Genomic DNA, 72,089 nt, shown 5'->3' with positions numbered 1-72,089 from the left:
ACTGTATTTGATTCAAGAACATTAAAATCAGAAATAATCACAGTTTTATCATAAGAAACCTTTCTTGGATTGAATAAATGCCTTAATTGAAACAGTGAAAAATTTAGACACATGCTAGGAAAAAGTCTGTTCTGAGGAAATTAGCTTTTTTGTGTTTTCAAGGTTTGTTTTTGTTTTTAACCTCATACTTTTATTTGTGAACTCCTAATACTGTCTTCCAGTGGAATATTCTGTAATGTTACTCCAATTAACATAGTAAAATCAAAGTCACAGGTCAATAGAGTATGAACTTCCAATCATTTCATCAGGGAGGTGGGGAGAGTAAGTTGGGGGTGGGGAGGATAAGAAAAGAGACCTGAAATGCTATACTTTACAAATTTGTAAAGGGAACAGCAACGTCACTGAACGTTGAAATCAATGGGTGCCACTAAAAATGACTTCCCTGAAAATCTGTATAAAGAGGAGTTTACAAGCCAATAAGGAAATGAATAAAAACAAAGAATCAAAATATAATTAGTTAAAATGACAGATACTGAGAAGCAAAATTATGGAATCTCAGATCTATGTGTAAATAACAATCCTAGTAAGATTCAAAATATTTGTGTTAGGTAATCAATCTATGAAAACTATAATAATAATTGCCATAGGAAAAATAAAAGAGAATAAAGAGAAATTGAAGCAAAAATTAGCCATCCCCGATTTAACCAACTAGAAACAATGCAGGAGGGGGAATGGGAGTATAGTATTGTGTCAGTTTCTTTATTTCACTGGGTAGAAGGCAATAAAAAAATTAACATGATGAGTTAGAGAAGTAGAGATTCAAGTGTAAAAATATGGCTTCAAGTATAATGCACAAAAGTAACGTATCACTGCATGGCTTCCAAATTATTTTTAAAAATACTGAACAAAAATAAGGTTCTCTGTTGGCAAATAACTTCTTTTTTAAAAATATAAAATAAAACTGTAGGAATTGTATGTAGAAGGAGGAGGCAAAGATGAAAAAGAGAAAGGATAGCAGAAGGAGCAGAAGTAGTAGGAGTAGAAGGTAGAGGAAGAAGAGGAAAGGTGGGGGAGAAATATAAAACTATAGCGAGAAAGGTGTGTTAGGACAATAAGTATATTGTACATGTGTCCAATTATTCTCTTAAAGTTTGTATTTCAGAAATAAAAAATAGCAAATGTAATCAATTATATGTTCTCTGCTTTTGGAAGACATAAAGCAACTACTTAGCAACATGGGATATGCAACAAGTTATAAAAAACAATATAAGTAAAAACATAAGTACTTTGTGGCTTACACATGAATTATAATTAAAATTCTAGACAATAAAGTAATATTTGAGAATGCAAATGAGGTGGGAGATTATTACTTAAGTGGTATAAAGTTAAGTTTGAGTATGTAGTGATTATACAGTAAATTGGGCCTAAAAATTCTGAAATGTATCTGAACTATGGGAAATTCAAACATGTATGTGTCATAATGTAAAAATGTAGTAATATTTCTATTTTTAAGTTTTATTGAGATACAATTCAAATACCATGCAATTTGTCCATTTAAGTATACAATTTGATGTTTTTAGTATATTTCTAAGTCATGTATCTATCACCACAATTATTTTTAATATTTTCATAGCCCCAAAAAAGAAACCCAATACCCATTAGCATTCACTCCCCATTTCCAGAAACTCCCACTCCTACCGTAGTCCTAAACAACTGCTAATCCACTTCTGTCTCTATAGATTTACTTATATGGGACAATCTATATAAATGGTGTCATACAATATATTGCCCTTTGTGACTTGATCCTTATCATCCATGTTGTAGCATGTAACAATTTTCTTTCTTTTTTATTGTCTAAAAATTCATTTTGTGGATATACTATATTTATCCTTTCATATTTGATAGGCATTTGAGCCCTTTTCACTTTTTGGCTATTATGAACGATACTACTGTGAACTTATAAATACTTTTTTGTTGTTTTGGTATGGCTGCATGTTTTTATTTCTCTTGGAGTGGAATTGCTTGTTCATATGGTGACTCTATGTTTACCTATTTGCAGAACTACCATGGAGGGTTTTTTTTTTTGTTGTTGTGTTGTTGTTTTAAATGGCTGTATCTACCAGCCATGGAAGCAATACATGGTGCTTCCAATTTCTCCATAGCCTTGTCAGCACATGTCATTATCTTTGTTTTGTTTTAGCCATTATAGTGGGCATGAAGTGACATCTCACTGTGGTTTAGAATTGCATTGCCCTAGTGGCTAATCATGTTGAGCACCTTTTCATATGCTTATTGGTCCCTTGTCTATCATCTTTGTAGAAAGGTCTATTCAGATTTTTGTCCATTTCAATTATTTATGTTATTGAGTTGTCTATCATGTTTATATAGTCTTAGGGCAAATATTTTCTTTCTGTGGGTTTTCTTTTTCATGGTGATGTTCTTTGAACTACAGAAGTGTTTTTTGAAAACTTTCATGAGATCCAGTTTATCTGTTTTTATTGTTATTGCTTGTGCTTTTGATGTCCTATCTAAGAAACCAAACTAACCCAAATCACAGCGATTTATTCCTTGGTGTTTGCTTAAGAATTTTATAGTGTTTTAGCTGTTAGGCCTATGGCATATTTTGGTTAATTTTTGTATATGATAAAAGGTATGGGTCCAACTTCATACCTTTGCCTTGGTTATCTTGTTCCAACCCAGTTTGTTGAAAGAACTGTATTTAAACTTTGCATTATCTTGGCACCCTTATCAAAAATCATTGAAGTATAAATTTAAGGTTTCTTTCTTTCAGGGCTCTCATTGCTATGTATTCATTTAGCATTATATCAGTAATTCACTATCTTGATTATTATACCTTTGTAGTAAGTGTTGAAATTGTGAAGCATGAGTACTTCTCTGTTCTTCTTTTTCAATATTATTTTATTATTTTCATAATTTTATAATTATATTATTTTGGCTATACTGGGTCCCTTTATTTTCATGTAAATTTAAGGATCATCTTGTCAATTTCTGCAAAAAAGGAAGTTGAAGTTTTAATAGACTTTGCATTGAATTTGAAGATCAATTTGAGGAGTATTGGCATCTCAACAATAGTAAGTCTTCTAGTCTTGAGTATAGGATATCATTCCATTTAGCTAGATCTTATATCCTTCAACAATGTTTTGTAACTTTAGTGTAGTTTCTTATACTTCTTATGTTCAATTTATTCTTAACATTTAAAAATATTACTGTGTATATGTTTGCTTTCTAATTTCATTTTGGATTTAGCTGAGTACTCTGACAATCTTTTCTCCTGATCTCCCATTAAGCTTCCAGCAAATCTGCATCATTGGTATCAAACCCAGATGTTAGCCTCCATTAATTGCTAGCTGATTGCTTTATTGTTGATGACCATGTCTTGGTTATAAATTGTTTCACACCTTGATATGATTAAACTTGAATTACTTGGTAAGATCTACGGAGTGGTTAGTTTTTGATGCTTGCTCACACCCCACCCTGGGAAGAACCTCTGAGTATACAGCAGAAGGAGCATGTTTGGGGTGTTGAAGGCAGGAACTTGATCTTCCCCAGATGCCTTACAGATCTCTTTCCTATGGAGAGAAGCTGCTTCTGGCGGGGGGGGGGGGGGGGGGGGGAGTGAGAACTGCCCAGTGTGGACCTCCTGTAGTGCAGAAATGGGGGGATGGGCTCTGCTATGTTCAGTGGCTGCCAAATTTATTGTTTCTGCCCAAGGAAGCTAGAGATTAGAACTGAAACTTGACTGGCAAGATTATCAGAGCACTGTCCTGCAACACACAAGTTGGCAGAAAAGGGGGACTCTGCTTTTCACCAGCTGCCCCACTGGATCCATACTAGAATTTGAGGATAGGATGATAGCACCATTGTCCCACTGCTACTACCCACTTGATATAAGCCTTCTACAGTGAGGAGAATATAAGGAGTAATGGGATCTGCTGGTGTTCATCAGCCTAATCTACCCAGAATAGCTTTTCTACCCATGGAGCTGGAGGACAGTCACTGGCAGAACTGTGAGCAGATGATAGAATCCTCTAGATCAAGTGCCAAGGCTGTGCATATTAAGCCCAATAGATATTTTGTTAAATTTGGCCAATTTTGTTAAATTATTGCATGTTCTTTAATAAATCCCCAAAGACGTTAAATAATTATTATTGCCAATTTTTATATCTATTTAGTAGATACCTTACCAGTGGGAGAGGTTTCCCCAAGTTCCTCAAACTGTCATTCTGGAAGTCTTACTGCTTCATAGGATTTTCAGTTAAACATTTGAAAGCCAGTAGTATAAGTAGATATATAAACACATGTGCACGCATGTTTGTGCACACACACACATGCAAACACACCCCACACCTAACAGTGACAGGACTATTTTGGAAGAAATATCTCTGAAATGTTAGGAGCCTTACTTTGTTTTTCCAATGTTAGTATACCCTGAAGGAGAAAGTGGCAAATTTCCAAAACTTTGGAGCAGAATATAGCATTGATTTGGGACACTGAGATATTCTAGAAATTGGAACATGCCTTTTGAAATGTGAGATTTTTAGTACCTCAACAGTTACCATAGTGGTGGATGCATCTAATCCCCATGGATTTTGAGATTTAAGTAGCAAATAATGCCTAAGTTTCTGATACTAGCTCAACTTCAACAATGCCAACTGTTCCACCAGTAGATAAATTACACATATTTTAACAAAAAAAAAATGATTCTAAAGAAAAGACAATAGCCAAAAATACCTCATAAAAAATTAGGGGAGAGGAGACAAAGATGATAATAATGAAAACTAACATCATGATGTTTACTCCTTCCCTCAGGCAAAAGAATGAACAGAGACATTTATGAGATGATTCCATTAACATAGAAAATAGTTTGCATTTGGCAAGGAATCATTGTGTTTATAATGCTTAGAATCCAGCTATTAATTTTGCTGTATATTATTATAAAAACTGTTATAAATCATAGAAACATAATAAAAGCTTAATATGGGAATGTCTGTGAAGCCATATAGAAGTGAGTGTCTATGTATGTTTGTGTATGTGAAAATACTAATTACAAAAGTATTTTTGAAAAATGGAACACAATTGTAACTATAGTAAGTGTGAAATTAAGTCACATGCTTAAAATTATAGTAGAGTGAAATCCAATTAGTGACAAAAAGAGTTAATTAAAAAGCAAAATAAGGTATACCAAACACCATAAAGATAAAGATACAAGAAACAACGAGTGTTAAATGTTATGCGAGTTCACCTTGATAACATCTTAACCTTGAGGGAGAATAGCTGCATTATGGAAACAAAAAGCGGTCCTTCATAGTTGAATTCTAGTGAATCAATGAAGAGTTTGTTGAGAGAGATGTAGGTATAAGAACTTGAGAGTTCTAGAAAGCAATATTTTTTCAGTGTGTAAAAGTTAAGCCATTAAGTAACTTAAGCATAAAGATGACAATTAGATTTGCACTAAAAATACCACAACATTTCTGCTTACCACTGGGAATAGTGTAGAAAGGGACCAGAGTATAAGCAGGAAGATGAAGACTGTTTCAATAGTTCATGTGTCCTATGTATTGGTGCATTGGACTAGGGTGGTAGCAATAGGTCTGTAAGGAAATAAATAAATCTGAGAGGTATTTGGGAGGAGATTTGAGAAATGAGCTTTAAAAAAAAGAAATCGTGGCATGCAGATTGCTGGTTTGAACAACTAATTGAAAAGTAGTTGTAATTTCTGATACAGGACATTGAGAAAAGAAAAAGACCAGTTTTAGAAAGGAGCATAAAAATTTTAGCTTGAGACATTGTTAGTTTGGAGTATTTATAAGGAGACAAATTAAAGAATATGAAGAATTAGTAGAATATTCAGATCAGAGTTCAAGAGAGCTCAAAGCCTAAGATGGATATATAAGAGATGGTGGTGATGGAGTTTAAACCATTGGAGTAGATAGGATCTCCTTGTAGATAGGAATATTTATATAGTTGGGTTGGGGCATAAGGCAGACAGAAGGAAAGGAAAAGAGAAAAGAGCATGGGGGGCACAAAAAAGGACTAGAGATATTTCAATTTTTAAATATCAGCTGACAGAGAAGGTGACCATGGAAATGGAAAGAAACAACCCGCATAGTACAAACATGTCACAATACTATTGTTTTATAGTGTTTGAGGGTGAGAGTACTTATAGAAGGATATGATTAGTATTGGTACCGTCTGGCCAGGTAATGAAGGAGCTGAAAAGCTTTGAGTGGATTAGTGACTTCGAAGCTATTACTATCTTGGAATAAGATATTTTGGAGCCATATCCAATTTAGATTACATTTAAATTTTTAGCAAAATGTCAATGAAAAAGACAGGAGGCTAGGAGTATAAAATTCAGCATTTTCTATGCTTTTCATGACTTGTTTTCTAAAATCTTTGTAATAAAATCAAAACCAAAGTAGGTGTCAAGTCAAAATTGCTGACTCTGCTTTGACAGGGTAAAATTAGCATTACACCAAAACAGGAATGGAAAAGAAGAGTCAGAAGCACAGTTGGACTTCCTGTGTAATGGAGATCCTGTATGATGTTCCATCTATTTTATTCCTCCAGCCTCAACATCTTAATAGGAAAAGAGATTACTGGGCAAAACAAAAACTTTAAAAAGTCCACTGATAAAATGATAGGAGTGGGATTATTTTTTGCAGTTTATAAAAATGAATCACACGTGGAATACATAAAACAAGTAAGCGTATAATGCCTGGAACTATGGACCTTAAAGCTAGCTATATTAAAGTTTTTAACAAAACTATTCCCAGTTATAATTTGTATTATTCTTATTTATATTTTCTTTGAGTACTAGTCAATGCAATTATAGGAAAATTAAGTAAGAGTTAAGTATTAGAAGAGTTTCTCCCATGCTACAGGTGATAGGATTATCTACATTAAAAAAGTACATAATCAGCCAAACAGGTATCAGAAATAATAAATGTTAAACCAGCCCTACAAGAGATCCTAAGGGGGATCCTGTGACACAAAGTACCAGAGACATCACTACAAGCATAAAACATACAGACATCACAATGACTCTAAACCCATATCTTTCTATAATAACACTGACTGTAAATGGACTAAATGAGCCAACCAAAAGACATAGGGTATCAGAATGGAAAAAAAAAAAAAAAAAAAAACAAGACCCATCTATTTGCGGTCTACAAGAGATTCATTTTAGACCTGAGTACACCTTCAGATTGAGAGTGAGGGGATGGAGAACTATTTATCATGCTACTGGAAGTCAAAAGAAAGCTGGAGTAGCTATACTTCTATCAGACAAACTAGACTTTAAATTAAAGGCTGTAACAAGAGATGAAGAAGGGCATTATATAATAATCACAGGGTCTATCCATCAGGAAGAGCTAACAATTATAAATGTCTATGCGCTGAATACAGGAGCCCCAAATATATAAAACAATTACTCACAAACATAAGCAACTTTATTGATAAGAATGGGGTAATTGCAGGGGACTTTAACACTCCACTTACAGAAATGGATAGATCATCTAGACACACAGTCAATAAAGAAACAAGGGCCCTGAATGATACATTGGATCAGATGGACTTGACAGATATATTTAGAACTCTGCATCCCAAAGCAACAGAATATACTTTCTTCTCGAGTGAACATGGAACATTCTCCAAGATAGATCACATACTGGGTCACAAAACAGCCCTTCGTAAGTATACAAGAATTGAGATCATACCATGCATACTTTCGGCCCACAATGCTATGAAGCTTGAAATCAACCACAGGAAAAACTCTGGAAAACCTCCAAAAGCATGGAGGTTAAAGAACACTCTACTAAAGAATGAGTGGGTCAACCAGGCAATTAGAGAAGAAATTTAAAAATATATGGATACAAACAAAAATGAAAATACAACAATCCAAACGCTTTGGGATGCAGCGAAGGCAGTCCTGAGAGGAAAATACATTGCAATCCAGGCCTATCTCAATGAAACAAGAAAAATCCCCAATACAAAATCTAACAACAGCACACCTAAAGGAAATAGAAGCAGAACAGCAAAGGCAGCCTAAACCCAGCAGAAGAAGAGAAATAATAAAGATCAGAGCAGAAATAAACAATATAGAATCTAAAAAAACTGTAGAGCAGATCAATGAAACCAAGAGTTGGTTTTTTGAAAAAATAAACAAAATTGATAAACCTCTAGCCAGGCTTGTCAAAAAGAAAAGAGAGATGACCCAAAGAGATAAAATCATGAATGAAAATGGAATTACTACAACCAATCCCTCAGAGATACAAGCAAATATCAGGGAATACTATGAAAAATTATATGCCAACAAACTGGACAACCTGGAAGAAATGGACAAATTCCGAAACACCCACACGCTTCCAAAACTCAGGAGGAAATAGAAAGCTTGAACAGACCCATAACCAGCGAAGAAATTGAATCAGTCATCAAAAATCTCCCAACAAATAAGCGTCCAGGACCAGATGGCTTCCCAGGGGTGTTCTACCAGACGTTTAAAGCAGAGATAATACCTATCCTTCTCAAGCTATTCCAAGAAATAGAAAGGGAAGGAAAACTTCCACACTCATTCTATGAAGCCAGTATTAACTTTGATTCCTAAACCAGACAGAGACCCAGTAAAAAAAGAGAACTAAAGGCCAATATCCCTGATGAATATGGATGCAAAAATTCTCAATAAGATACTAGCAAATCGAATTCACCAGCATATAAAAAGAATTATTCACCATGATCAAGTGGGATTCATTCCTGGGATGCAGGGCTGGTTCAACATTCGCAAATCAATCAATGTGATACATCACATTAATAAAAGAAAAGAACCATATGATCCTGTCAATTGACGCCGAAAAGGCATTTGACAAAATTCAGCACCCTTTCTTAATAAAAACCCTCGAGAAAGTCAGGATAGAAGGAACATACTTAAACATCATAAAAGCCATTTATGAAAAACCCACAGCTAACATCATTCTCAATGGGGAAAAACTGAGAGCTTTTCCCTGAGATCAGGAACACGACAGGGATGTCCACTCTCACCGCTGTTGTTTAACATAGTGTTGGAAGTTCTAGCATCAGCAATCAGACAACAAAAGGAAATCAAAGGCATCAAAATTAGCAAAGATGAAGTCAAGCTTTCACTTTTTGCAGATGACATGATCTTATACATGGAAAATCCGATAGACTCCACCAGAAGTCTGCTAGAACTGATACATGAATTCAGCAAAGTTGCAGGATACAAAATCAATGTACAGAAATCAGTTGCATTCTTATACACTAACAATGAAGCAACAGAAAGACAAATAAAGAAACTGATCCCATTCACAATTGCACCAAGAAGCATAAAATACCTAGGAATAAATCTAACCAAAGATGTAAAAGATCTGTATGCTGAAAACTATAGAAAGCTTATGAAGGACATTGAAGAAGATATAAAGAAATGGAAAAACATTCCGTGCTCATGGGTTGGAAGAATAAATATTGTCAAAATGTCAATACTACCCAAAGCTATCTACACGTTCAATGCAATCCCAATCAAAATTGCACCAGCATTCTTCTCAAAGCTAGAACAAGCAATCCTAAAATTCATATGGAACCACAAAAGGCCCCGAATAGCCAAAGTAATTTTGAAGAAGACCAAAGCAGGAGGCATCACAATCCCAGACTTTAGCCTCTACTACAAAGCTGTCATCATCAAGACAGCATGGTATTGGCACAAAAACAGACACATAGACCAACGGAATAGAATAGAAACCCCAGAACTAGACCCACAAACGTATGGCCAACTCATCTTTGACAAAGCAGGAAAGAACATCCAATGGAAAAAAGACAGTCTCTTTAACAAATGGTGCTGGGAGAACTGGACAGCAACATGCAGAAGATTGAAACTAGACCACTTTCTCACACCATTCACAAAAATAAACTCAAAATGGATGAAGGACCTGAATGTGAGACAGGAAACCATCAAAACCTTAGAGGAGAAAGCAGGAAAAGACCTCTCTGACCTCAGCTGCAGCAATTTCTTACTTGACACATCCCCAAAGGCAAGGGAATTAAAAGCAAAAATGAACTACTGGGGCCTTATGAAGATAAAAAGCTTCTGCACAGCAAAGGAAACAACCAACAAAACTAAAAGGCAACCAACGGAATGGGAAAAGATATTTGCAAATGACATATCGGACAAAGGGCTAGTATCCAAAATCTATAAAGAGCTCACCAAACTCCCCACCCGAAAAACAAATAACCCAGTGAAGAAATGGGCAGAAAATATGAATAGACACTTCTCTAAAGAAGACATCCGGATGGCCAACAGGCACATGAAAAGATGCTCAATGTTGCTCCTTATCAGGGAAATACAAATCAAAACCACACTCAGATATCACCTCACACCAGTCAGAGTGGCCAAAATGAACAAATCAGGAGACTATAGATGCTGGCGAGGATGTGGAGAAACGGGAACCCTCTTGCACTGTTGGTGGGAATGCAAATTGGTGCAGCCACTCTGGAAAACAGTGTGGAGGTTCCTCAAAAAAATTAAAAATAGTCCTATCCTATGACCCAGCAATACACTGCTAGGAATTTACCCAAGGGATATAGGAGTACTGATGCATACAGGCACTTGTACCCCAATGTTTATAGCAGCACTCTCAACAATAGCCAAATTATGGAAAGAGCCTAAATGTCCATCAACTGATGAATGGATAAAGAAATTGTGGTTTATATACACAATGGAGTACTACATGGCAATGAGAAAGAACTAAATAGGGCCCTTTGTAGCAACATGGATGGAACTGGAGAGTGTTCTGCTAAGTGAAATAAGCCATACAGAGAAAGACAGATACCATATGTTTTCACTCTTACGTGGATCCTGAGAAACTTAACAGAAACCCATGGGGAAGGGGAAGGAAAAAAAAAAGTTAGAGTGGGAGAGAGCCAAAGCATAAGAGACTCTTAAAAACTGAGAACAAACTGTGGGTTGATTGGGGGTGGGAGGGAGGGGACAGTGGGTGATGGGCATTGAGGAGGGCACCTCTTGGGATGAGCACTGGGTGTTTTATGGAAACCAATTTGACAATAAATTTCATATATTGAAAAAAAAAGTAATAAGTGTTTCAGTAGAGTTTTTGTTGTGCAATAAATACACAAATATCATGGATTTTTTTTCTGTACCAGAGTGCTAGTAAGGATAATGATGCGGAATAAGATATTTTGTTCACAGCAGTGAGAAAAATGTAAAAAAAAAAAAAAACAAAAACTTTTTTCTGGGGTTGAGTATGTATAGATTGTGAGTGGAATGGTTTGGTCCAGTTTGTTGTTTCTTCCTTTCTAAATTTCTGCAGATTTTAAGATCCAGGATTGATATAAGGGTTTAGAATCATAGCAGGCCTTTATACTGCATTGTCATACAATTGAGGACCTGAAGAGCGGCTAAAATAATTCACGCCATGGTTCAGACTATCTCAACAAAGCAGAATATCAAGATTGCAAGCCAAAGCTTTTTATGAAATTCTTTGCTCTGTGCTTCGCTTACTGTTGCTGAATAACAAAGTATACCAAATCTTAATGGGTTCAACTACAACATTTATCGTATCACAATTTCTGTGCTAGAATTTGGCATCAGCTTAACTGAACAGTTTTGGCATTGGCATCAAGTGCTAAAAGCCTCAATAAAAAATACACGATACTGGAACTTCAGCAAATGGCTGGTGGACTGAATTGATGATGTTAACCTAGTACGCCAAGTTCTAGCTTTTATTTTCTAGTATGATAAATTTGGATCAAAGCATAGGTAAAGTTGGGATTCAAATGGAAATTTCAGTCAGGTATTTCTCAATGGAGTGGTGCTCAGTTGTTTAGGACATCAGAAATTGTTTAGAACCAGTGCCAAGTCTCTCATGAATATCACTTTTATAGAGCTTAATGTGAAATAAAACTGTTATTGCACCAGCCCTGTACTACCAAATATTTAAAATATAAAAAATAAATAAATAAAAACAAGCTAAATCCTAGCCCTCAACCAGCTTCCCAGCAAAATTTATGTCCCAGAATATAAATTTGGTGGTATTTAGGAGCCTAGCAGAGACTGATATTTATTAAATAAATAAATAAATAAATAAATAAATAAATAAATAAATAAAGTTAGATTTATTTATAAATTTATTTATCAAAACAGCAGTCTATTTCAGAATCCATGCTTTTTGCATTTAAACTAAATTGACGTAAACATTTGATCTATGATACTTTAAAATATCTTGAGGGATATTTCCACATGTGCAAATTGTCTCTTAGAAAAGGAAAGTAATCAAATCACTTAGTTTCAGTTTTTCTTTTGAATACCACAATTGTACTGAAAGAGAGCTGTCTTGAGAATGTGCTGCTTTATTAATCCCAGACCACATTACTAATTAAGACACATTGTCCAGTGTCTTCCCTAAAAGCAGTAATGTAAGTAAGCCTACATTTTTTTTTATATCGGTCTTTTTGGCTATCAGTATCTCACTTTTCATTTTATATGTATCTAATCTGTCTCTTAAGATTTCTCATTTGTCTTAAGGAAAACTCTTTCCACTTTTAGTTTATGTGTCTTCTGCGTTCCTTTTCGTTTTCATTCTGACAGTACGACAGAATCCACTCTAGTTTCCCGTTGATTTATTGGTTTCCAGGGGCAGTGCTTTAATTTCAGGCCTTTTAAATTGCTTTCTTACCCTTCGGGTTTGCAATAGTTTCATGAGTATTTTAACTAACTTAAGAAATTGGCATATTTTCACAACAATAAGAGTGAGCCATCAGTTCTTTTTGTGTTTTAATAAAATCAGACACCTTTTCATGGGAAAACTTCTATTTGGCTCTCATACATAGTTTATAAACCTAGAATTCATGTGAGACCATATAGGACCCTGATTCCTAAGTCTGGGGACAACCACATGCATCTAAGTTTGAATATTTACTATTCCTGTCCTTGCTTTTAATCCCAAATGGAAGTCGGGGTAGTTTATCCAGTGTTGTCTACTTAGCATTAAGTTAAAGCTAGAAGCTCACGCCTAAATGCTCTATGGGACTTACTGAAATCAACAGCTTTAAAAAAAGAAAAGTAGGACATGTTATTTTGTTCAACATTGCGTCAGGAAGATTGCATTCAGCTTCAGCATCTCCTGCAATAAAAGGTAAAGCTAAATATAGCCAATAGAATATCAAGAGCTCATACTGCAAAGGCCATGGCTATTTATCTACATCCACCGGTGAGATCCCCAGGCCATTTGAATAAGGTTCAGCAGGGCACACCTCAGTTGAAGTTTTAGACTTCTTGCACACCTCTCCAAAGAGAAGCAGAGCTACTCGTAATAAATTTGTCTAGAGAAGGAAAGTTGGTTGAGTGCAAAGGCAGGCTGACTCCTGGAAAGTAGGGAGAAAAGGGTGATTGATTAACCATCATTTACTTTTATGCAAACAAAGTCAAAGAAAAGGAATATATGATTATGTTAAGTCAGAGCAGGGAAAAATAACAGAATGATAGAGTGTATTTTTAGGGTAGATCAAGAAAATATATTAAGGCAATTTAAGCAGAGAGAGCGCTGTCTTTTTAGGATCATATTTCCTGACACATAATAAGTGTTTAATACATTCTAGTATTTTTAAAATATACACCAATATGAGAATCTGTTTTTATTTTTAGTCAAAGTCACAAAAATAATTTATATTCTGTAGTTTCCTATACCTTGTGTGACCCTGTTATTGTCTATCTTGGCTAGAAACACTGACTCTTTAACTCGAAGGTAAGAAAAATGAATTTCTGAACAAACTTAAAAAAAAATTCAGCAGTGACACTAGCCTCGCATTATCTTAACTGTCAACGTCACTGAAAACTAAAATTCATAGGTGAAATACAGACATGTTTATCATGTCTGTCTCTGCCTTTGTTATTTTCTGCCTTCTCTAATGTCATGTATTTAATAAATACCACCTGTCAAATGGTGTGCTGTGGAGTCCTCAGTACAATCTCAGTATAATAGTAATTGCGAAGTCTGATCTAGAATACCTTTACCCGTTTTTGGACAATATACTACGAAAAATGATATTAGAAGTTAAAATGATTATCTAATTGGAAAATATCATATTGACCAACCCTGAACAAATATCATCATTTATAATATCACTCAAAAGATACAAATTACAGACTAAAATAAACATAAAATAACTATAGTATAAACTTTCAAAAATCTAGTCTTATTGCTACTGGTCTATCAGAAATATGACTACACGCTTTCAAGCCATTGAGAGAGAGAGAGAGAGAGAGAGAGAGAGAGAGGACTGACTCCTAACGTATTAGAATGGTTTTGCATTTTTGGCTGTTTCCCCATGTTGACTAAGAATGAGAGAAAAAAGATCCAAGTTAGTATAAGTCAGATGTTGTCTGAGGAAAAACTTGAAATTACATTCACCTATATTAGGAAACTGAGAATCAATAGAGAGATGTAGAGGTTAAGGGCATAGGTCCTGAGATGAAGAGTCATACATAGTTCAAATCCTGGCTATTCCACTTGTAATCTCTGTGTGGTGTGCAAATCACCTCTCTGTGCCTTAGGTTCCTTATCTGTATGTTAATAGTATCTGTCTCAGTAGAGTTTTTATGGTGTATATGATATGTCCATAACATATTTAATCATATCTAAGTGTCTGCCCTTATTTTTAGTGATAGTTCATTTTTATCCTGTTCTCTGCAGCAAAGATGGTACAGGAAGCTCACATGTTTGGGCTGAGTTCTTAGTCCTGGTGAAATAACACAGTTCGACTATGCTGGGTTCATAGGCTACCACTGATCAGCACCCTAGTGCACTACTTTGGTAGGTCCCCCTTTGTTACTCTTCACAAAATTACTGCTCAAGTGGTTGTGAATTTTATTGAGCACTGAGAGATATTTTCTGATATATAATTATATAACAAAGACCTCACCCATCTCCTTAAAAAGTCTTTTATTCTCACTAACCATCAACACTTACAATGTGCCAGTTACATTATCTGCTTTTTTAAACAACTTTTATATATATCTTTTATTTAGAGAATCTTTTTTTCTTTTTTCTCAGAATACACTTATATTTGCTTTCTAGTTATTCAGATACGTACAGATCTTACCTTCAGGACTATATTAATTCAACTTAATAGAATAACAATATTTATTGAAACCATTCAAATGACAAAAAATACCGACAGTGGCTGTGAAGTGCCTTTTTACCCATGATACTCTTACTTAATTTTAAATGTTGAACTGTGTGAATGGGAGAAAAGGAGTTCCTAATACTTTTTTCCCCTCCTTTCCCCCTATTACTTTAGATTAATTGGTATTCATTGGAGGTATAGTTGGCAATATAATTTACAGGGCCCAGTACAAAGTGAAAATGCAGGGCCCTGGTTTGGGGCAGGAATCAGTTTCTTTTTCTCCAGAGCCCACCACCCTAACCCTGCAGACCTCCAAAGGATTGCAGATTCCATGCTGGGATGCACTCAGTATCTGGATGGGGAATGTGTGAAGAGTTCCCCATCAAATCCCCTTGGAAGGTACTATTCAGCTAACTGCCAGCGTCAGGGAGGCTGCAACCTTGCCCAGCCCCAGACACTGCAAGTCTCTCACTTAAATCTGATCCTAGCCATTCCAGTCCTGCATTGTCTAATAGGACTCATTTATAAAACACCAATTCAAAGATAATTTTTAAATGATGTCTATAGAACATGAAACCCCAAGTGTAGGGCCTTTTTAAGTGCTGGACACTATGCAACTTTACTCATCAATGGAGCCAATCCTGATGAGAGGAATTGATAGAGAGTTCAAATATAATTCCTTTGGAAGAATTACACTGCTGTCCGTATTTAATGCTGATTTCTGCTCATGAAGATAAGGAGAGCTCAACATTTCTCTAGTAGATGCCCCTTGAGACCTTAAACTCAGATTATAGAAGATGGACTGGAAATTCTTCATGAGGCTAGCTGCCTAAATAGAAACACTGGGGGATATAAAAATGTTTAACAGATACAGTGGAAGAATATGATATTCCAGCTCAAGTAAATAGTATTGTAAAAATACCAGGGAAAGGAAGGATAAAATATATTTTGGAAGAAAAGGAATGTTGACATATAATGTTGGATTAAAGAGGAAAGGTGGGGAAATAGTGGAAGTGGGATTGAAAATAAATTAGCACTTGATTGTAAATGCTTAATATTTAAATTGAAAAAAAAATGTTTGAAATTCAAAAGCAATCTGTTAAAGGGAAATGATCTATACTAGTATTGATGGGTACAGATTTTAATTTTATTGACAAGAATTTTCTTCCCTGATGATGATTTTGAATTAACTCAAAACTACTTCATGTTCGCAAGTTTATCTGCTAAATTTCAAACTGTCAAGGAGGACTGTATTAAAAATGGGGAAAACTAGGAATTAGGAACCTGAATACTGGCATTTTTGGGATCTTTGGGGCGTTCAGGTAGATACAAACCTTGTAATGGGGAAATTCTTGGGAATAATAGCCTAGAATAAGTGTAAGTTTTCAAATCCATACAAGAACCAACCCAAATTACAAAAATATGAGAATATAAAATGAAAAACATCAGTGTTGAAATTAGAGAATGTCAAACATAGAACTGCAAACTTTGAGGAAATCCTGAAATTCCTGACAAAAGAATTATGTGGTAAAGGAGAGAAGTGTCCCCCCACATCCCAATCTTTAAGGAGCAAAAGCTGAAGACAAGGTCAAGGTAGGATAGTAGAAAAAAAAAATAGATGATTTTAACTAAGAATGTTTTAAGAGTTTGACAAAATAGAAGCCACAAACAACTATGTGTAGGTGGAATGTAAGTTAGGGAAGAACACACATGGAAATAGACACACGTAGTATGGAGAGTAGATTTTTTTAATTGATATTTTCACCATCATGTTTAATGCGTTCACTCAAAATTAGAGCTGGCAATCAACTCCCATGACAGGAAGATTTGCAACTGAATGGGATTTTAGACTCCTCCAGGGTGTTAGAATTTTTAGTATATCTTCATGGTAGTCCTAAAATATAATCAGAGCAGAGTCACATCAGATGGTAAAATTCTTCTATTCTTCTACTGAAGCTGTGAGTTCCAAACCCAGCACTTTAGGATTCTGAGTGATTAAATCTGTGAAATAAACTAGTTTCATATGTCCCTTTTCATGGGCATAATTGTGTCCCTCCAAATTCAAATGTTGAAATCCTAACCCCCAGTATCTCAGAATGTGTCTGTATTTGGAGATAAGTAAATTATGTAGGTGATTATGGCTAAATGAAGTCATTAAGGTGGGTCCCAAACCAATATGACTGATGTACCCTCTAAGAAGATATTTGAGACACAGACGTACTTCATGTTTCACTGGGGTGATGGGGGGAAACATCATGAAGGAGAAGTTTCTGAAGAGATAAACAGAGCATGCTGAATATAGTTGATGGCCATTCTTTTTTTTTCCAGATCATTTCCTTTATTAAACAAAATAAGAGGCAACAAATAAAAACTCTGAAAATTAAAGAGCTCTTTATGAAATAAACATATTCCAGGTGATTCTAGGCCTTCAGCATTATTGGATGCCCTTTATATCTAAATAAGAAATCTTTAAGTATAATTAAATCATCTTTGAGATTTTCTCTATTACTCTGAATTTCAGAAGGATTCAGTATTAATAGGAGATATATATTAATGGTTAATTCATTTATAAGCTTGTTTCACAAGTGTTGCTCACCTTAAGCCCCCTTTTGAAATTCCTTCTCTGTCCTCTTTATAATTACCATTTTCCCAATTAAACATCATTTATGCCATTAAACAAAACTAGCGGTACAAATGTCTTTCTTTGTAAGTATGGGGCTAGCAGATGATAACAATAGATGTGGCAAGAAAGACCTTACATACTAAATATCACTCTCCTAAAATTAGATGTCCATTACACATAAAAGATAATTTTTCCCTGGCTTTCTTATGCCCTTTATTGGTGTCTTACTCTTGCCTCTTAGGATAACTTTCTCCAGCATTAACCATCACCTTCCCTCTCCACCCCCAGCCCCAACTCCAAAAAAAAAAAAAAAATCCTGTTTGTTTCTTACGTAGAGAAATTGACTTTTTGTAAAGTAAACACCTTCTATCTGGGTTATGTTTAGAAGGCCTCATCTTTCATGCTCAACTACCCCATTATTCTGTTAACGTACTTTAAGACAAAGTGAATTTCTCTTCCTAAGAGGAAGTTACTTGACCTGGTGAATCAACTGAATCAATTGACATACAGCTTTTTCTTTTTTGCTACTTTTTTACGAGCAGTGATTAATGAGAAGGTAAGACAACAATATGAAATTAATTGGGAACTATCAGAGATAAAATAATTCAAACCAAAAAAAAAATTAAATTCTATACTAGAATATATTGTCCTTAGAAGTAGTAAATGGGAGAAAATATAACAATTATAGGATTACTACTGTGCATACACACACAAAAAGTCTATGAAAATTCTAAAGAAAACAGTAAAGAAATGATACGAATAAAAGAAAAAAATCGATAAATGAAAAATGCATTGTTTTAAAATTCTTAATACACTTTACCTACATGCAATTACAGTAGGGTTTCTGATGGGTGGGAGACTTCACATAGTCATAATCTTGATCATCTTTGTTTCACTTTCATTAGGTGGTTTAGCGAATGACTCCCATTAAAGCTGTTCTCCTGGTTTGGCTCTAAGCCTTGAATAAAGGTCAGGAGAAGAATAATCATCCTGCATTAATTGCTACCTGCACCTCACAACAATTCTGGTGCTAGCATTATGTTAGTTTTGTATCTTTTTTCTGCCCAGAAAGAGCAGGAGTAGGCAATGATATTCCCATGGCAATGTGTTAGAGAAAAAAATCTGCCCCATAGCCTACTTTCTGACCATAGTGGTAAACAACTGCTACCAGAGAGGTTGCTGCTTTTCCTCAATCTTAGGCCACTCTCTCTACCCAGCTTTTCAGTTCTTTATCAACTTTAACATTCATTCATTCATATCTCCAGATCTATGCTTGAACTGGGAATCAGCAGTACACATTAATTTCCATCTTCCCATTTTTTTTCTGGTTTTGCATATATTTGAAGTTGAAGAGATACTGATATTTGTGCAATCCTGGATCTAAGGAGAACATCTTCTAAAAGTTATAGCTAGTCAAAGCCAAAGTGCCCTATTCTGTGTTGAAACATTGTTGTACACCTGAACCTAATGTAAAATTAAAATTGTGTATCAACTGTGGTTCAATTACATAAAAATCCCTACGCTGAAAGGTAGTGATCCATATCACTTGACATACTCACATAGGCATTCCAAGGAACATTCAAGGTAAATTATTTTGGACATGATTTATATTGAAATTGTCTTAAGGATGCTTTTATTTAGATAAATCATTAGATTTTCAAACATATCGTGTGGTGCTTAATTGTGGTATCAGTAAAAACCACATCTTACCTTTTTTCTCCACAAAAATGTATTTCGAATGCCCAGGCTTTTTTTTTCACTTCCTTTATCCAAAGGCTGAACTTTACCATTCCATGTTCTTTTACCCTCTCTATACACCATGAAACTTCCTTCTCTGGTTATTGCCAGCTATAGGAATTACAAATGTAATTACTGTGGCAACTATCTCCTTTTGCATGTAAGAACTTAGGAAATGTATAAATTTAGCTTATAACTTTTTGAGAACCATAAAGTTAATTCTTGAACAGATTCAGCACCTTGAGTAGATTTCCTGTTATTTTTTCTCTGATACTTTTGTTTAATAAGAAAACTAGGAGTTAATCTTTGGTTACCCCCCTCAATATTCTCTCCTAAAAATATTATTCATTTGTAACATATTATACTTTATCTCCATAAGCAATTTTGATTTTATCACGTATGAGGCTCCAGATTAGGCTGAAGAAGTCACGAGTTTCATTTAAATCATTTGACAAGAATGGGCACCTGGGTGACTCAGTGGGTTAAGAGTAGGACTCTTCATTTCCACTCAGATAATGACCTCATGATTTGTGAGTTTGAGCCTGGCTGTCAGCGCAGAGGCTACTTGAGATCTTCTCTTTTCCTCTCTCTCTCTGTCCCTCCCTGCTCTTGATCTCTCTCTTTCTCTCTCAAATAAGAAAAAAAATTTTTAATTTAGAAAAATTTTTAAAATAAATCATTTAACAAGGAGAAGGTTGAAATGGAAGCTGTGCTTTATTAAAAATTATTAGATCTCTTCAGATGCCATATTGAATTCAAGATCAAAACACCAGAGTTCTTCCAAATTTCTCATGAATTATTGTCCAATAGATTAAAAATAGATCTTACAGAGCATGATGAAAAATACCAAAATTACTGACAAAAGACCAGGATTGATAAATGGATATTCCACATTATTTATAAGCTTTTGAGCAATTCTCTATCTTAAAATGATTACTCCCCTCTTATTTTTAAAAAAGAATAATCCAAGATTTAGCAAATTATTTTTTGTGACTTGACAAAGATATATGTTGCCAAGGGAATTTGAGTAATGTTTCTTAAGAATTACTTTCGTCTATTCTCTGGATTTAACATGTTCTCAAAGAGACCAAACTTTGTGTAAAAAATAATACAAATAATACAAATACAAATAATACAAATAAAATTCTGGATGTTTATGGGCCTTAGGTTAATCCCATCTTATTGGTAGGCAAATTTTTGTATACTTCAGAAGGAAACTTTAGAAAACTTCACACTGTAAACCCACAGAGTAGTGGTTTTGGATTTCTGACATCTCTTGTGAAATTGGACCCTACTTAGAACTGTATCAATAATGCTTTATCCACTTAGCCATCCTCCCTTCCCCCATTTTCCAAATTGGTTAGCTTCAACCGGACCCCATTTTTGTCACTTAGGCGGTTTCATCAGCTTTCAAGAACTGCTGCAGAATGACTGTCACCTCTTCTATAGAAAAATCTTAAATTCCCTTAACCTGAAGTACCAAAATTCAATAGTAAGTGACAGCCATCAAACCTACGTTGACAATGTCAAACATGAAGCATTTTTTTAAGAAAAATAATATAGTTCATGTCTTGTAGTATTTGGAAAGCCTACATTATCAAAGTTACATAGTAACTTAAAGGAAGAAAATCCAAGCAACTTTCAACTTTATAGAAGCAAAAAATAGAGAAGAAATGCAAGTTTTGTTTATATGTAAAAACGATGATCAGGAAAATGAAAACTTCAATCAATTAGTTATATATAGGGGTGTGTGTGTGTGTGCATATATGGATAGTTTGAGCATTAAATGTCAATCCTTCAACACATGTATGAATATCAAGGAAATCCTTACGTAGGAGGGGTTAGAGAACATTTTTGGATGATTTCTATCCTTTCATCTAATATGGATACCCTTTATGACAAACTCACTTCAGTTGTATATTGTTTTCTAGTTAATAAAGAACTGACCTATTCGTGATTCAATATTAACAAGCTTCTACTATCCAAAGCTTTAATCCCTAAACATCTGTATTATGTTATGGCCTGAGTTCTCAACATTGTATTTCCTGATTCCAGAGCCTCATGGATTTTTGCTACATTTCTTTTCTTGGATTCTGAGCAATATCTCTAAATCCTTCCAATAATTGTCATTTTTATCAATATAGCTAATTTAAATATATATTTTCTGACAAAGACTGCACTTTCTATATATGTGTGTATATATATATATATATATATATACACACATATATATATGCACATATATATAAATTGACTACAATATTCAAACATGTTAAAAATTATGTAATTTTCACATGATAAATATCCTTTTTTTCCATTGGAATCTTGTAAATGGCTCAAAAGCTGAGGATAAAGGATTTTCATAAGAGAATGGATGTCCCTGCTCTTGATCATCCTTGAAAATTGAGCAGAATATGAGGCAAACATCTGGATTACAAGAGTAGACATCTTCTCCTATACCAAGTCCAGGTTTTATGGAAGTATAAAATCTTAAGCAACTCCAATGGGGGGAGAGTGATATGCCCCTGGGCATATATGTCAGAATAGAAATTAGAAACTTGTGGGACCACTGTCGTTTTTCCTTCCAGTAATAGTGGCAGAAACAAAATCTAGCAGCATCACCAAATCAAAAGCGTAAGCATCCTATTTTTGAAAAATTCTAAATGGAATCAGTGTCTAAGGAGTAGCTCAGCAGTGTATTCTGCCACTGACCCTTCCTCTTCTACAGGCTTGTGACCAGTAAGCATTTCATGCAGAGATTACTAGATAAGGAAATCAAGTATCAACTTAATTTTGGCAAGAATTGGTATAAAAAAATGAAAGAAAAAAAGAAAAGTGGGTAGAAAACATGGAGAGGGCTGAGGGCAGAAGAGAAGCTTCATTCTTCTCACCTCATTTAAACTTCATAACCTCTTTCTTTGTGTCAACCTATATCCTAGCCTCTATCTGCAACAGCTCCATACTGGCTCATCTTTTAAGTGAAATGATTTTTATTAAGCACCCGCATACTTTCATGGCAGCAACATTATATTCACAAGATACAAATATATAAGTAGATATTCAATAATGCAATATTTATTCTATGGTATGACTTCAGTTCCAGTTGGCACATTCCCTAAGCCTTCCAAATTTCAACGTAAAGTGTGCTTTAGGGTCTTACAATTTTTTACCATCTTCAAATTTTTCATAAACTGGGCCTTCATTAAACTTCATTGCTCCAAAACAACCAGAATATATTTTTGGCTCTGTTTTCATGTTGCAGTCTTAAATAACAGAGCCCTAGCATTTCATACAGAAAGAATTAAAGGAAAGCATCTGGGAAGATAATTCAATCCATACCTGTTACCTAATACTTCAAAGGAAATCTCAAACAATGGACTTGCTGGACGTTATAGTCTCCTTAATGCCAGAGGCCAAATTTGAAATAAGTTTGATGTGAGATACATCTTACTTGGCCCTAGAAAAGGCCTGAATTATGAAACTAATACCTTGAAATTGCTGAAAAAAAATGAAGATTCTTATTCTTTTTAACCCCAATTGTGATCTTGTGAGTAAGCACAATAGTCGAAACTACATTACTAATCAACCTGTGTATACTAAAGCCAAGCAAGGAGGGAAGATGGTTAAAATGATACAGAATTTGATCAACATAACCCTTCATCTTCCCATGTAGCATTTAGATAGCAAATATTAAAAATATTACATGTACTTACTGAAAGCTTAGCCAGAACACCTTTGTATAAAGGAGGGTGGGTACAGTGTGTTCTACTTATGCTTTCTTTAGGATTTGTTGGATCTATAGTGTGTGTGCACAGCCACACACACACACACACACACACACAAAATTGCTGTGTGTGTATAATTTGAACAGTCTGTTTCGCCAATGAAAGACTCTGGCAGAACCTGCAGTGAAAAATACATCTTGTGCCATACACTAAAATGGGACCACCTAACTCTTTCTTGAATCAAATTTATTTCCATTCAGAATGAAAAATCAGAGAAAGGCCCATTTTTGTTTTGTTGAGTTTTGTTTTTTGTTAATGATTATTAGTATTAACTATACATTTTACCAGTTTTCTTTCTCATCATTATTTCTTATATTTCATGATTCTTCATTGATGAATTTATTAGTGTGCAAGAATACACTTAAGAGTAATTCACTCTTAGAAGGTCATTGCATGGTAGATTTTCACTGCTTGCATTTCTGAAAATGGTTTTATTTAGCTTTCTGTAGTATATACTACTGTGGTTGAGTTTGTTATGAGTAAAGAGGTTTACTCTCTCTGGAAGCATTTTGTGTCATCCTTGTCCAGGGACTATGCTAATCTTCTCTGTGTCTTTCCACTTTTAGTATTATGTGCTGCTGAAGCAAGGTCTCTCTGGAAACTTTTTATACTACATTTTTGTCTTTTTAATTTTTTTTAATAATTTACCATGATACTCCTTAAATTGTGCATTTTATATGAAAATATATCATAAAAATATAAGAAACATGTGACACATAAGGAATAAGAAAAAAATATTTGTGTGCCCACTAATCACCTTTAATCCAGAACTTTCTGGTCATTGTAGAATTCCTACTGGCCTTTCCCTGACAAAAATCAACATCCTCTTCTTCCATCTAGAGGACTACTAGCCTCAATTTTGTTTTATGTTTTGTCTTTCTTGACAACGTCATCACATATGTGTGAATTGCTAAAAATTATATTTTAAGTTACATGTATTTGACATTTCAATAGGTGATATCATAAAAATAATTATTAGGCTTTCATATTTCCTTCTCTGTAAATTGCCTCTGTGTATGTCCATTTATCATCTGGATACTTTATGGGTTTTTTTGTAAGTTTATAGGAATCCTATATATAATCTCAGCTCTAAATTCTGCAGTCACATGGGTTGAAAATAGCATTGATTAAAGTGCTGTCATATGACACTGACATATATGGCATCTTTAAAAATAATACTTGAAAATTATGTGGCAGATAAGTCTTACTCTTTGGGAATTCCTTGACTATTCTTGGCATTTTATGACTTAAATTTATGTTTATTAATTTCTACCAAATCCTATTGAAATTTTGATTAGAATTGAATTTATATCTCATTTATGATAAATATGGGATCTTGTTATATTGAGTATGAGTACATATCTCTTGATTTATTAATGTCTCCTCCAATATATATCAGTAATTTTTATGTATACTCAACATAAACTATACATAAAATATATAAACTATATATAAATATTATAAATGCATTTTACTCTATAAAAATTTTACCCACATTTTCTTAGATTTTACCCCTTAGGTACATTAGAGGTTTTGTTTCTATGTTAAGTGATATATTTTAATTAAATATTAGAAATGCTTTTAGTTCTAACATTAAAGTGCAATAAAATTTCAGATATTAATTTTGTATAGAAGCAAATTTTCCATTGTTAATTTTAATAATTTTGTACAATCTAAAATTTTTATAAATCTACTTGTAGATTCTTTTTACTATATCATTTATAAAAAAGGATCTGACTTATTTTTTGCTATCCCCTTAATTTTCTTTGACTTCTTGCACTGGACAGTGTCTCCAGCAGAATATGAAATGACGTCAGTAAAAATGGATGCCTTTTACTTGTTTCTAGTCATAAAATAAATACTTTAAATATTTCACATTATGTGTTTTTTTCCAGTTTTATAATGGTTAAGGATTGTCACATTGAGAAAACTCTATTTTCTGTTTATTTTGGTGAGATGTTTTTTAACATAACAGGTTGTGATTCCTTAATCCCCATTTTGGTAACCATTGGGATGATTACTTGATTTTCTCATATACAAATTAGTCAGTTTATAATAATTTTTTTCTCATACTAAAAAACAATAAATTCCTGTGGTAAGTTTAAATTATTCAAGGTGTATTATCACCTTTAGTTGTTCTTAATTTGGTGTGAAGGTATCTATTTTAAGATATTTGCATCTATATTTATATGTGAGATTTGCTTATAATTCTACCTTTAATATTATTTTTATGTTGGTACCAAGGTTAAGAGATTTGGTTAAAGTAACATAGATGTGTTCTCTTTCTGGACTTTACAATAATTGTGGTGAATTTGATTTGTTTGTTCCTTGAATGTTAGAAGGTAGGACTGCTTGGACCTGCCCTTTTTTGTAGGATGATTTTTAAAAACCATATTGGGTTTTGTGATGATTAGAGTAATACTTAAGTTTTTTGTTTTGAGTCAGTTTTGGCAAATATTATGTTTTTTTTGGAAGTGCAAGTTTTCGAATTTATTGGGATAAAGATTTCACAATTTCCATCCATTATTTTTTAATATTGCTGTCCCCTTTTTTCACACTATTTTGCTTTCCTAATGTGATCTGTTTTTTGCCTTCTCTCTTTCTTCATTGATCTTAGTTTGTAAATCTTAAAGATTTATGAATCTTATTTTGTGAATCTCACTTTTGTTGATAAATTGATCATATATTTTTAATTTTATTTTTATAATTTTCTCTTTGTCCTTTGATATTTTATTACATTCTGTTTTAGTTTTTCTAACTTGCTAAGTTGCATTATAGAAAGTTCTGTACTGTAATTTTAATTAGATTCACAAGTTTTATTGTATAATTTTGTCATTTCTTTATCTTTCTGATTTTATTAAAAAAATTTTATTCTTTAATTTATATAGGGATTGCTATTAATTTCCAAACAATTAGAATCTTCCAAAACTATGTGTATTCTTTATTTGTAACTTAACATATGATTTTTTTTTTCATTTCTTGAGACTTGCTTTCGAGATTTGAATGAGAACAGTTTTCATGAGTGGACCTTGCATGGTAGAGAAAAGGGTATATATTTTCTTAGTTATTAGGAGTAAAGTTGGATAATTTATCGATTATATTTAGGTGTTGATTATGTTGAACTTTTAAAAATTCTTACTGATATTTAATGTCTATCATTTACAGAGAGAGATGAGTTAAATTTTCCCATTAGGATAGTGGATCTGTGTCTCCTTTTACTTCAGTCAATTTTTGCTTTATATTTTTGAGATACTTTTAATTAGGTGCATAAAAAATTAGAATTATCATTTTCCTGGTGAATTGAATCATATGTTATTGGTAGTGACTCTCATTTCAAACTTTCATTTCCCTAATTAGTGATTCTTTTATTGACTTCAAAATATCGATACCAGTGACCTTTTGGTATTAACCTACAATTTTTTAATGTTATTGTTGTTTAATTATTATTTTTAATTTTTTATATTTATATTTTATTGATATTTTTGATATATTTTATTGATACGGAAAATATTCGTAAAAGGTGGCTTATTGTTTAGTGTGAAATATAACATTTGTATGAAATGATATATAAATACAATGTATCTGCCTTTCATGAGTTTTAGCATATTGTTTAGATCAAACTGTACTTGATAATTGTAGGGAAAAACTAGAGTGTGCTCCTGGGATTCAGATGTGTCACCTTCATTCTTTTTGGAGTTCAAGGTTCTAATTTCCTAGGCAGAGCAAACCACCCAAAGGCATTATTGCCCTGTGTTTACCAATCCATAACAACTATTATAGAAAAAAACCAATGGGGTTGGAGACAGAGAAAGAAACAGATGCACGTGCATGCATACAAAGAGGGAGGGAGGGAGGGAGGGAGGGAGAGAGAGAGAGAGAGAGAGAGAGAGAAGGAATTTTACATATAGAATTTTTAGTTTGTCAGACCTCCCAGTTTGTCAGCTTCTCTTGAATTATTTTAACACATGTGTCCTGAGAAAAGTAACTAGGTTGCAAAAACAAAGGCTGTTAAGCTTGCCACATCATGGACTTCTAAGGAAATTATGGATAGTACTTAAACACAATTTATTCTGAGAAGTTTTATCTTACTAAGGGGTGAGGGATTTACCTACTCTGTAAGTACGTACTAGCTTACTAGAAATTTCTGTAGAAGATCTTTACCTCTGTCAAGGTTTATCTCCTGAGTCAGAGGTCAATTTAAATATGCTTTAAAATTTTTAGAGATACTTATATATTTCTAGAATAAAGAGTTCCAAGGAATCAACCTAAAATTCTAATGTAGCATTTCTGAAATAGAACACATTATATGTACACACATATGCATTCACATATACATTACACAAACATATATATATACATATATACTTACACTCTACTTACATGGACTTGTCTAAATTTTGTAAATGTTTATTGCATATGCCATCAGTTTTTATTAAACTTACATTTCATAAAAATAAAACAAAATACTAGGTTTATATCCTTTTATAATAAAAGTTTAATGTAATAATTATTCAATAAGTATTTCTGTGTATCATGATTGTGTTGTATGCTAAATCTATCATAAATTTTATTGTACTTTCATAAAATTTTAGAAGAACATTTAAAGTCTACAGTTTATTTTTCAAATCAAATATATAATTATCTAGACTGAGATTTTAGTGACTATTATTAAAATTTCTTAGAATTGTTCATTTGAATTTACTGCAGAAAATTTAGTTTATTAGTTATTTTTCTATAATGTAACACTTGAATTCCGAATTCTTTCTATTGCCCTCAGATACATAGCTTTCACAATAAGACAATTAAAATGCATAAAAAATGTATTTGAATAAGAGTAAAACCATATGTTTAGAAATATTTAAAATAACAAAATTATTATGAATGAAAAGTGTATTTCCCTATATTTGTACTAAAATGGGACATAGTCCTGTTAATTTTATTCTAACTTATAATTATTTTATTATGCTCTGTTTTAAGATAAACTAAATGCCATCATTTTTTTTGAATGCATGCAACTGCATTCACATAGCACATAAAGTAATAACATGCTGGCATTTAAAAATATAATCTTGAGTATCAGTTTTCTGAAATGTCAGAGCAGCAGAATATCTGGTATTTAGTTTCTTTGTCAGAAATAATGTGTTTACTACTTCTTGTTTTATAATTCCCAGTAGTTGACATGGGCATTATGAAGGATTACAAGAAATCACTTACCTTTGTTCATATTATATCTCTGGCATTTGTAATATTTTATATTACCATGGATTAAAATAGCACATAAAATGCAATATTGACTTTGGTCTATATGACTTGACATTATTAAAAATATTTGTTTTTCATTTTATTAATGAGTTTTAAAACCATACAATGTAACTTGTTGAGATATTAGAATTTGTTTCAGTGCCTTTATGCTACTGAAGAAACACTGAAGCTCAGTAATGTTTACTTGTCTAAACTAACCTTAGACTTAAACCCCACTCTCCTGATTACTAGTTAACCAAACTAAGTCCCTCTAATTTAGACTAGGGTATTTCAATAATGTATAAGCATGATTTTTGTGTGTGTGTGTTTTTGCTAGTATTATATCATTTGACCTGCAACTCTCATTCATTGAAATCTCCTTTTATATATATGAGAATGACTGCTTTAAAGAGTATCAATGTCTGGCACCTGGGTGGATCATTGGGTTAAACAACAGACTCTTGGCTCAGGTCATGATCTCACAGTGGTGAGATCCAGACCTGTGTCAGGCACCGTCTCACTGTCATGAGATCAAGCACCATGTCTGGCTCTGTGCTGAGCATAGAGCCTGCTTGTGATTCTCCCTCTCCCTCTGCCCCCACTTTCAGTCTCATTCAAAATAATTTTTTTTTTAACTATCAGTATCAAAGTAAAACATTGCAAAACCAATTGGCCTGTTATCAATATTCACTACTTGCAGAAACCATACATGAAACAATTTTCTAGTAATCTTTATCTCTGTACTCACCATTATATGATTTATTTGACACTAGATGTCAGTTTTCTCTTATTCTATTCAATTCTTAGCAGAATTTAAGATACTATAAACTGATTAATTGAAATGTAAAAAAAAGGAATTATAGAAGTATTTCTTTACATTTTTTTAATGTTTGTTTATTTATGGGAGACAGAGAGTGGGGGAGGGACGGAGAGAGAGAGAAACAGAATCAGAATCAGGCTCCAGGCTCTGAGCCATCAACATAGAGCCCGATGCGGGGCTCGAACCCATGAAGCACAGGATCATGACCTGGGCTGAAGTCGGTTGTTCAACTGACTGAGCCACCCAGGCATCCCTAGAGGTATTTCTTTTTTTTTTTTTTTTTAATTTTTTTAACATTTTTATTTATTTTTGAGAGACAGAGAGAGACAGAGCGTGAGTGGGAGAAGGGCAGAGAGTAAGGGAGACACAGAATCCAAAGCAGGCTCCAGGCTCTGAGCTGTCAGCACAGAGCCCTACGTGGGGCTCGAACTCACCAACTGTGAGATTATGACCTGAGCCCAGGTAGGAGGCTTAATCGACTGGACAACCCAGGCACCCCTTTAGAGGTATTTCTTGATGACACACATAAAGATAAGGGGAAAACATGAAATATTTTGGAAAATATCGTGTTAACTAGAGCTGATTCCTTAATAATATCATAGATAGATAAATAGATGAATCTTTACCTTGTCTCCAGGCATAATTCATTTTTTCTAATGCTTTTTAGAATTAATGGTATTTGGATGTGAGATAGTACTTTCCCATTCTGCTTTGAGTTCTGTGTTTTATATTCTTTTCTTGTCCCTCCTTCATGATGACATGATGGTTGAGCTAGGATTCAAATGCATATTTTCAGTTTCCGTATTTTTGTTTTCTATAGCATATTCCTGCAAATACAACTCCTATGACTTACTAATCAGAGTGCAATATTTGTGAAGAGACACACTAAAGTCTATCAGCAGTGGGAAGAGTAGTAGCAGGACAGGTTCCTTTGAGACTAATGGAGCCAAGCAGTTATGCATTGAACAACTGCTTTTCTTAAAAAATTGTAGAGTGGGAACTTTACATATGTGATGTAATTTTATGTAATTTTAATAGAACTGTACATTTTTGCAGATAAAGTAATGATGCTATGAAGAAACTGAGGTGAGGTGTTAAAGAACAATTTCCCCAAATCCCGGAACAATTAAGCCACAAAATCTTGGTCTAAATCCTAGTGTGCTGTGAGATTTAAATTCAGATTGAAAGTCTGCTTTTACCATTATTTTTGAAAATTTTCTCCTGTTAGCTTAACTGCTCTATGTTCAGTTAAACAGAGACAACATGTTAGGACTGGTATGAGGATTAAATGACAATACAAGAAAAGTGTTTAGAAAATAGTTAGTGGCAAATAAATATTGGGTGATTTTGCTATTGCTGTTATTTCAATTTAGAAATATTTTGTTGATTATTTGAGTAGTGATATGAATTATTATTATATTGAAATATTTTTATATTTTGCCATTGCTTTTAAAAGATTTTCCTGGTTGTGCAATAATGTGGTATATGACTTCTCAGTAGATAACTTTTCTGTCTCTTTTCAGTGATTTACTATTGGCTTTTTTCATGAATAGTACTTGATACCTCCTAGAAAAAAGATTGAATATATCCACAAGTAGTGACATATATTTTAAATATATCTAATAATTTTTTAAATTTTTCTTTATTTTATTACTATTATTGATGTTTCTGATATGGAATTAGGGCCACAGATATAAAAACTGCTTTCTTAAATGTTTGCCACTAAAATAATAAAGCAAATAAATAGCCTTTTCAACCAACTAGATTATGTTTATTCACAGCACCAGAATGTGAAATGTTATTTTCATATGTAATAATATTTTTAGTGATTCACATTAATTTCAATATTGAATATATACAGAAGAAATAGTTTATTTTATTCTCAAATGTAGTCTTTTGATAATTTAATACTTATATTAGTATATGATATATAATAGTATAATAATGTGAGAAATAGAAATATTAAAATATAGAATAATAATTAGAGTCTAAATAAATAATTTCTTTTTCTTTATGTGACTTATGTCTAACCAAAAAGCACAAATAAAGTTTAATACTTGGATGGATGGAAGTCATGCACCTTTTTTTTTTTTTTTTTTTTTGGAAATGTAGTTATATATACAATTCAAGAATGGCTCAAAGTTGAGTCAATCCCCTTTCATTAGTGGAGCAAAATTCTTACAATTGCCTCGTAATAAAATCTAGATTTACTAATATCTTTGCTACCTCTAGTTTCTCTAGAGTATACAGCAAGATATTTATGGGGAAAATGATGTGACCATCTCCTACTCTACATAGTTATATGAATTAATTGCAAACAAAATGGAAAATCTATTAATTTTCCATGCAAATAATTTACTATTTTAAATTATTTTCTATGGTGCCAATAATAAGAAATGTTTCTAAATCTAGAAGACTGAATTGATAATAATTTAAAGACATTTTAACTCACTGCAAAAACTAATGCTTTGTACACAGAGGTTGGACAGAGAATATTTTGATGAATTTGGATGACCAGCAGACAAGGTTTACGTATGACCTAAATGATGGTTTCTTGTATACCATCCTGCGCTTAAACATTATGTAAATCAGCAAAATTAAAGTTGAGTGTATATCATAGTCCTTAAATAATAAAACCATGAAAAATCTTCACCAAGGTTCCCCTGTACTTCCAGAAAGACCTTTATAAGTGTTCTTTTTTCTACATATCTTTCCTTAGTTCTTCCATGCTCATGTTTGCAGTTATCTCTGTGCTGTTTAGCATCTTCTTGTCTTATAATATTCTCTAAATGATAGAACATTACAAAGAATTAATGATTGCCTCTGGGGATGAGTTTAATGGAATAAAAATTTACACAACTAAAACAACTACACCAATATTTCTAAATTTAGAACTTGATGTAACTCTCGGGTGCTATTACTTCACTCTTCTTATACAATGTCTACTGCAAATGTTTTCTTTCATAGCAGTGTCTATTCAGTACAAAAATCATATGAATTTTGTGAAAAGAAAATAAGTTATTGACTATAGAACTTAGGAATTCAAGCGTTTTATTCCATTTATTCTATATGGTGATAGTATGTATATGTATATATGTAGAAAATTCCTAGATGTACATGGACCAATAGCCATGCTTTTTATTTTTTTTAATTAAGGGCCTTGTCATAGGATATCCATGAATGGTGAATATTTTGTAGATATTGTAAAAATTCACAAAAAAAAATGGTGAAGAAAGAGGTAATTTGATTACTCACACACATGCATATACATGAACACTAGATATATCTGTTAGGTGTGTGTGTGTGTGTGTGTGTGTGTGCGCGAGAGAGAGAGAGAGAGAGAGAGAGAGAGAGAAAGAGATAGTACTTAATTTAGTCAGGATTTTTTTTCAGATACAAAGAATATAATGTTTTAATAGCGATTATGCCTAAGTCAGAGCATTTTACTTTTCAGTAGTTTGTTTTTAACTTTTTATTTTGTCATAATTTCAGTCTTCAGAAAAGTTGCAGTAATAGAGCTTAATTCTTCTTCTTTGGTAGCAGATAATCATTATCAAACCTAATGTAAAACATTTTATCTTAAAATTAAAAATTTTTATAGCAAGTAACAAGACAATGTATCATTCATCCAAATTTGTTGCAGGAATATCTGTTTCTCTTGAAATTTGGAGATTAATCTATAATTAAAATTGTTTAAATGATTTGAATTTATACATTTTGTTTACATTCTACTTGAAAAAATTCCAACTCTATCTCTAAGTACATTTCCCAGAATTTATATATTTAGGACTAAAAATTCTATATGAAGCAAAAAAAAATAGTAAGGTCAGTTTTCTTGGACATTTAATCCATATTACTGATGAAATAAAAAAAAACATTGTTACTAGGAAATGCTGTATTTTACCTGTCAAATATATTTTCCCAAGGATTAAAATATGTATATTTCTATGGTTTTGATTAGAACATTATTTTATTTTCTATTCTTCAATAAAGCCTGAAAATATCACTTCCTTTTTTCTTTTTGAATAGAGCTACCAAAGAAAACTTAGATTAGAGATGATGTGAGAAGGGAGAATAAAGACACACATTTAATAATCAAACTTTTTCCTTAGTAGGCATAAGCAGAACCAGTGGAATGGGAATTTGAAGATCACCATCCTCATCCAAATTATGTCACTGAGAAACTATAAAAACTGGTATATTACTGAATCTCATTTGACCTCAGTCTCCTCAATAGGTAGCATTAGAAAAATTTTCTCAGATTTCACCTGTTAAAATATCTACATAGTTTAGAAAATCCAAGGCTAGAAAATGTGATATATCTAAAAGGGATATTATCAGATTGAAAAACCAAGAAAAGTACTTTTCCATGAAAAAGGTACAATTAGAGATTCGCTAGTAGATTAGGTAGCACTTTCAAGGTTAGCTGTCTAATCCTAGATAACTCATTTTTTTTTCATTATGGTAAAAACACTTAACATGAAATCTATCTTAATTTTTTATAGGTGTGTGGTACAGTATTGTTAATACATGATGTACAGCAGATCTCTATAATGTATACATCTTGTATAACTGAAACTTAATACCTGTTGAGGAACAGCTCCCCTTATCTCCCTCCTTCCATCCCCTCGAAATTACTATTCTACTCTGTTTCTAGGAGTTTGACTATTTTGGATGTCTCATGTAAGTGGAATCATGCAGTATTTGTCCTATAACATACTTATTTCACTTAACATGATGTCCTCCAGATTCATTCATGTAATTGCATATAACAGCATTTCCTTCTGTTTTAAAATCAAATATTGTATGCATATGTCACATTTTCTTCATTCATTCACTGATGGACATTTAGGTTTTCATATTTTGGCTTTTTGAATACCATAGTGAGGATGAGAGTGCAGCTATCTCTTTGAGATCCGGTTATGAATTATTTTGGATATATACCCAGGAGTGGGATTGCTGGATCATTTGGTAGTTTTATTTTTAATTTTTTGAGGAACTTCTGTACTGATTTCCATAGTGACAGCATTATCTTATATTTGTATCAACAATGTACGTGGGTTCTAATTTCCCCATGTCCTCACCCACACTTGTTATCTTTGTTTTTCTGGGAGAAATTAGGGATGCCAAGCATATTTTCCTGTGTCTGTTGGCGATTTTATGTTCTCTTTGGAGAAATTCCTCTTCAAGTCCTTGCACCATTTCTTAAGTTCATTATTTGATTTTTTGTTGCTGAGTTGTAGGATTTTTGTAGTCTATTTTTTGCTTTTGTTGACTACATGTTGATGATAAATCTAAGAAATTACTGTCAAGACCAATGTCATGAAGTTTTCCTATGTTTTCTTTTAGGAGTTTCACACTTTCAGATCCTATATCCATTTTGAGCTCATTTTTGTATATGATATATGTATCATATATTTTGTATATGGAATAAGCTATAACATTCTTTTGAATGTGGATATTCAGTTTCTTAAACATCATTTTTGGGAATCTATCATTTCTCCATGTGTACTCTTGGTACCTTTGTTAAAGATCAATTAACTGTATATGTATGGGTTTATTCACAAATGTGTGGAAATATAACAACACACTCTTGAACAATGAGTGGGTCAAAGAAGAAATCAAAAGGGAAATAAGAAAATAACTCAAGATAAACAAAAAAAGTGTACCAAGAGCACCTGGATGGCCTAGTCATTTGAGTGTCTGACTCCAGCTTAGGTCATGATCTCATGGTTTGTGAGTTCAAGCCCCACATCAGGCTTGCTGCTGTCAGTGCAGAGCCTGCTTTGGATCCTCTGTCCCCCTCTCTCTCTGCCCCTACCCCACTTGTGCTCTCTCTCAGAAATAAATAAACATTAAATGGGGCGCCTGGGTGGCTCAGTCGGTTGAGCATCCAACTTCGGCTCAGGTCATGATCTCACAGTTCGTGAGTTTGAGCCCCGCATTGGGCTCTGTGCTGACAGCTCAGAGCCTAGAGCCTGCTTCGGATTCTGTGTCTCCCTCTCTCTCTGCTCCTCCCCCACTCATGCTCTGTCTCTCTCTATCAAAAATAAATAAACATTAAAAAAATTTTTTTAAATACATATTAAAAAAAAAATACAAAATACCAAAACATATGGGATGGAGCCAAATCAGTAGGAAGAAGAAAGCTTGTAACAGTAACATATACGTTAAAAAAGAAGAGATATCTTAACCTGACTTTACAACTCAAGTAACCAAGAAAAGAACAACCTAAGCCCAAAGCCAGTGGAAGAAAGAAATAATAAAGCAGAAATAAATGAAATATAGTACAAAAATACAATAGAAAAAAATTAAAACTGACTTGGCTTTTGAAGAGATAAACAGACTTGAAAAACCTTTTACTACACTAAGAAAGCAAGCAAGGTAAAACACAAATTAAACAATAGAAGAGATAATTACAAGGGATGCTTCAAAAATAAAGAGAATCATAAGGGACTGCTATGAACAGTTATACACCAACATATTAGATAACCCCAAAGAATGGATAAATTCCTGGAAACATACAGCCTACCAATATTGAATCATGAAGAAATAAAAAATCTGAACAGATCAATAATGAGTAAAGAGATTGACTCAATAATAAAAAAACCTCCCAGGAAAGAAAAGTCCAGGACCACATGGCTTGTCTGGTGAATTAAAACAAACATTTAAAGAAGAATTAATAACAATTCTTCTGAAACTCTTCCAGAAAAAATAGAAAAGCAGAGAATACTTGCAAACTCATTTTGTGAGGCCAGCATTACTCTGATACTAAAACTGGATAAAAACATTATAAGAAAAAATTACATGCCAAAATCCCTGATTAATATAGATGAAAACTTCCTCAGCAAAATGGTAGTAAACTGAATTCAACAACACATTATTAGAAGGCTCATACACCATGATCAAGTGGTTTTATCACTGGGAATGCAAGGATAGTTTAAAATACACAAGTAATGTGATACACAACACCAGTGAATGACAAAAATCACATGATCATCTCAGTAGCTGCAGGAGAATCATCTCACAACATTCAACGTGTTTTCATGATAAAAAATCTTAAAAAAAAACGAAATATAGAATTTACCTCAGCATAATAAAAGCCATATATGAAAAGCCAATGACTAACATCTTACTCAACCTTGCCACCCAAAGCTTTTCTTCTAAGATCTATAACAAGACCAGGATGCCCACTCCAGCAACTTATATTCAACATTTTAATAGAAGTCTTAGAGAAGTCAGGCATGAAAAATAAATAAAAGGCATTTAATACAGAAAGAAAGAAAGAGTTATCTTTGTAGATGACATGAACATATAAGTAGAAAACTCAAAAGACTCCACAAAAAATTAGTGGAACTAATGAACAAAGTAGTTAACTCGCTGACTTACAGATATTAAAAGTAAACTGTGAAAAGAGTCCTAACCTTAGATCCATGCTGGTGTAGAAAGAGTGACTTACCAAGATCACACAGTCTGTAGTATTAGAACCCAAAAAAGATGTCAGTGAGTTGACTTCTTTGTGGGGCAGCAGCAGTTGTAGTAGTAATAGCAATGGTAATGATAATGGCAAGCCTTCTGTTGTGTGCCAGGCACTGTTTATGTTTTGCACACATTGACTATCACAACAACCCTGTGCCATAGATTTTATTATCATGTTAATTTCACAGATGAGGAAACTTAAGTACAGAGAGGTTATTTAAGCAGATAACAGAGTTGGTAGTTTGCAGGTTTAAAATGTAGGTACTCTGGTTCTCAGAGTGCATACTGGTTTCTTAAAAAGTAAAAAAAAAACTTTTTTAAGTTTTTCTAATATCACAAACATAAATCTTTTTCAAACTCATAAAATAATTTCAGAGACACAACTAATACATTTTGGGTCAGCTTGATTATTAGCAAAGATAATGCAGTGTGTACATATAGTTGACCCTTGAACAATGCAGGAATTTGGGGTGCTGACCCATCCCCTGCATAGTCAAAAATCTGCGTATAACTTTTGACACCCCCGCCCCCCACAAAATTTAACTAGTAGTAAGCTACTGTTGACTGGAAACCTTGCCCATAACATAAGTAGTCAATTATCATATATTTTTGTATGTTATTTGTGTTACATACTGTACTGTTATAATAAAGTAAGCTAGAGAAAAAAGTATTAAGAAAAACATAAGGAAGAGAAAGTATATTTACTGAACTGTGCTGTAAAAAATTTGCGTGTAAGTGGACCACACAGTTCAAACTGTGTTTCAAGGGTCAACTACATTCATCCTTAAAAGCCACTTTTAATTATAAAGAAAATAGGTAATTGCTGCCTTCTTTTCCTTGTAATAGCCCTTAAGCCAAGCTCTTTTGACACTGTAGAAAACAACAAAGGGTCAATAGGCAGAAATCTGAAATTGGATATTTCTCAATAAAAAGAGATAATTGTCCTAAGAGTGAAAACAAAACAAATCCCCCCTTCCCTATATGAGAGTGAGGCACAGGTGGTGGTTTGTTGATAAATGTTTAACAACTGTCTCTCTCAGAAAAAATGTACGTGTTTTATACATAAGGTTATTATACACTTTATATATAAGGTATATACCACACAATTTACAAATAATAATAAATACACTATACCCTTATTGTAAACTCAAAAAATAAATAAAACTAGTGGACAAATTCAATAATTCCTGAGATGTGAAATCAACATACAAAAATCAGTTGTGTTACTTTGTTTCTTTGCTTCTTAGTTCATTTGTTTTTTAGATTCCGATGTAGGTGAAATTTATATGAAATAGTTGTATCACATAGACATTGTTGGATACAGAGAACAAACTATGGTTGCCCAAGAGAAGGTTGGTAGGAGGATGAGTAAAATACATAAAGAGAATGATACAACTTGCAGTTATAAAATAAGTGGTTATGAAGATGAAAAGTATAGGATAGAGGGTTTGGTCTATAATATTATAATGTTTGGTGACAGATAGTAACTACACTTATGGTGAGCACTGAGTAGTGTATAGAATTATTGAATCAATATGTCGTACAACTGAAACTTATATAACATTGCATGTCCATTATACTTTAATTAAAAAAATTAGTTGTGTTTCTGTAATAAACTATCTGATAAAGGAAATTAAGAAAATGATTCTATTTACAATAGCATCAAAAATAAAATACTTAAAAATAAACTTAACCAAGGAGGTAAAAGATTGTGTGTACTGAAACTATAAAACATTGATGAAAGAAATTAGAAACAAATAGAAATCATTCTATGTTTATGGATTGGAAGACTTAATATTGTTAAAATGTCTATACTGCACAGTGCATTTTCTAGATTCAGTGCAATCCCTATCAAAATCTCAATAGCATTGTTTACTATAACAGAAAAAACAATTATATATATGCAACCATAAAATACCCCAAATAGCCAAAACCATTTTGATAAAGAAAAAGCTGAAGGAATCAACATTCTGATGTCAAAATTTATTACAAAGCTACAGTAATTAAAATAGTATGGTACTTACATAAAAACAGACATACAGACAAGTGGAACAGAATAGCCCAGAAATAAATCCACACATAATGGTCAACTGAACTTTGACAAGGGTGCCAAGAGTACAATGGGGAAAGATGGTCCCTTCAACAAAGTGTGTTAGGAAAACAACATTTACATGCAAAAGAATGAAAGTGGACAATTACCTTATCTTACACTGTATGGAAATATAAACTTAAAATGAATTAAAATCTAAAAAATGCAAAATGTAAAACTTAAACCTAGAAGAAAATCCAGGGGAAAATCTTTATGGCTTTGGTGTAGACAATGATTGTATGACAACAAAGGCACAGGCAATAAAAGCAAAAAATAGACAAGTGGCACTACTTCAAAGGATATCTTCACAGCAAGGAAAACAATCAACAGAGTGAAAGGCAATTTGTGGAATGGGAGAAAGTGTTTTTAATTCAATTAGTTTTACAGCAACATTTCTTAAGGAGGTAATATGTATACTGCAGTGCAGATATCACTGAGGACATGGAAGGATAAAGTGTGACCCTTTGAAAGAAGGTCATGAATACTAGCAACTGAAAGGAGATAATGAATGGCATGGAGAAGTCATGTTAATCTCCAGATGTCTACTTCATGCTGGAGTGTGGATTGTAATACAGGTATAACTAGGTTTTTTTTCAATTGGAGTAGCATCTTAGATGTCTAGGACAAGGCTTGAACTATTTCCATCTATAAAACAGAGAAGTGGTGCTTTGAGTTATGTGAAACACAGGCAGAAAATACTGTTTTGAGTGCAAAATCAATTGTTATTGATGTTAGTACTTATTTCCTATTTATATATTTAAAATTATTGTTGATAGTTTTATTAGAATTAAAGAAAATTGATAATATCTAAATTTTCCTGCAGTTTTAGAAAATTGGACATAATGTGATATTTGTTCCCCCTACATAAAACAGAGTTCTCAAATCCATCAGTCATTTCATCTTTCATGACATTCACTTTTAACAGATTTTCTTACTTGTTCTGTGTTATTGACAATATTGCATAGACACACAGAGACATACACATACAGAGGAGAAAAATAATTCGAAAGCACCTTGCAAATAACCATACCACTGCAGTTGATAAGTCAAGATGTGGAATATTTATAGAATTCTATAAAATCAGACATGACTAATTAATGATCTATTATACTACTTTATTTTTTCACATAAGGAGGCCAGAAGATTGACATATTTCTTTCAGGACATATACGTTTCTAAAGATTTGTTTTTGTTTTATGATATTTCTTTTTTTTATGATATTCTGTGGTTTTAGTCACATTTGAAATTCTTTAGCCACCACTCCAAGCCTTTGCAGTGAATTAATCATGTATTAACAAGCATACAAAGCTAGCAATTCTTTCACATCTGTATTTCACTTTTACAGCTCTCCGTTTTACTCGAGGGAAAATGAATCAGTAAAAGAGGAAAAATATCTTATACATTCAAACTGTGTGATTAAAAGGCTAAATTGAGAAGTGAAAGATACGGCAGGATTATTGAGTAGGAGTTTGTCCTTTATGTGGATTTTTGCCTTTGAATTGATCTACTAACTTGTTTCACCTCCACTTTTGGCTTTGGTACTAAGGAGACAAGGTAAAGAGGGTTAGAAAAACACCCTATAATTGACAACTAATTGTCTCTGCTGCTCGTTGTTATGTGTGAAGAAAAGTTAGCAAATAACTAAAAGTTAGAAAACTGGATACTTCTTAGAGACATGTATTAATTGTCATTGATAGGAGGATATTTATATTGCTGTATTATATTTTTATTTTAATGGCTAAAACCCTATATTTCATATGAGTGGCAATATAATTTTTTCTTTAATCATTTCCATATATTTCTAACAACTCATAACCTACATTTGGGAAATAGAACACAGCTTTGGAGAAAAGCTAATATCCTCTGCCATAGGTCAAGGTATAAGCTGATGAATAAAGTCATTTAGAGGTTATCCTAGTAGTCCTTATGGAAGAATTAAGTAACTTAGTTCAGGAATCAGAGCTACATATAAAGACTCAAAAAAAAAAAAAAACAAAAACAAAAACAAAAAACTATGTGTACTTTCCCCCTGGATTTTAGAGGGGATAAAATCTTAATTTCTCTTATGGAGTGGGAATAGGAAATTAAAATAAAAGTCTACTAATACCAGTCTATAAATAGGAAGGAGAGTACTAAGCTAGGTAACACAACTTCCAAGTTGAGCTAACCATTAGAAATGGAGTAAAGTGGGGCACCTGTGTGGCTCAGTCAGTTAAGTGTCTGACTTCCATTCAGATCATAATCTCACAGTTGGTGAGTTAGAGCCCCACATCAGGCTCCACACTGACAGTGCAGAGCCTGCTTGGGATTCTGTCTCTTTCTGTCTCTCTCTGCCCCTCTCCAACTTGTGTGCTCTCTGCCTCTCTCTCTCAAAATAATAATAAATAAACTTAAAAAATACAATGCCCTTTGAAATGGAGTAAAGTTACATTATAGGAGCCTTGTCAAATGAGATTGGGCCATATCCATATCCTTTTGAGCTAAATAAATAACAGAATTAGAATTATATATATATATATATATATATATATATATATATATATATATATATATATATATATATGAGACACCCAAAAAGCTGTGCAAGTTTAATGTGTACAACTTGATGACTTGATGATTTTGGAGGTACGTATACACCTATGAAACCATCACCACAATCTGTATCATAAGCATTATCCATAACCTCCAAAAGTTTCCTCCTACCTTTTTTATATACTATTATCGTCATCTATATAAGAAAACATAACATAAGATCCCCTCTTAGCAATTTTTTAAGCATACATTACTTCTGAAAAAACTAAACATAGCCTTATCATACAATCCAGCAATTGCACTCCATAGTATTTTCTCAAATAGGATGAAAAGATATGTACATGCAAAAATGCAGATGAATGTTTATAGCATCTTTATTCAGTATTGCTAAAATTTAGAGTCAAACAAGATGTCTTTTGGTAGGTGAATAGATAAATAATCTGTGGTACATCTAGACAATGTAATATTACTCAATGCTAAAAAGAAATGAGCTTTCAAGCCATGAAAAGACATGGGAGAATATTAAATGCATGTAGATAAATAAGAGAAGCCAGCCTGAAAAAGTTACCTATTCTATAATTTCAGCTATATGACTATGGAGACGGTGAAAAGATCGGCAGTTGCCAGATGTAAGAGGGAAAGATGAGATGAAACAGTAGAGCACGTAGATTTTTAGGGGCAGTGAAATTACTCTGTATGATACTGTTGGTTGATATATGTCATTATGCATTAAAAATCCATAGAATGTACACCACCTAGAGTGAACCCTAATGGAAATTATGTGTTTTGAGTGATAATGATATGTCAATGTAGGCTTATCAGTTGTAATAAATATACTACCCGGGTGGTGGATGTTGATAAATGGAGGAAGCTATGCATGTATAGGTGGATATATGGGAAAAATCTTCCCCTTATCATCAATATTTCTGTGAACCTAAAAATACTCTAAAAATAAAATATATTTTAAATGTTTGGAAAGGTAAAATTTAAGCTAAGTATAAATAATTAGGAGTCAGCAATGTAAAGTTCTAGAAGAATTGTGTTATAGGCAGAGGAAACAGTGTGAAGCCTTGAAAGTGTAATGATCTATATGGTTAAATACAGAAAGAAATCCAGTGTCACAAGAGCATGGTAGACAATTTTGCTACCACATGAAGGCAGATAAGTAGTCAGAAACCAGATAATTAAAGGCTATATAAGCTAGAGCAAAAAAAAAAAAAAAAAGAAAGAAAGCAAGCAAGCAAGCTTATGCTAAATGTGACATCAATACACTAGAAGACTTAGAGTAATGGAGGAACATGATTTCTGGGTTGAGAAGGGGTGTTTGGTGGTTACGAGAGTTGAAGTAGGTGGTTTTACCTGCATTTAGGGGGCTTTGGGATTTCCAAGTGAAATATAATGGCTGATTGGACTTCTAATGTAAAAGTGGTATAAATGGAGTGAAGCAGAACAATTTAAATATTGGTGGTAGCCAGGCAGGACTTAATAATAGATAAGCATGGAGAAACAAAATAATTGTGAATGACCCACCAATTTTTGATTGAGTCAGCAGTCATCATTTACTGAGTTGGTGAATACCTGGGGAAAACAGGTTTGGGTGGAGAGGTATTGAGTTCTCTTTGGGACTTGTTAATTTTGAGATGTCTAGAAGACAGTCAAGTATATGCTTTAACTTAATATTTAGACACATGATTTTGGATCTAAATGGAAAGGTCAGTACTAGATTTAAAATACAGGATTCAGGGCACCTGGGTGGTTCAGTGGGTTTAAGCATCTGACTCTTAGTTTTGTCTCAGGTCATGATCTCACAGTTCATGCATTCAAGCCCTGCATCAGGTTCTGTGCTGACAGTGCAGAGCATGCTTGGGATTCTCTTTCTCCCTGTCTCTCTGCCCCTCCTCCATTCACTGTCTCTGTCTCTCTCTCTCAAAAATAAACTAAAAAAAAATAAATAAAACGAAGGCTTCAGCAGAATAAGAATGATGTATAAAGCCATGGGAATAGATGGAATAAATATAGAGAAATACATAGAAAAGAGGGGCTAGGATAAAAAGACATTGCAACTGGAACTCCAAGAGGTTCTCGGGGGACCTTCATGCATTTCAGTAGAATGGTAAAGACAGCTCAGTTATTATTGTACTATACATTAAATTTTAACCTAAAAGTTGACTTCTGAATACTATGTTAGACAATAATCTAAGGGCTTTTGTTTTAAAGGAATAGGGGATTTTAAAAATGTTTTAGTGTTTATTTTTGAGAGAGAGAGAGAGAGAGAGAGAGAGAAAGGAAGAGAGACAAGCATGAGTGGGGGAGAGTTGGCAGACAGAGAGGGAGACACAGAATCTGAAGCAGGCTCCAGGCTCTAGGCTCTAGGCTCTGAGCTGTCAGCACAGAGCCCGATGTGGGGCTCTAACTCGTGAACCATGAGATCATGACCTGAGCCAAAGCTGGAAACTTAACTGAGCTACCCAGGCTCCCCTAGGGGATTTTAAATGATTCCCTAAATCCTCGGAGAGATGCTAACATTTTCAGAAAATTTTGAAAATCTGAATATAGTATTTTACTATAAAGCAAAGGGAGAAAAAGAATGATTTTCCTGGAAGAGGGAGAGAATAGTGGGACAGGATTTGACTCTATGTCATTACAGCTGAGTCAGATCTGCAAGGTAGGGCAGCCTGGAAGACCATAAATTCCAGTAGCCATGAATCCTTGAGTAGTTGATGTAGGGGAACAGGGGCCAATGTTTAAAGACCAGGCAACATAATTATACTTCTGTTCACAGAAAGGTAGCTCTTGAAAGTATGTGGAATAGGAGTATCAAGGAGAAGCTTTATTTTGTATTCAGAATTTATATTGGGATGGATAAAAATGAGGGAAAGTCACTTAGCAAGTTCTGCAACAATGTTGAGTTTATCTGAGAGAGAATGTTAAAGAAATTTAATTTCCACTAATTGGGCATTCAGAGAGTTTTGCGTTGTGCTTTATATTGCTTTTTTTAAAAAAATTTTTGTCACATTAATAGGACTTATGGATCACGAGAGAGTTTAACATAGTTATAAAAATACAAAGTTAATTGTTTTCATATATAAAAAATATGTAAATGCTTTCACTCTGTTAGACCCTGTTGAATTCTGGATAATTTGGTTTTGTATATGTATTAGCAATTTATCAGGTGTCTCTTTAGACTTGTTTAAATTTACTTACTGTGCGGGGCACCTGGGGTGGGTCAGTCAGTTGAGCATCTGACTCTTTACTTCAGCTCAGGTCATTATCTCACGGTTGTGGGGTTGAGCCCCATGTTGGTCTCTGTGCTGAGCCTGGGGCCTGCTTGGGATTCTCCCTCTCTCTCTCTCTTCCCCTCTCCCTCTCCCTCTTCCTCTTCCTCTCCCTCTCCCTCCCTTTTCTCCTTCCCCGCACACCCCCAAAAATAAATAAAATAAAAAATAAATTTACTTACCTTGGCAATTTGGAAAAGTTTGATTTTCCTGTCTTAAATGGAGAGAAGTTGGCTACTATATTCTGTTTAAAGAAAAAAAACCCAAAAAACTCTTGATAATTGTTAGTTTCCATGTATCAAAAATCAGTCTCCTCTCTCATGATAAATAATTCTAATTAACCTTTTTGTTGATACTTTTAAAGTCTTCATTCTTGTGTTATTGTTACCAAATTCATCAGTAATTTCTATAATGAGAAAGCCCTAAGTAAATTCTACTCAATTCTACCAAATTCCAGCAAAACATACTCGGCAGATGACACAGATTTTTATAAGAATGGTATATTTCAATTCAAACTTTAAATTGACTCAATTACTGTTTAATCCAGTTTCGCTTAAAAAACAAAACTAACTTACCAAGTGTGTTTGTCTTGGCTTGGATGTGGAATTTAATTTCCATCAACCTGGTGTGGCTGTTTACACTTCAGGGATGATGGTATAGGTTCACAAGGAAGCAATTCTTTTCTTCCTTCCTTCCTTCCTTCCTTCCTTCCTTCCTTCCTTCCGTATTTTTTTTGAAGAATGCTACTTTTAATTTGTACTTATTTGAAAGACTTTCTGAAATTTTTTTGACTTCCTCTGATACACCTATAGTTCTTTATTTAAATCTGTGGATGCAGCTTCACAGTTTGATTATATAGATTGAATGTCTACCTCCTTGGATTTTTTTGAAGTCTTGATATATTTTTTTTTTTTTTTGCTATCCACAGATCCAGTGTCATTAACTTCTACATCCTGATTTGAATATTCTTCTTTGAACATTTCTAGGGATTTTTCATTGAATCCTTCATATCCCCAAACTTAGCATATGTATCCTCCAAGTTCTTCATTGAATCATCTCTTAATTTTTCTTTTCTTCTTTATATTTTTATGATTTTATGAGTCTTTCTTTGTATTCTTCTTTGCTCCACTTTAAAAATTATTTGATTCTTTGAGGCCCCCTGTCACTCATAGATTTAGTATCAGATTGCTAAAATTGTTTTATCAAACATGCTTTTGAATTTTATCCAAGGCCTACTTGCCTTTCTTTGCCTTAGCATCCTTCTTTGCATCCTTCTTTGCATCCTTTGTATCCTTCTTTGCATCAGGAGATTCTGTGTCAGTATCTTTCTTGGCATCTTTCTTGGCATTCTTCTTGGCATCTTTCTTGGCATCATCTTTTGATTCAGTATCTGTCCCGCTGGGCTTTTCATCTTTCTTCTCTTTTTTACTCACCTTTCTCTTTGCATCTTTCTTGGATTCTTTCTTGTCTTTTGACTCATCATCTTTTTCTCCTGGTTTCTTTGAATCTTTTTTCCCATCCTTATCCTTCTTGGCACCCTTCTTTTCATCTTCAGATGCTATACTTGATTCTTTGCTCTTCTTTGAATCTTTCTTATCTTTCTTGGCATCTTTCTTTGAATTCTTTTTTTCACCTTCAGATTCTGTACCTGACTCCTTGACCTTTTTTGAATCTTTCTTTTCTTTCTTGGCATCTTTCTTTTCACCTTCAGATTCTGTACCTGACTCTTTGTCCTTTGAGTCTTTCTTATCTTTCTTGGCACCTTTTGTGGACCCTTTCTTTTCACCTTCAGATTCTATACCTATCTCCTTGTCCTTTGAATCTTTCTTATCTTTCTTGGCACCTTTCGTGGCCCCTTTCTTTTCACCTTCAGATTCTGTACCTGACTCCTTGCCCTTTTTTGAATCTTTCTTTTCTTTCTTGGCATCTTTCTTGTCACCTTCAGATTCTGTACCTGACTCTTTGTCCTTTGAGTCTTTCTTATCTTTCTTGGCACCTTTCGTGGCCCCTTTCTTTTCACCTTCAGATTCTGTACCTGACTTCTTGTCCTTTGAATCTTTCTTTTCATTATTGGCATCTTTCTTGGCATCTTTCTTCTCACCTTCAGATTCTATACCTGACTCCTTGTCCTTTGAATCTTTCTTTTCTTTCTTGGCACCTTTCTTGGCATCTTTCTTTTCACCTTCAGATTCTGTACCTGACTCCTTACCCTTCTTTGAATCTTTTCTTTCTTTTTTGGTATCCTTTTTTGCACCTTTTTGTTCCTCTTCAGATTCTGTAGCTGACTCCTTACCCTTCTTTGTATGTTTCTTCTCTTTTTTGACATCTGTTTTTGCAACATCTTTTTCACCTTTAGTTCCTGTTTCTATATCCTTATCTTTCTTTGACTCCTTCCTAGTTATTAGTGGTCCCTTTGAAACTGTGGATTCTGATTCTGATTCTGATTTGTCTTTCTTGTCTGCTTTCTTGTGTTCTTTATCTTTCTTACCTCTTGCTGGAGATACAGGTTTGTGTACATCTGCTACTTTAGCAACCTCCTTGGAGTGATGGGTTGGTTTATGTGGGGGCCATATCCTGGCAGCTAAATAATCAGATGGTCTTTCAGAAATTCTCATTAAAGAACTGTGCATCCATAACGGTCGTTTAGGACCTTCTCTTAATTTCTCTTCATCATATTTCTGAAATATTGGTTAGAATAATGATGAACAACTTGTGTGCAAGTTACACAGCCTTTATTACCAGATATCAAATACATTTTAACTTTAACCATTAAAAGATTTTAGATTTTGATAAGTGGATACATTGTAGATCTCAGTTTATTTTGCTTTTCCAATTTCATTCTTTTTATGACTAATTGATATTCATGTATTATTGTGGGCCTTATTTCAATTTAGAGGATCTTCATAATTCCCTCAAGATATTATGTTAAAATTGGTAGAGACCTCCACTGACTAATGACATATCAGCATTTATGATTTCACAATCAGGGAGGCTTTTTTTTCCTCAGTGTTCTGGAGAATTCTTAAAATATTCTGCCCACTCTCCATTACTAGGCTAACTCAGAAACTATTCTCTAATATCTAATAGTTTCATGTTCAGGCATATCCTGTTCTCTATTATCACATTCAAGGTCTCTGGAATTTGGATTGCTACATGTGGTTAAAAGTACAAGCCTAAAACTGCTACTGCTTGGCAAGATATAAATTGATATCTTTCAGATAGGAAACTACAATGATAAAATCTGTAACATTCAGTGCAAGTAAATTTGTGCAGAATGGTACATTTTCTTTTCAACTCCTAACCAAGTATTGGCAAAATCTTAATTGCAAAAAAAGCAAACTTTGCAAGTAATGATAACAAATAATGGAAAAATAAATTGAATAAAGAAAGAAAGGAAAAGCAAAGAGTGTGAGATTACAGAATAAGCTAGGATCACTACTGATTAGAAACACTCCCTGAAACAAACAAGAGTTGATACATTTATCTTGTGAAAGTTTTTTTTTTAACATTTCATATCCCATGATGACTCCACACACATTAAGAAATATTTATCTTCAAGTATTCAGAATACTGAATTCTACATTGAAGAAGTATTAAAACTTCATCAGGGTATAATATAACCCCACAACTTTAATGAGGGAGTTTCTCTAGCTAGGGAACATTTTCTGAATGTTCTTATTAACTGCAGCATTAGGATCCTCAGATTTTTGTGCTTCTTGAACACACATTTTCTATAGTGTGGTGTTACTAAAGAAATAATATGAAATAAGAGGCCCAATTTTTATACAGTGAAATGAAAATAAAATATATCTACTTTTGTCAAGTAGTAGAATTTGAATTACCTTTAACTGTGCTGTCCAATATGGTATATAAGCCTCAAGAGAAATGAATTGAATTGAGTTGAGATGTAAAATTCAATTCCTCAGTTGGACTAGCCTCTCAAAATGAATGTTCAATAGCTAAATTGGAATGCAAAGACATAAATATTTCCATCATCACAGAAATCCCATTGGTCAGCACTGATCTGTAAAGCACATAACTATACATGATTTCACAAGTTTATCACTAGTAAGATTATATGATCTTTTCAATACTCACAGGAGCTGTATTGTCTCGTAGTTGAGATGGTTTTGATCTCCTTTTTTTTCCTGGCCGTGGTGGTTTGGGAAATACCAGGGCAAAGTATTGCTGATTCCATGATTTTTTGCTTAATTCACTGACTAAAATAAGAAAATATTTAACAAACATTTTAGAGTAAGTAGAATTTCATCAGAACTAAAACGGCAGTAAGATAATAGACTTCATGAATAAACAAATGATACGAATTATGGCTTCATTTATTTTATTAATATTTGGAATTCTCTGCTATCAGTACATGAAAATAAAAATTTATTTTTCTATTTTGATCAGTTTTACAGATAACTAGTCATTGTAAAACTAATACAGTCTGTGATATAAATGCAAAGAAACATCTTTACTGCTTTCTTATAATCTTTCTGTCTCTCCAGGTCTGGATTCTTGCTATAGATTCTTTAGGTTAGAATAAATTCTATTGAGATCAGAAAATATGGTAACTACTTCTGTAGCCTCCAAAGTACTTAGCACAGTACTTGTTATAAAATATTTCGTAAATATATGATTGAATCTAAATGCTACTGCTTAAGATTCCTTTAGTTAGTAATTTTCCAAGCTACAAGAGTAAATGTTGTGCACTTAATAACAGCATTGTTGTTATTGGGTGATGGGTATTAAGGAGGGCATTTGTTTTGACGAGCACTGGGTATTATAAATAAGTGATGAACCACTTAATTCTACTCCTGAAACCAATATTACACTATATGTTAACCAACTAGAATTTAAATAAAAATTTGAAAAAAATGTAAGTGGCATATTAATGAAAAAATCTAACAAATTAAGAGTACCTATAGAATTGTGACTGTGAGGGTAAAGTTACCTGGAAACTATAAGAGAATGGCTAGAGACATTTAGGGTACAAATGAAACTAGTGAGAAATTTTCACTGCATTTAAACACGTGCAGTAGTAGTACTTTGTGTAAGAGAAAATATACTTTTCCCATGAGTCTCCTGAAAACAGGATCGATGAGAAAATATACAGAATGAAAGAGATATTTAAGCTCACTATATGAGGGAAAATCATTTGATATATGAAGGCCTTCAACATCAGATTGTTGGGTTTTTGGCCTATTATCAGGGGGATATAGTCTAGCAGGAATGTAGTACAAGTCATTGTGGTTATTGGTGAGTTGTTTATCCAATTTCTAGACTACTTTTCAACTGTAAGATTATCTGATTTTTTATTTCTAACATGTATCATTTCTAACATAACACCTTTATGTTGCTGAACCTATTTGCTTAAACTTTGTTTGATTTAAAAACAAAATATCTTAGAAAGTGTTTGCTGAGTCCATGAGTAAGGTGCCTTATAAGTAAAAGGGTTTATTTTTAATAATATTCTGTAAGAGGTCTTGCTTTATCCCTTTGAATAGAGGATAATAATCACTTATCCTTAAAATAATCTTAAAATTAATCATGTTTCAAAAGTAAATATTAAATTCTTTCTTACCTGGAATGTAATTATCATATGTTCCAAAGTTTATTTTTTGGCTATTAAAATAAGAGGGAAAGTTTTTAATTAATTTATATATAATCACTCTAATGATTACTATTATGTGTAAGCACTTGCCATCACCAACTAGAGAAATAGTTTGCATTCTCAGATCTCTACTATTATGTAAGATTACTTTATTCTAGAAGAAACAGAAATGAGTACATGTGTGTCTTTTGCACAAACTTTAACATAACTAAAACAAAGTAAATAAAAAAAAGTTTATAAAGTTACCAAATTGCCATGTCTGAAATATAAACTTTAAAAAAGAATTGTGACATCATAGTTGAATTATTTTTCTCTATCTCATGCTCCAGATTCACTTGCAATTGAATTTTAGCAAATATGTCACTTTAAAAGCATTACTTAAGCAAAATCAGATCCTCAAAATATTCTCAGAACTTAAGCAAATCTGAATCATTCAATGACATACTTATATGTGTGTGAATGTGTATGTGTGTCAGTGTGCACCATAAGTATCGATACGGATTTTTATTTGTTTTAATTTTTGTTCTTTAGGAATATCTGAGAAATAAAAACTATTTTGCAAAGTATTTTTCATTTAAAAGTTTCCATTTGTTTCAGTACTATATGAGCATGTTTTATTATCTAATATTCGCATTGGAGGCATACATTAATATTTCATATAAAAAGGTTATTTTAGACATTTTTTAAATGTTTGTTTAGTTTTGAGAGTGAGAGAGACAGAATTGGAGTAGGGGAGAAGAGAGAGAGAGAGATACAGAATCCAAAGCAGTCTTCAGGGTCTGAACTGTCACCATAAAGCCTGATGTGGGGCTCGAAGTCACAAACAGTGAATCATGACCTGAGCCCAAGTCAGATGCGCAACCCACTGAGCCACCCAGGTACCCCTAAAAATGTTATTTTACAACATCTCATTGCATTACAAAAATAAAGCCATTGTTGATCGTGTGTGAGTTTGGGGCTTACAGACACGCATAAACACACACACACACACACACACACACACACAAACACACATACACAGGATCTTACTTATTTTGACATTATATAAATATTAAGAATTAATTACATAGTAAAATTAAAAAAAAAAAAACCAAAACGGTGAATAAACAAAAAGCAGAACCAGATCCATAAACAGAACAAACTAATGGTTTGTGGGGGAAAGCGAAATGGGTGAAGGGGAGTGGGAATACAGGCTTCCAGTTGGGGAATGAATAAGTCACTAGAATAAAAGAGAATAAAAGGCACAGTATAGGGAATATAGGCAATGATACTGTAATAATGTTTTATGGTGACAAATGGTAGCTACACTTGGGATGAGCATAGCATAATGGAGAAGTCTAATGTACACCTTAAATTAATGTAACATTGCATGTCAACTGTACTCAAAGAAATTGAAAAATAAAGTACATTAAAATAAGTATCTTGATATTTTTATTTAGGCTCTATTTCCTAGCACAAAACTTGGCACATTTTTGTCACTCTATAAAAATTTAAATGATTTTAATTGAATAAAATTTAGGATGTATTAACCAATAAGTTATCTGGTTTAGTTTTTTTTAAGCTTTTATTTAAATTCCAATTAACATACAGTGTAATATTAGTTTCATGGTTACAATATAGTGCTATCACACTTCCATACATCACTCAGTGCTCATCACAACAAGTGCACTCCTTAATTCCCATCACCTATTTAATCTACTTCACCACCCATCTCCCCCTGGTAACCATCAGTTTGTTCTCTGTAGTTAAGAGTCTGTTTCTTGGTTTACCTCTCTTTTTCTTTAACCTTTGTTCATTTGGTTCTTAATTCCACATATGAGTGAAATCATATGGTATTCGTTTTTCTCTGACTCATTTCGCTTAACATAATACTCTGTAGCTCCATCCACACAGTTGGGTGTTGTTGCTGGTGATGGTTTTTCTTCTTAACTGAGGACATGCATTAAAATCACTTGCCCTGTTGTATCTGAATCTCTAAGTCTGGATCTGGCCAATCTGAATCTCTAGGTTTGGATCTAGCCAATGTATGTTAATATATTGCTGAAGAAATTTTGATGTTCAGCTATGGTTATGAACATCTCTGTTTTAAATACTCTGAAAGAGGAAATATTTCAGATTCATGAAACAATATTAAATTTGTGATTTAAAATGTACATAGGCATGATCCATTTATTTCTTGTATAATTTCTATAGTTGTTCTTTAATCAACAAGTAATTGAATTAGAAATCAAAGTCACTATATAGAAAATATACAATTTTTTAAAAAATCGTTCTTCTAAAAAACCTATCATCAAATCACAGTGCACATTTACGAAAAGAAACAATTAAGAATAACATAGTATCAAAAATTGTGGACTACAGTTCACAAAGGAGAATTTATAGTTTTAATGACTGGTATTAGAAAAAAGTTTACAACAGTGTTTTAAATCCCTGCTTTAATATTAGGAAAATATGAAAAATAAATGAATAAAATTAGGAAAATATCAAACTAAGTTCAAAGTTAGAGGGAGTAAATAATAAAGCTATAAGCCAGAAACAAAGTAAACACAAAATTAAAGCAAATTAAAAAATCCAAAATTTGTTTTTTTTAATTATTAAAATTGATTAGCTCTTAGACTGATAAAATAAAGAGAAAATACAAATTACCAATATCAGGATTGATGCAAGTTTTTTAACTACGTAGATTTTAAAGGATAATGGGAAATATTATTTATAATTGTATGGCAAAAATTTCAGCAGCTCAAATGATATAGATGAGCTCCTTGTAAAACTAATTTAGCAAAACACATGATTAAATAATAAATATGTGAATGGGCTCCATAATAAGTAAATTGAATCCATTATCAAAAACCTTCCAAGAAAGGAAAGCACAGACCTAAACTCGGATCTTAAAAAAAAAAATTAGGAAAAATACTAACTCTACACAAGGCTTTGAGAAACAAGAGGTAGGGGAAAGAAGTTTCAACTCATTTTGACACCAATATAAATAATTCTGACACTAAAACTTCTCAAAGAAATTTTGAGAAGTTATGAGAAATGAGTATATAGACTAATATCTTGCATTAACACAGACACAAAACTTCCTTAGCAATTTGTTAACCAGTTACTGAACAATATATAAAATGGCAAATACATCATGGTCATTGAAATTTACTTTCTGGAATATAAGTTTGGTTTAACATGTATAAATCAACCCAGGCAGTCACTCCAAATAACAAATAAGAAAATTCATCTAATAATTTCAAGATATATAGAAGATTTTTTTTCAATATTTTGAGAGAGAGAGAGTACAAGTGGGGTAGGGGCAGAGAGAGAGAGCACAGCCGGGTAGGGGCACAGAGAGAGAGAGAGTTCTCTGTGACTCGGATGCTTAACCAACTGAGCCACCCAGGCGTCCCGCAGAAGAATTTTTGAAAAAAATTATATCAATTCATAATTTAAAACTCTGAGAAAAATAGAAATAGAAGACACCTTCCTCAAATGGATAAAATGTCTCCGGACAATACTCATTTCTAAAATCAGTTGTGGAATGTTGACTATCTTTCCTCTAGAAACCAGAAATAAGGCAAAGATGCTCACTCTTTCTAATCAACCTTGCAATCCAGACTATTTTGTTCCATAAGACAATGAAACATTAAGATTGGAAAGGAAGAAGTAAAATTGTCTTTGTTCATAGAAGACATGCTTGAGTGGACTATCCAGTAACATCTACAAAAAGAATGCTTTAGGGAGGGGCACCTGGGTGACTCAGTCAAACATCCCACTTTTGGTTGATTCTTGGTTTCCACTCAGGTCATGATCTCACAGTTCCTGAGTTCAAGCCCTGTGTTGAGCTTGATGTTGACAAGTCAGAGCTTGCTTGGGATTCTCTGTCTCTCTCTCTCTCTCTCTCTGCCCTTCCCGTTTGTGCTCTCTTTCTCCCTCTCAAAATAAATAAATTGGGGCACGTGGGTGGCTCAGTTGGTTAAGCATCTGACTTCGGCCCAGATCATGACCTCATGGTTCTTGAGTTTGAGCCTTGCATCAGGCTTTGTGCTGAAGGCTCAGAGCCTGGAGCCTGCTTCAGATTCTGTGTCTCTCTCTCTGCCCCTCCCCTGCTCACCCTCTGTCTTTCAAAAATGAAGAAACGTTTAAAGAATTTTTTTAAATAATATAAATAAATAAAAATAAACTTAAAAAATTATTTAGAGCTGTTAAGTGAATGTAATAAGATTGTATGATATAGGCTCTAATTATATAAGTTATGAAATCTTGCCATTTGGATGGAGCTAGAATGTATTATGCTAAGCAAAGAAAGTCAGAGAAAGTCAAATACCGTATGATTTCACTCATATGGAATTTAAGAAACAAAACAGATGAACATGGGGAAAGGAAGGAAAAATAAGAAAAAACAAAGAGGCAAACCATAAGAGACTCTTAAATACAGAGAACAAACTGAAGGTTGCTGGAGGGGTGTTGGGTGGGGGGATCGCCAAGATGGATGATGGGCATCAAGGAGGGCACTTGTTGGGATGAGCACTGGGTGTTACATGTAAATGATGAGTCACTAAATTATTCTCCTGAAGCCGTTAATACACTATATGTTAACTAACTTGGATTTAAATAAAAATTTTTTAAAAATTACATATTTTTAAATATAAATGGAAAAATTTAAAAATATAAATTTAAGAACACAGTATAATTTGCAATACCATAAAAAACTACTTAGAGGTAAATTTATTGAAATATGTGCAAGAAAACTAAGAGGCGTTTGGATAGCTCAGTTAAGTGTCCGACTTTAGTTCAGGTCATGACCTCATAGTTTACAAGTTCAAGTCTTGGATCAGGCTCTTTGCTGTCAGCATATAGCCCGCTCGAGATCCTCTGTCCCCCTTTCTGTCTGCCCCTCCCCTGCTCATGCTTGCTCTTGGTCGCTTGCTCTTTGTCTCAAAAATAAACATTAAAAGGGGTGCTTCAATGGCTCAGTTCATTAAGTGTCTAACTTTGGCTCAGGTCATGATCTCACAGTCTATGAGATTATTGGGCTCTGTGTGAATTTTTGAGGAAAATTTTATATATATATATACATACACACACATACATATGTATATATATACACACACATATGCATATGTATAAACCTATATTTTTATTCATATGCATAATATATATTTGCTGATTCACAGACATCCTTTGTACTTTATACCTACCAAAACAACTAAAATTAAAGGCTAACGACGTAACAGCAAAGGTGTAGAGTATCTGACATGTTCAGCATTGGTGGTAGGTGTAAAATAGTACAGTCACTTTGGAATACCACTTGATGTTTGTAAAATAAAGTTAAACATATGTGTGCTATACGTATGATTCAGCATTTCCACTGTACCTTACCCAGGAGAAGTTCACAAAAAGACTTGGACAAAATGTGTATAGCAGCTTTATTCATAATAACCAAAAACTAAAGTAACTCAAATGTCTATCAGCAGAATGGAAAAACTAAGTGTGGTATATTCATGTAATGGAATACTGCTCTGCAATGTAAAGGAATGTACTGTTGATATATGCAACATGAATGAATCAAAAAGAAATTATACTGAAAGAAAATCCAGAAACACAAAAGTATATACTGTATGATCTAATTTGTATGAATTTCAAGCATAGGCAAGGCTCTCTATGGTAATTTAACAGCCCCGTTGTGGGGGAGTGGCAGAGTGGTTGATTAGAAAGTGACACAATGTAACTTAATGGCGTGGTTGAAAATTCTTAATGTTTCTTAAGGTTGGTTAGGTTAGGGTTAGTGACAAATAAGTTTAATTCTCTTTCATTTTCACTGGGAAGATTTTATAGGATCCCAAAATAGCCATGATCTTAATACTCTAGTTCTCACTATGCCATAAACAATTCAATAAATTTAACCTGCTGGGAATAGATACCATTTTTCTACTTTTTTGCCTAAATCAGGTCCTCCTGGCAATAGCATCTCTCCCTTTACCTCTCTGGGACATCAAGAAATTTCTAGACCAGGATGCAGTTAGATTCAATTTTTAAAGTTTTTATTAAACCACACACACACACACACACACACACACACACACACACACACAAAGTCAGCATATTTTTTTTATATTTTCTATTTTGAAACAATTGGTTAATTCATAAAAAGAAAAAATGCAACAAGTCAAAAAGGTTGTTCTGTCTTGAGATATCTAGTTTTTGAATTAAGATCTCTGGCTATATATATATAAGGAAACATAATAACTAATACTTCATCTTAACCATGGTGCAATGGAAAACAGGTGCCACAAAAACCTGCCTTCACTTCAGGTGTAGTGCACACATTTAATCATTTCAAAATCAGTCTCAGTGTCTCTGAGCTTTTTTTTTTTCCTTAATCTCAAGATTTCTTTTAATTTTTTTTTATTTGAGTATAGTTGGCACACAGTGTTACACTAATTTCAGGTGTGTAGCATAGTGATTGGACGAGTTTATATGTTATGCTTTGCTCACAGCAAGTGTAGCTGCCATCTGTCACCATACAACACTATTACAGTGTCATTGACTGTATTCCATATGCTGTGCCTTTTATTCTATGACTTATTTCTTCCATTACTTGAAACCTGTATGTCCCATTCTCCTTCATGCATTTTGCCCATCCCCACAATCCTCCTCCCCTCTGACAACCATCACTTTGTTCTCTGTATTTATAGGTCTGATTCTTCATTTTGTGTTAGATTCCACATATGTGTGAGCTTTAAGTAAAGAAGGTGCCCATTGTTAGCATTGTGGAATGTCATGCATTCATGAGTTAGAAAGGGAAACTGGGTTTGGGTTTTCCTAAATAAAAAATTGAGATCCCAAAGTAGGAGACATGGGGATCTTTATTTTTTATGACAAAAATCTATTTTTATATTACCACTGGAAATAAGTTGTTTTTTTCCTTTTAAAGGAGTAAATGTGTAACTGTATTTGTAGGACTTTTTTTTCTTAGTCTTAAAATTTTTAATCTTTGTATACAATAAACCTGCCCTTACTCTTACCTTTAACTGTATCTCTGGTATATCTTTGAAATGTATAATAAATTCAAAGAATAAGGGCTCTCAATAATGTTATACCTACTTTATTTTGATTTAAAATGGCTACAGACAATCATTATATGTGAGTTTCATAACATATCCTGCTGGCTGACTTTTGATTTTTGTATTCTGCATCAGATATATGACAAATAAAGTACTTGGCAGAAAGTTTTCCAGGGACAGACTGGGTCTGAGTCACTCTTGTATTTGCTCTAGAGGTCTCTTTTTTAAGGCAAAACTCAACTGTCACATGGCTATTGTCTTGGTGAAAGATGACTCTAGATATAGTATGGTCAAATTCACTCTTTTTTTTTTTTTTAACATTTTTCTAGAGTAGTGTTTCTCAACCTGGGTTTATTATTAATGCCTTGCCTGCAGTGGACATTTGCAACATCTGAGATATTTTTATCACAATTGTGTGTATCTTTTGGTTTGGGGGGGGGGGGTGTACACACAGTGCTGATAGTGGCATCTAGTGGGTAGAGACCAGGGATGCTGCTAGCTACTTACACTGCAGAGTACCTCCCTGCCCCCTGCCCAGTCCTCCAGTAAGTAGTTATCCTTCCTAATATGTCAATAGTGTTAAGATTCATATACCTTGTTCTATATCAAGGTGAATTCCTAGGCAAGATGGTACGAGAGGACCTTATTAATGCAACTCGAGGGATGAAAAAAATGTATAGTCAATATGGGATCCAAAAGTTAATACTGGAAGTTTAAGAAGTTCACGTTTTAGATAGCCCCATTCTTTGTGAAAACCTCTCTTACTTCCTTCAATAACCTTAGGTCTATTCAGTATTAGAAATGGAAGGATTGGGTTGACTGATACAACCTGAGTTGGAGGAAAAGGCAGGAAGAGGAGAAACATTTGAACGGTGCTGTTGAGGTTTTGATGAACAAGGGTATTAAAGAGGAATAAGTGGGGAGGGGGAAAACTGAACTGAAAGGAGAAAATTTCTTCTATCAACTATAAGTTGATAGCCATGACACAGAAATGTAAGTCCAGAATTAAGGTCCTGTCATAGAATTCAGAGGAAAAAGCACAAAATTATTTTCTGTATCTCAAATTCTCTTGTAACTGAATTGAAAGTTGCCATTTGAACCCAAAGAAATATAAGATTTTGTTATTAAGGACTTGTATGTGTGCTTCATTAGCTAACAATGAGGCCATTTGATTATGAATTGAACGACACGTTCCTTCTATGATACATGAGAGTTTTAGGATTATACCAGAAAACAACATAAAGAAATAGTCATAGAACCATAAATAAGTTTTTAACTCTTTGTGTGAAGTTCTCTGAAAGTCATGCAGTGCTCATGATAATAGTAATGCCATCAATATTTTATTGTGCTTCAACATTTTAAAGTAATTATTATACAGTGTAATTCTGTCATGTTACATGCCAAAGTACAGATTGCTTTGTAATCATCAGCAAGTCCCTCACCCTTTAATTATTACACATACTTTGAACCCTTTTACTGATGGTAGTCCTTTATGATTGCATTATAAGGGAGTAGGCACTAGGGACTTTTAAAGCCCATTTTGTTTATTTTCAAGAGTTGTATTTTATTTTTCTTCAAAAGTACTGTCCAAAATAAAAACCAGTTACATTCTTTCTATTTCATAGTTCATACTTTCACCTTTGTTCCAAGTCTACATAGTTAAAAGGCTTACATAATTTAAGGTCTTCTTTCCCTACCTCATTATAACACAACATAAATTAAGCATAAGGAAGCTACTATTGTCAAACTTCCCATGTCTGCATAATCTGCTTTTCATTGCAAAGTATTTTTGCCTACTCACTATTTCTCAAGGGGAATACAGTTAGTATTTAATTGATCTTCTTTCTGTTGGGATGCCCCACTTATTACCAAAGGTTTAGCATCCTTGATACACGCCCTCTAAAAGTCAGTAGACTCCTCAGTCACTGTGACATTAAAAAAACAAACAAACAAACAAAAAAAACAAGGGGCGCCTGGGTGGCTCAATCGGTTGAGTGTCTGACTCTTGATTTCTGCTCCAGTCACGATCTCACAGTTCATGAGTTTGAGCCCCACGTCGAGCTCTGTGCTGACAGTGAGGAGCCTGCTTGGGAGTCTCTCTCTTCCTCTCTCAGTGCCACTCTCTCTCTCAAAAATAAAGTTTAAAACAAAACAGAAAGCAAAAACAAAACAAAAAAACATTCCCAGAGATTTCCAAATAGGCTCCAAGATGTGAAAGTTCCCTGAATGAGAACCATGAAACATTTTATTCTGTATGTTACAAAATACAGTATGATAAAAAAAAATGAAGTAAGGATCACATTCAAAAAGATTTATCCAAAACTATGCATATATTTCACTGAAATGAATTAGTTAAGTCTTGGATCAAAACAGCCTATGATGTTGCTTGAGAATGTATGTGTCTGCTAAACACATACTCTCTTGTTTATAATGAATAATAATGGACATCTCTTTATACTAAAGAGAATAAATATAAAGCTAACTAGAGCATTTCAGTTATTTTAAAAATATAAAATTTGACAAGAGGACTTACAATCTTGGTACAGACATTTCCACCACCTATGATTTGCCAGGACTTAAGTAAGCACTGTAAGTTCAAATTAATGATGTTGAGAGGTGACATCATAAAGAGGCCAAGAGCACTGGGAGTTAAAGGGAAAAACTTTAAGCAATCACTTTAACTTGTATTTTATGTTTTCTAATATTCAGTCTAAGATTTGTGTTTTCTTTCACTCATTATTACTGACAGACTACAACTGGTGGTTTAAAAATAACCAGTTGGTTTTACATCTTATAAAATTCTTGTTTAAGTTTTTCATGTAATTTTAATTTTTGACTAATAAGACAAAAAGATGAATCTGAGTATCTATTAAAATAAATTGTAATCCTAACTTCCTTGATATTCATGTGTCTTTTGTTAAATTCTTTGTATAACTTTGTGCCTTTTACCGTTTCCCATCTTAAACACACGGGTTGCTCATAGATACAAGATTTTAAATAAGGCTAGGTGCTTACTAAAATTTGAATATAGGAGCACGTCAGTAGCTCAGTCGGTTTAGCATCTGGCTCTTGATTGCAACTCATGTCATGATCTCACAGTTCATGACCATTGGACTCTGCTCTGGCAGTGCAGAGCCTGCTTGGGATTCTCTCTCTGTCTCTCTTTCTACCCCTTCCCTCCTCCTCTCTCTCTCTCTCTCTCTCTCAAAATAAATAAACTTAATTTTTTTTTTAAATTATCAAGTTACTGATAGATCTCAGGTCATTTTTACTATACCCACCCTCCACCCCACTAACAGATGAATGCAAATACAAGTAGTATTTGAACATGCTGCCATTATCTTGCTCCTTTTAGGGAAATTCAGCTGATTTTTTTTCCCCTTAAGGAATAGTTTCATTAAACTTCAGCTACTGTAGGAGATCAGTTACAAAAATCTCAGTGGTTTTAACTCAGTGAAACTTATTATCTTATGTCTCAGACCATGGTAAGCTCTAGGGTGGTTGAGGTAGGAGGTTTCCATAACAAGATTTAAATTTTTTTAATGTTTATTTTTGAGAGAGAGAGAGTGAGCAAACAAGGGAGGGGCAGAGAGAAAGGGAGACACAGAATCCAAAGCAGGCTCCAGGCTCCGAGCTGTCAGCCCAGAGCCAGACACAGGGCTCAAACCCACAAACTGCGAGATCATGACCGGAGCTGAAGTCCGGTGCTTAACTGACTGAGCCACCTGGGTGCTCCTCCAAAACAATGTTTAGTAATTCAGGTTTCTCTGATTTAATGGCTTCATTATCCACTAACTTAACACTATTAATGCTGTTGGTTTTTTGCAAAGTGATGATTAGCAAAGTATGATTTCTGAATCCACAGTATTTTGTTAAGACTTTATAATAAATACCTGGTTTATGAAAGTAGGTATACCCAGTGCATTTCTTCTGTCAGCATGTAGTAAGGTCCAGATCATTACTGGGCAGCCAACAATACTTGCCTTCTGCACCATGACCTCTTGAATTAATCTCTCAGTCATTTTAACTGTATGTAATCTTTTAAGATCTCAGAGACCTAATGATCTTTTTATTCTAAGCTTGTATTAATTTTCTATTGCTGTATAACAAATTATCAGATACTTAGTGTTATAATAGAAAACATTTATAATCTCATAATTCTGGGGGCACCTGGGTGGCCCATTTGACTAAGCTTCTGACTTCAGCTCAGTTCATGATCTCGTGGTTCGTGAGTTTGAACTGTCAGCTCAGAGCCTGGAGCCTGCTTCAGATTCTGTGTCTCCCTCTCTCTCTCTCTGCTCCTCCCCTGCTCATGCTCGCTCTCTCTCACTCTCTCAAAAAATAAACATTAAAAAAATTTTATAATCTCATATTCTGTAGTTCAGAAATCTCAGGTTCAGTTGGTTCCTCTGCTCAGTGTCTCATAGGCTGAAGTCAATTTGTTGACTAGTCTCTTAGCTGGAGGCTCTGAGAAACAATCTGTTTCCAAGCAACATTCCACTTGCAGAATTCACTTCCTTGTGACTGGTTCTGATGTCTGTGTTTTCTTGTGTGTTATCACTGTCTGCTACTTTTTGCTCCTAGAAGGTGCCTACGTTCCTTCTCAGATGACCCCCTCCCTCTTCAAACCAGCAGCATTTCAAATCCTTCTCCTAGTTCATATCTGTGTTCTTTTTCTCCCTTCGTCCACTGTTACCAGATGAGGAAAATTTTGTTTTCTAAACAGCTCATTGGGTACATTAGGCCCCTGTAGATATCTCTCTGAAGGTCACCTGTCCCTCATAACAGATCATAACCATGGGGATAATATCTCTTCATAGTCACAAGTCCCACCTATGCTCAAAATGAAAGGTCATTGGGGGTCATTCTTCACATTCTGCCTATGGCTTCACATAAAGCCAAAATTAGACTAAAGTCTTTATTTGAGGCTTATGAGAAATATATCAGCCTGATATATGTTATTTTTATGTCCTAAGAGTTTGCCAATGTCTATCCAGCAGCACTATGATTATATACAAGCATTTTGTTGTTTTTTAAAAGGCCATTCAGCTTAGTAAGTATGTCTTCAAATATAAATATTGTATTTAAAAACTATGTGTAAAATAAAAATATAAAAGTATAAATAGATAATATATTTTAAGGGTTTTATAGGTTATAAAATAATTTGTGTATATTAACTCATTTTTTCTTATAATAATACAGTATGAAGTGCGTACAGTTGGTCCTTGATATTTACAGCTATTTCCTAACATTTTATAATAGATTACCAATTTAAAAGTATGGTTATATAATTTTCCCCATAAAAGATAGATCATTAGATAGATAGATAGATTGATTATTCAAGCTTGTGCTGGTTTCAAAGTTCACAGAATTACGTATACAATATATATATGTGATTATTAACTTATTTATGTATCCATGTATCATCAACTTATTTATTTCTCTCTGTGTTGCTTAAAAGATTTAAGACACCTAACAAGGGTATTATAAATGTAGAAATAAAATTATTAAGTATAATTTAAGCTATTTGTATTGTATAGTAGTTTGTGTCATTATTGTGAAGATTAACCACAAAATTATATAAATATCTAAAGTTTTTTTTATTATTTTTAAATGTAACTAAAATGTTAAGTGATCAGCATGATAAAATATTGTAAAATAAATAAAGTTTTTAACAATTATCTCAGTTACAAATGGATTATTACTGGTAGCCTATGATCTATTCAAATTGTTAACCTTATGCCCTCCCCAAAAGTGACCACAATTATCATAACTATTATACTATTAATTTGTCTGTTTTTGAAATCCTATTATAGTATGTAATATGTATTTTCTTTAATGTGGTTTCTTTCAATATACACTTTTATATTCATCCATCTAGTTGCATATGTTTGCAGTTTGTTCACAATTTTTCTGTATGTGTAATTATTTGTGTATTATGGCATTGTATGTATATAACATTGTTTATATATTCTTAAATTGATGAATTTATTTTACATCTAATTTTTAACTATTTTTAATTATTTTATTATGGTCAATTTTTCATATGTATTTTGGCAGACATGATCGTATGTGTATGTTGATATATAACATTTATAAAAGTATTTGATGGTGGGGTTTAATGATGCTCAACTTTAGACAATGCCAAATAATTTTCCAAAGTATCTGTATCACTGGTGGTGTATGAGAGAGATCTCTTGTTCATCCCTGTCCTCTCAACAGTGGTTTTTATGAATTATTTTAATTTTAGCTAGTTTGAAGTTATGTGATTGTATATCACTGTTGTTTTAAATTACGTTTTCCTGATTATTAATAATTAGGAACACTGGTGAAAGAGCAGGTGTAGGGAAAACAACAACAACACATAACCTACCAAAGGAGAAAAAGAAGAATTATAGCAAACTTTTCATAAAAAAATTACATAAGCCATAGATGTATTAAAAGCAAAAGAGAAATTTATATAACATATTGACATAATAATTAGAATGTTTGCCTGGGTGGTTCAGTCGATTAAGCCTCTTGATTTTGGTTCAGGTCATAACCTCACCGTTTGCAGGATCAAACCCCACATCAGCACAGAACCTGCTTGGGATTCTCTCTCTCAGCATCTCTTTCTGCCCCTCCCCTGCTGCTGCTGCTCACCCTCTCTCTAAAAAGAAATAAACATTAAAAAAATTAAGAAGAAGAAATAACAACTAGAAGCTGGAATGACTGTATTAACTTTGTACAAAGTAGGTATCAGACCAAGAAATATAACCAAGGATTATATTTCCTAGAATATTACATAGGGGCACCTGAGTGGTACAGTCAGTTAAGCATCTTTTTTATGGCTGAGTAATATTCCAGTGTGTGTGTGTGTGTGTGTGTGTGTGTGTGTGTGTGTGTGTGTGTGTATGTATGTGTGTGTGTGTGCGTGTGTGTGTGTGTGTTTGTGTGTGTGTGTCCCCTAAATCTTTTTTATCCATTCATCTATTGATGGACACTTGGATTGCTTTCATACTTTGGCTATTGTAAATAATTCGTTAATAAACATGGATGCATATATCTTTTGGAATTAGTGTTTTTCATTTTCATTGAGTAAATACCCTGCATTGGAATTACTGGATCATATAGTAATTCTGTTTTTACACTGTTATCCGCAGTGGATGCACCAGCTTGCATTGCTACTAACTGTGCATGACTATTCCTTTTCCTCTACATCCTCACCAACACTTGTTGTTTCTTGTGTTTTTGATTTTAGCCATTCTGACTGGTGTGAGGCGATAGCTCATTGTGGCTTTGATTTGCATTTCTCTGATGAGAGGTGATATTGAGCATGTTTTCCTGTTTGATAACCATCTGTATGTCTTCTTTGGAGACATGCCTATTCATATCTTCTGCCCAGTTTTTAAAATGGGATTATTTGCTTTTGGTGTTGAGTTGCAAAAAATTCTCCATATACTTTGGATACTAACCCTTTATCAGATATATCATTTTCAAATATCTTGTCCCATTTAGTAGCTTGTCGTTTTATTTTGTTGATTTTTTATTTTGCTGTGCAGAAACTTAATTTTGATGTAGTCGCATTCTTTTATTCTTACTTTTACATCCCTTGCCTCAGGAGACCTATGTAGAAAAGTGTTGCTATTGCCATAATACTACCTATGCTCTCTTCTAGGACTTTTATGACTTCAGGTCTCACATTTAGGTCTTTAATCCTTTTTGAGTTTATTTTTGTATATGCAGAAAGCAGTCCAGTTTCATTCTTTTGCATGTACCTGTCCAGTTTTCCCAGCATCATTTATTGAAGAGACTCTTTTTCCCATTGGATATTCTTGCATCCTTTGTCAAAGATTAATTGACCATGTATGGTGGATTTATTTATAGACTCTATTCTGTTCCATGATTTATATTTTCCTTGTGCCAGTACCATACTGTTTTGGTTATGGCAGCTTTGTAGTATATATTAAAATCTGGGATTGTGATATGTCCAGCTTAGTACTTCTTTTTCAAGACTGTGTTGGCTATTCAGAGTCTTCTATAGTTTCATACACATTTAAGAATTTTCTAGTTCTGTGAAAAATGCTGTGGACATTTTGATAGGGATTGCATTATATCTGTATATTGCTTTGGGTAGCATGGACATTATAACATTTGTTCTTCCAATCCAGGAACATGGAATACCATCCCATTTGTGTCATCTTCAGTTTCTTTCATCACTGTTTTATAGTTTTCAGAATACAGATCTTTTACCTCCTTGGTTATGCTTATTCCTAGGTATTTTATTATTTTTGGTGCATTTGCAAATGGGGTTGCTTTATTAATTTCTGTTTTTGTTGTTTCATTATTAAGTGTATAGGAATGCATTAGATTTCTGTATATTGATTTTGTATCCTGTGACCCTACTGAATTCATTGATGAGTTCTAGTAGTTTTTTGGTGGAGTCTTTGGGTTTTTTTTATATTTAGTGTTATGTCATTCACAAATAGTGAATGCTTTACTTCTTCCTTACCAATTTGAATGCCTTTTATTTCTTTTCATTATCTGATTGCTGTGGCTAGGACTTCTAGTACCATGTTGAATAAAAATGGTAAGAGTAGACATTCTTGTCTTATTCCTGACCCAAGAGGAAAAGCTCGCAGTATTTCACCATTAAGTATGATGTTAACTATGGGTTTTTTGTTTGTTTTATTTTAATATTTACTTATTTATTTTGGAGAGAGAGAGCACACACATGAGTCGGGGAGGGACAGAAAGAGGAAGAGAGAAACCCAAACAGTCTGCACTGTCAGCACAGGGACCTAGATGGGGCTCGATCTCCTGAACCATAAGACCTGAGCCAAAATCAAGAGTCAGAAACTTAAGTGAATGAACCACCCAGGCATCCCTAGCTGTGGGTTTTTTATACATCGCCTTTATTATGTTGATGTATGTTCGCTAAGCCTGATTTACTGAGGGTTTTTTATCATGAATGGATATTTTTACTTTGTCAAATGCTTTTTCTGCATCTATTGAAAGGATCCTATAGTTTTTATCCTTTCTTTCATTGATGTGAGGTACTGCATTGATGTATTTGCAAATATTGAACCACCCTTGCATCCCAGGAATCAATCTCACTTGATTGTGGTGAATGATTTTTTTAAATACATTGTCAGATTTAATTTGCTAATATTTTGAAGATTTTTGCATCTACATTCATCAGAGATACTGGCCTGTAGTTCTCCTTTTTTTTTTTTTTTTTTGGTGGTGTCTTTTTCTGGTTCGGCTATCAGGATAATACTGGCCTCATTGAATGAATTTGGAAGCTTTCCTTCCTCTTCTAATGTTTTGGAACATTTTGAAAAGAATAGGTATTAACTCCTCTTTAAATGTTTGGTAGAATTCACCTGTGAAGCCATTTCATCCTGCAGTTTTGTTTTTAGGAGTTTTTTGATCACTGATTCAATTTCATTTTCTATTTCTTCTTGATTCAGTTTTGGGAGGTTATGTTTGTTTCTAGGAATTTATTCCTTCTAGGTTGTCCAATTTGTTGGCATATAATTTTTCACAATAGTCTCTTAAAATACTTTGTGTTGCCGTGGTGTCAGTTGTTATTTCTCCTCTTTTCATTTCTTATTTTGTTTATTTCAGTCCCCACCCCCACCCCTTTTGTTGAGTCTAGCTAAAGTTTAATCAGTTTTGTTGATCTTTTAAAAGAAACAACTTTTGGTTTCATTGATACGTTCTATTGTTTTTGTTTTGTTCTTTTGGGTTTGTTTTTAGTTTCTATTTTATGTAATTCTGCTGTAATCTTTATTATTTTCTTTCTTCTACTGTCCTGGGTTTTGTTTGTTCTTTTTCTTCCTCCTCCATGTATAAGGTTAGTTTGTTTGAGATTTTTCATGCTTCTTGAGGTAGTCCTGTATAGATATAAATAAAGCAGTTTTTACTGCTTCCAAAAATTTTGGATCGTTGTGTGTTCATTTGTCTCCATGTGTTTTTCAATTTTGTCTTTGATTTCTTAGTTGGCCTATACATTGTCTAGTAGCATGTTATTTAATCTCTATGTATGTGTGTTCTTTCCAGATTTCTTGAGGTTTTTAGTTTCTTACTCTTCTGGTCAGAAAAGATGCACGGTATGACTTCAGTCTTTTTTAATTTGTTGAGACTTGTTTTGTGGCCTAATATGTGATCTGTTCTGGAGAACGTTCTATGCATACTTGAAAGTAATGTGTATTCTGCTGTTTCAGGATGAAATGTTAATAGATCTGTTAGATCCATGTGGTTCAATGTGTCATTTAAAGCTACTGTTTCCTTGTTGATTTTCTGTTTGGGATGATCTATCCATTGATCCAAATGGAATGTTAAAGCCCTACTATTATTGTATGACTAGCAATTACTTCCTTTATGTTTGTAATAGCTGTTTTATGTATTTAGATGCTCACATTTTGGATGCATAAATATTTACAATTGTTATATCTTGTTGGATTGGATTGTTCCCTTTATGATTATGTAGTGTTCTTTGTCTCTGTGCAGTCTCTTTTAAAGTGTATTTTGTGTATTATAAGTATTGCTACCATGTCTTTCTTTTCACTTCCATTTGCATGATAAATGAGCTTTCATCCCTTCACTTTCAATCTGCATGTATCTTTAGATCTGAAATGAGTCTCTTGTAGATACCATATAGATGGGTCTTGCTTTTTTATCTGTTCCATCACTGTGTCTTTTGAAAGGAATGTTTAGTCCATTTGCATTCAGAATAATTACTGGTAAGTATGTACTCATTGCCATTTTGTTACTTGTTTTATGGTTGTTTTTGTAGTTCTTCTCTGTTCCTTTCTTTTCCTGCTCTTTTCTCTCATAGTTACTGGATTCCTTTGTGATACACTTGGATTCCTTTCTCTTCATTTTTTGTATATCCCTTACTGGTTTTTAATTTGTGGAGATATATAATTTTTTCTGCATTTAGCAGTCTATATTCAGTTGAAGTTTGAACCCATTCTAAAAGCACTAATTTTTACTCCTCTCATTCCTACATTTTAGGTATATAATGTTATACTTTACATTCTTTTATTTTGTGAATGCCTTGACTAATTTTTATAGATATAATTAATTTTTACTGCTTTTGTGTCTCCTACTTTTTTTGTATGTATGTGTGTGCCACCTACTTTCTTACTTCTGCTTACAGTTTTTTCTTTGTTCTCAGAAGAGTACATTTCTAGTAAGGCTGGTTAGGTGGTAATGAATTCCTTTAACTTTTGTCTAGGAAACTTTATCTCTCCTATTCTGAACGATAGCCTTGTTGGGCAGATTATTCTTGGTTGTAGATATTTTTCTTTCAGCACTTGAGTATATCATGCTGCTCCTCTCTGGCCTGCAAAGTTTCTGCTGAAAAATCTCCTGATAGCTTTTTGGGATTTCCCTTGTATATAACTATTTTATTTTCTCTTGCTGCTTTTGTAGTTTTCTCTTTATCACTACTTCTTGCCATCATAATTACTAGGTGTCTTGGTGTAGACCTCCTTGGGTTGATTTTCTTGAGGCTGATTTTCTTTCTCTGCCTCCTGCATTTCTGTTTCCTTCCCAGATTTGGGAAGTTTTCAGCTGTTATTTCTTCAAATAAATTTTCTGCCCCCTCTTTTCTCTCTTTTCCTTTTGGGATCCTCATAATGAAAATGTTGTCATGCTTACTGGTATTTCTGAGTTTCCTTAATTTTTTTTTCATTTTTTACTGTTCTTTTTTTATCTCTCCTGTTCACCTTGCTTGCTTTCTACTACTCTGTCCTCCAGGTTGCTGGTCCATTTGTCTGCTTCCTGTAGTCTACAATTTATTCCCTCTAGTGTATTTTTAATTTGTTATTGATTTACTCATCTGTGATTTGTTCTTTTTTGTGTTTTCTGTGTCTATGTTGAAGGTCTCACTGAGGCCTTCCATTCTTTTCTCAAGTCCAGTGAGTATTTTTATAACCATTATTTAATATTTTTAAAGAAAGAGAGATAGAGAAAGAAAAGCAGCAGCAGCAGCAGCAGCATGTGAGTCAGGGAGAGGGCCAGAGGGAGAGAATCTTAAGTAGGGTCCACACTCAGTGAAGAGCCTGACAGACTCAATGTCATGACTGTAAGATTATAACCTGAGCTGAACTCGAGTTTGATGCTTAACTGACTAAGTTACCCAGGTGCCCCAGGTACCCGTTAAATTCTTTATCAGGCATATTACTTATATTTGTATTAAGTCCTTTGCTCTTATTTTTGTCCTGGTCTTTTTTGGGGGCATATTCTTCTGTCTCCTCATTGAGTCTAATTCTCTTTGGTTTTTTTCTATGTGTTAGGAACATTAGCTACATTGGCTGATCTTGAAAGTAGTAGTGTTATGAAGAAGAGATCCTGTAGTGTCTTGCAATACAATGTCCCCTATCCACCAGAACATGGTGCTTCAAGGGTGTCTCTTATTTGCGTGCATCCTACTGTTGAAGGCATTTGCCTTCAGACCAGTTGTCTGTAATGGCTGTCTTTGCCTGTTGTGGGTAGTGTTTAGGCCCTGTGTTGTTAGTGGATGAGTCTGGGGCTGCCTTGGGCTTGAGTTGAATCAGACCAGGCATTTTCCAGAGCTGCAGTAGCATTGAACTGCAGGGTACTCTCCCTGTATTGTACCCTGAAAAGCTTTGGTTGATGGTTAAGTCCTGCATCACACCAGACCACTGCTAGACTGCAGTGGAACTGGTATGTGTGGTTATCTTCCTCTCTTTTTATAGCAGGCATCACTCTGATGTGGTGCTGATCTCTGTCCATGCTCCTTGCATACTACCATACTTGTGATGCTACCTGGAGGAACTTTTCCTGAGGGTGTGTTTGAGAGGCTGGGTCTGCAGAAGAGTATAGGTGGAGGGTGCTTGGTGTTATCAAGGTTTGCACTGGTTTTCTGTGTGAGGAGGCTTGATTGGAGTAAACAGATCCTCAGAGGTGTGTGGGGCAAGGTGGATGTTAACAAGCTAGGCAGAGACTGTTCATGGTGCACAGGTTCCTATGGGTGTCTGTGTATTTAGGCTGGGGGCAGGGAAAGGAAATGGTGCCTGCCAGCTCCTTTTTAAATTTTTATTTATTTTTTTGAGAAGTCTCCCTAAGATCCATGCCTATTTAGCACATGCTCTAATATTAGTAAATAAATCTCTCTCCTGTATATCCCAGGCACTTTTCAAACTACTACTTCTGTGCTGTATCTCAGCAGGGCTGTTAGTTGTGCTGTCTCTTTAAGTTCAGATTCCCAGTTTCCCATTGCCCTCAGACTCTCCCAGAATTGAGCCCTCAGATTTTTAAAATTCCTCATTAAGCCCCAGTGACTGAAGAAGTTAAGCCCCTCTGGTTTTCAAAGCCAAAATTGATGGGGATTCATCTTCCTAGTATGGATCCCCTGTGCCTGGAGTGTCTTGTGTGGGGTCTGATCTTCTCTCTTCTCTGTAACTTTGGCATCCGTTTCTCCCACAGACAGTCCTGTGGGTCAGTTTGGCTCCTGACTGTGTCTCCGCCCTTTCTACCCTCTGTGATGTGGCCTCTTCTCTACATTTAGCTCTGGAGAGTTTGTTATGCCAGTCTTCAGCTCACTTTCTGGATTATTTGCACTGGTGTGAGTAATATACAGGAGGATCCATGGGACAAGGTGAGCCTGTGGTCTTCCTACTCCACCATCTTCCCTGCTATCACACTTTACTACTTTTGATAATAGATAGGAAAAATTGAAAACACTAAGAATATAGAAGACTCAGAAAACTATCAGTCACCATGTCTAGTTTACATTTAAAATATTCAGTCCAATATGAGGTGCTTTGAGGGCTTAGTCAGCTAAGCGTCCTATTCCTGATTTTAGCTCAGGTCATGATCTCATGGTTTGTGAGATCCAGCCCTGCATTGGGCTCTGTGCTGACAGTGCAGAGCCTGCTTGGGATTCTCTCTCTCTCTGCCCCTCTTCCACTCATGAGAGCTGTCTCTCAAAATAAATAAATAAGCATTTAAAATATTCAGTCCAAACAATAGGAGAATATTTATTCAGGTTTTCAGGTAAGTGTATTCAGCTTTCTCCAAAATAGAGCATATCATCAACCATAAAAAGATCTTGAAAATATACATCATGCAAAGTATGTTCATGGGCCATAATGGAATTAAACTAGAAAATAATAAGAAAATATCCAGAAAGTCACCAGCTATTTAGAGATTAAACAAAATTCTTCTAGGGGCACCTTGGGTGGCTCAGTCCATTAAGCATCCAACTCTTGATTTCAGCTCAGGTCATGATGTCAAGGTTTGTGAGTTTGAGCCCTGCATCGGGCTCTGTACTGATAGTATGGGGCCTGCTTGGGATTCTTTCCCCTCTCTCACTCTCTTTCTCTCAAATAAATAAATAAACATTAAAAAAAAACCACAAAATTCTTCAAATAACACAGGTATCAAGAAAACTCAAGTGAATATATAAGTTTGCTTAACTTTTTATTTTAACTCATTTTTGAATTGCCAATAAATTGTAAAATAATATAGGTTTCCCTGTCACATTTATCCAAATCCCCCTGATGTTAATTAACAACTTGTATCCTAACCAAAACTTAAATTAACATCATTCACAACGAGCAAAACTATGAAATTAGGCTCATCAATATTTTTTCTTTCTCTGGCTCTAAAATCAAATACTTCTCTAAGCCCTGGTCCCTTATATAAAAACCAA

General features: G+C 33.8%; 1 protein-coding gene and 1 non-coding gene across 2 annotated transcripts; both read right to left on the bottom strand.

Moving 5' to 3' along the window:
• Nucleotides 1-16,901: 16,901 nt before the first annotated feature.
• On the bottom strand, nucleotides 16,902-60,021 carry CYLC2 (cylicin 2). Its single transcript, XM_042913817.1, has 12 exons — nucleotides 59,955-60,021; nucleotides 50,337-50,377; nucleotides 48,851-48,972; nucleotides 46,950-47,430; nucleotides 45,328-46,400; nucleotides 44,935-44,996; nucleotides 32,031-32,162; nucleotides 30,004-30,148; nucleotides 19,505-19,642; nucleotides 18,619-18,752; nucleotides 17,393-17,507; nucleotides 16,902-17,065 (listed from the first exon to the last, which is right to left on the bottom strand). Exons 1-5 carry the CDS (start codon nucleotides 59,969-59,971, stop codon nucleotides 45,985-45,987), a joined length of 1,077 nt encoding a protein of 358 aa, XP_042769751.1. The 5' UTR covers nucleotides 59,972-60,021; the 3' UTR covers nucleotides 16,902-17,065; nucleotides 17,393-17,507; nucleotides 18,619-18,752; nucleotides 19,505-19,642; nucleotides 30,004-30,148; nucleotides 32,031-32,162; nucleotides 44,935-44,996; nucleotides 45,328-45,984.
• Nucleotides 23,798-23,903, bottom strand: LOC122205700. The gene has a single exon (XR_006196208.1). It is a non-coding gene; the product is annotated as a U6 spliceosomal RNA (small nuclear RNA).
• Nucleotides 60,022-72,089: the final 12,068 nt, after the last annotated feature.

Source organism: Panthera leo, chromosome D4 (assembly GCF_018350215.1).
Source record: "Panthera leo isolate Ple1 chromosome D4, P.leo_Ple1_pat1.1, whole genome shotgun sequence".
NCBI classification, from domain to species: domain Eukaryota; kingdom Metazoa; phylum Chordata; class Mammalia; order Carnivora; family Felidae; genus Panthera; species Panthera leo.
The sequence above is the reverse complement of the archived record's forward strand: the minus strand, read 5'-3'. Positions and strand labels throughout refer to the sequence as shown.

What these genes read in the sequence shown, in the direction of transcription:
- CYLC2 (XM_042913817.1), bottom strand. An exon ending in TACGAGACAATACAGCTCCT is followed by an intron (nt 47,431 to 48,850) that starts GTGAGTATTGAA and finishes CCAATATTTCAG; the next exon opens with AAATATGATGAAGAGAAATT. An exon ending in AAAGAAGGGTAAGGAGTCAG is followed by an intron (nt 46,401 to 46,949) that starts GTACAGAATCTG and finishes TCAAGGAGTCAG; the next exon opens with GTACAGAATCTGAAGGTGAA.